The sequence below is a fragment of the Asparagus officinalis genome, chromosome 1, assembly GCF_001876935.1.
Source record: "Asparagus officinalis chromosome 1, Aspof.V1, whole genome shotgun sequence".
Classification (NCBI taxonomy): Eukaryota; Viridiplantae; Streptophyta; class Magnoliopsida; order Asparagales; family Asparagaceae; genus Asparagus; species Asparagus officinalis.
The window spans coordinates 73898679-73970767 of NC_033794.1; the positions used below are offsets into that span (position 1 = coordinate 73898679).

Here is a 72089-nt window from a genome sequence, read left to right on the forward strand (position 1 = left end):
TCGGCGCAAGCTTCCCCCGTCGTCTGAATCGCTGTACGCCCTTCATAGGCGATACCTTCAACATAACTGAATCCCCAACCTGGAACTCTAAAGGTCTTCGCCTCTTATCTGCATAGCTCTTCTGCCGACTCTGAGCGGCTAAAATCCGCTCCCTGATCAATGCTACCTTCTCGGTAGTCTACCTCACCAGCTCCGGTCCAAGCATCAAGCTATCTTCCGGCTCTGCCCAACATATCGGTGATCAACAGGGTCTCCCGTATAACGCCTCCTACGGAGCCATACCGATCGTCGCTTGATAACTGTTGTTATAAGCGAAATCTATCAATGGAATGTGATCCTCCTAGCTGCCTTGAAAGTCAATGACATACGCCTGCAACATGTCTTCTAACACCTGGTTCATCCTCTCTATCTGACCATCCGTCTGGGGGTGGAATACACTACTATAAGATAGTCTGCTGCCAAATGAGTCCTGGAAACTCCTCCAAAAATATGAAGTGAAAACCGATCCTCGATCCGATACGATCGTGTCCGAAACTCCGTGAAGTCGAACTATCTCCCGAATGAATATCTTCGCATAAGCCTCGGCTGTATAAGTGGTCCTCACTGGAATAAAATTTGCTGACTTCGTCAACCGGTCCACTATCACCCAAACAGAATCATTCCCCTTCTTCGACTTCGGCAACCCCACAATAATATCCATGGAAATGTCTGCCCACTTCCACTCTGGAATGGGTAAAGGCTGAAGTGTCCCTGCCGGTCTCTGATGCTCTGCCTTCACCTGTTGACAGGTAAAACATCTAGCCACATAGTCTGCAATCTCTCCATGCATACCGCCCCACCAGAAATGTCTCTTCAAGTCTTTGTACATCTTGGTGGTTCCTGGATGCACTGTGTACCGAGTACGGTGAGCCTCATCAAATAACTCTCTCTTCAGCTCTGCACTAGCTGACATAACCAATCTACCCTTCATCCGTAGACCTCCATCCACTCCAATGGTCCAATCAGTTTTAGGCTCTTTGGAAATCTCCTCCTTTCGGATTTGAATCCAAGAGTCTCCCAACTGAGCTCTGACAACTCTGTCACTCCAAGATGGCTGTACTGTCACAGATCCTAAAAATGCACTGGTTCCTCCAATCTCGGGTCTAAAATCGAACTGGCTAAGAGTGATAAGATCCCGATGTAGTGAACACCTCAAAGCCAAAATCTGATGTCGACGCTTCTATTAGACCCTAGAGGGGGGGTGATTAGGGTCTTATGCTAATCTAATCCGATTAAATGCCAATTAAAATTAATTAATAAGTTATTCTTGCAAGAGAGATCTACAATATGTTACAAGCAAGAATAAGCAATATGAACAAAGGTAAATATCCTAGCAAAGAGATATACTATGAGATATATGCAAGGATATATAAACAACACAAGAGTAAACAAAATGAACTAGATAGTGGATGAAATAAATGAGCAATGCACAATTGGCGATATAAAATAAATGCAAAAACAAATGCGCCAATGACAAACTCAAACACACGATATGATCACGGAGTTCAGACCTTCCGTCCTACGTCTCCGCTCCCCACTCCCGGGGAGAAATCCACTATCACAACCGGGTTTTCTACGTTCACCCGAATAACGTTTACACTTCACAGTATCGGTTTTCAATGCTCACCGAACAACGTCACTCCTCACACTCGGTTTTCTAGTTCACCGAAAACTTCACAACACACTCTCGGTTTTCTAGCTCACCGAAAACCTTACAACACTCACAAAGTAAATACAACAAATTTGTTCTCTACAATAGATGAGAACACAATAAAGCACAACTCAATGTTACAATCTCTCACAACCCTAATATACTATGTATGCAAATACAATAAGCTCAAGTGGGTGTGTGTAACAATGAGATAATATAATCAAATCTAAACTCAATATAAAAACTAGCTTTAAAGAATGATAATCAAATAACTAAGCAAATGTAAAGCTAGATAGAGTTTAGAAAACTTCTCCAATAGATGACAAGATGGAGAGATGGAGATTGGAGCCCAAACAAGAAGATGATCTCCTTCACTTGTGAAAACTTCTTCATAAACCAAAACAAATACTAACACACTTAAACCCTTGTTTAAAACTCTTTAAACTTGTTTAAAACATTTCTTAAGTGCCCTTAGAAGTATGAGGGCATGGGGTATATATAGGCTCATGAAACAAGTCCAAAAACCAAGAAAAACACCCCCAAAAACATTAAAATAAACAAAAAACAGAACTAGCCATTACTGTAGCAATGGTTGGCTGCTACAGTACTTCGGTCGACCGGTACGGTCGACCGAGAGGCATATGCAAAGCTGAGAAACGTCCAGAGATATTTCCGGTCGACCGGAGTTACTGTAGCAGTGCGTAGCTATTTTGTAAAATCAATTTAAAATAGTAAATGAACTCCAACAATTATGAAATTTTGTGGGAATATTCTAGACATGTAGAATAACATGTCAGAGAAAAAATTTCTGAAAAATCTTTTCCCAGTTGAGAGAAATAAATATTTGAACACAAATTTACAATTTCTGAAAAACTGTTAACATATACGATTTTGTAAAATCAATTGGGCACAGTAAATCAACTCTAAAAATAGTAAAATTTTGAGGAAAGTTTCTAAACATGTATATAAACATGTCAAAGAAAGAATTTCTTGAATATCACTTCCCATTTATGAAAACTCATCTATTTTGTAAAACATGCACGAACATGCACGAACGAAAAACATGATTTTGTAAATTCCATTAAACATAACAAATCAATTCCAAACTTGATGAAACTTTACGAAATGTTTATAAACATGAAAACAAATATGTTAGAAAAAGATTTTCTCAAATTGAATTTCTATTTGTGAAAACTCATGTATTTTGCAAGTATGTCAAAAACATAAAAACCTAAAACCATGCATGTATATATATAACTATATATATACATAGAAACCAAATACGTGTGTGTATATTATATTGAGCTTAGAGTATCTAACACACATAATATAAATCCTAAACTAAATTACCCAATCTTGATTGGTCTTCAATAAGCTCTACTTGGTAATCTCGCGGATGAAGCTTGAACTTGATCTTTAACTTTGAATTGCAAGGCTTCACCGACATTCCGCCAACCTCCTTTGGATATGATCGTTGAAGCTCTATTCCATCCATCCTCCAACACGTTGTTTGCCTAGAATAAATACAAAAATACAAACACTAGACAAACAACATTAGAAGTAAATTGTTTGTTAAACATCATCAAAATAAGAAGGCCAACAGCTTCCTGCTTAAGGCATCTGCTACGACGTTCGCCTTCCCTGGATGATACTAAATCGCAAACTCGTAGTCCTTGATAAACTCAACCACCTCCTCTGTCTCTGATTGAGTTCCTTCTGAGAAAAGAGGTATTTCAGACTCTGATGGTCTGTAAATAACTCAAACCGCACTCCATATAAGTAGTCCTCCATGACTTCAATGCAAATACACTGCTGCTAACTCCAAGTCATGAGTGGGATAGTTCTGCTCATGCATCCTCAACTGCCGTGAGATATAAGCTACTACCCTCTGAGTCTGCATCAATACGCCTCCTAAGCCTGCCAACGATGCATCTGTATATACTACGAATGTCCTGTCGCTGCTCGGAATAGTCAAAACCGGCGCTGTAGTTAACTTAGCCTTTAAAATATCAAAGGCCTTCTGGCACTCCATGCTCCATATGAATTGTACACCCTTCTTCATAAGGTGTGTAATTGGCATCGAAATCTTTGAGAAGTCTTGAATGAACTTCCTATAATATCCGGCTAGACCCAAAAAGCTGCGAATCTCTGTCACCGTCTTCGGTGGCTCCCAATCAAGAACTGCCGTGGCCTTTATCGGGTCCACTACTATACCCTCTCTACTGATGACGTGGCCAAGAAATCTGACTTTTGAAAGCCAAAATTCGCACTTACTGAACTTGGCATACAGCCGATGCTCCTGCAGAGTCCTCAACGCTGTCCGTAGATGCTCCTCGTGATCTGCCTCTGATCTCGAGTAAATAAGAATATCATCGATGAAAACGATCACAAACTGATCTAAGAAAGGATGGAAAACCCGGTTCATCAAGTCCATGAATACTGCGGGTGCATTAGTCAACCCAAATGGCATGACCAAGAACTCAAAAGATCCATATCTAGTAAGAAAGGCGGTCTTGGGAATATCCATCTCCCGAACCCGCAACTGATGATAGCCAGAACGAAGATCAATCTTCGAGAAATACTGTGCTCCCTGCAGCTAGTCAAACAAGTCATCAATCTTAGGTAGTGGGTACCTATTCCGGATAGTGACCTTGTTCAACTCTCTATAATCTATGTATAATCTCATACTACCGTCCTTCTTCTTTATGAAGAGGACCGGCGCGCCCCACGGAGAATGACTTCGGCGAATAAAACCCTGAGCTAACAACTCATCCAACTGGGTTTGAACCTCCCTCATCTCAGCTGGTGACATGCGATAGGGTGCGCGGGATATCGGGGCCGTGCCTGACTGCAACTCAATACAGAACTCTACCTCTCTCACCGGAGGTAATCCAGGTATGTCATGAAAGACATCCTGATACTCTGAGACAACTCTAGTCTCCAATAACTCAGCACCCTGATCCCGTCGCATCACCTCCTCGATGTATGCTAGAAATGACTCTGCAAATTGGTTGTCCTGAGAGGTGGCTACAATCATCTCGGACTCATCGGACGCTCGCAACTTGACTGTCTTCGCAAAGCAGTCAATACTAATATGATAGGAAGACAACCAATCCATACCAAAGATGACATCGAACTCAGACATATGCAACATTATCAAATCAACTATGAACTCCGACTCGTCTAAACTGACGGTACACCTCCTACAAACGCTCTCCAGAAGCAACACCTCACATAAAGGGTGGAAACAGATAAAGGGGTGTCTAGAGGCTGAGCTACGAGCTGGAGTCTAGCCATATATGCATGCGATATGAAGGAATGCGAAGCTCCCGAATCGAAAAGAATACGGGTGGGAAAGAAATTTACAAAGAACGTACCCTCTACTACTGCTCCGTTAGCTCTATGATCACGAGGAACTACTGCATAAACCCTTCCTGTGACTGAAGACTGCTCGGCTACTGGATATGGAGAATATAGGACAATCTGCCCCTGAGGAACCTCCTGAACTGCTCGAACATGCCCCTCAGTCCTCTGAGCTGCTGGCGGTGCCTCGAGTCTGTTCTGCTAGCCCTGACCTCTGCCCTGCTGGTGCTGCTGCTGGTTCGGAACCTTGCCTTGCTGGGCTCCTGCTGGTGCGCTACGACACTCCGATGCCTTATGCCCGACCTTGTAACAATTAAAACAAGATCCTTGGAACTTGTGCTGCTGATGCGCTCTCTGATCCTGTTGGGGTCCCTTTTTATAAAGGCCCTGATGCTGCTGCTAATGTCCAGAAAATGGTCTCTTGTTCTTGCTCTTATCCCCACTCTATCCTGTCTTGGCCTTCCCTTCCTTGTCCTTCTGGAACATAGTAGTCTCAATCTTCTGAGAAGTGGCAGCCTCAGCTACCTCCCTAACTGAATAAAACCTCCTGGACACGAGATATCGTCGAAGATTAGGGCGAAGCCCTGCTAAGAACATCTGAGCCTGACGCTCTCCCGTCTGCCACATGCCCGTGAAATGTAGCAACTCCATGAACTGGCTCTCAAAATCCACCACTGACATGTCCCCTTGAGTCAGTCGGGACAACTCGAGCTCCTTCCCAGTCCGTGCTGCGGAAGAAATGTACTGTCCATCAAAGAAGTATATAAAATCCTCCCATGTGAGGGTCATCCTCTGCTCTGGGGTAAACTGAAGTCGGTACCATCACCCAGCATCTCCCTTCAGACTGTAGGATGCCAACCTCTGCTTCTGAACTGAATCCACACTGAGTATATCAAGAATGTTGCCCACATCCTCCTTCCACTTATGAGCTGTAAGAGGGTCTGGTGATCCCTGAAACTCTGGTGCCCTCATCTTCTGGTACCTCTCCACCATACGGAGCCAAGCCTCCTGCTCTGTGGCTTTATCTGGGACTGCTAGAGGAATGGCTGCAGGCGTGACCTCTGGGGGCCTCTCTTTGACAGGAACGGCAGATATCCCCTGCTGCTGAGCTACCGATGGTGGTGGTGTCCGTGGTGTTATATGAGTCGTCACCAACTCCTCAATGGCTGTCATCCGGGCAATAAGAGGAGCCATGATGTCCACCAAATACTGAGGAGCCTGCTGCGGCTCGGGTGGAGCCTGCTGAGGCTCGGACTGAGCTGGCTGCTGCTCTGATGGAGTCTGCTGTGACTCTGCCTGCCCAGCTCTCCGAGTACGAGGCCTACCACGTCCTGCCATCTCTCTGATCATAAGAAAATAAGAGTTCATGAGTCAAAGTAGACTTCTATAAATAGTGTATCACAATACAAATTTTCACAACATATAGTATTTGCACAAATACTTTGAACTTATACGAAAATAGTTGTCATAAAAAAAATTTCTCAAATTTTGAGATATATGCATATATCGTCCTCACTCATACTAGGAAATCCTTAGCAGACTCTATACATGAATCCTAAGAAACTCTAATGAGATATACGCATATATCGTCCTCACTCATACTAGGAACTCCTTACGGACTCTATACATGAATCCTAAAAAAACTCTATCCTAGCTCCACGACTCGACACAGGATGATCCTAAGAATACTGGAACTAGAGCTCTGATACCAACTGTGACGCCCCTGGGTTCACACAAGGCTGCAGTCCAAGGTGAAACCAAGAATGTCAAACCTGCCATGCACCACACCGTGCAATAACATGTTTCACCATCACAATTAACATCTATCTAGTAGAGTCAACAATAGGTGTAGGTACAAAAGCAAGTAAGAAAATAGTGCAAGAAGTAACTGATGAAATGATAGTAATCATATTAATATCTCATCATCCAACATGTAGAAATACATAGTCAATGTCTGAATAGATAACTGGAATACTCAACAAGTCTCAAATACAAATGTCTGACAAGAGGAAATAAGGCACACCGCCTTTACAACTTCTAGAGTAAGACTCTCCAATACCTAAACAAAAGTCTACTGTAGAACTCCAAAAGAAAATATATCTAAGTAAACAGCTGAAGCTAAAATGCATCGCCATCAACCTGCGGCTCTCTAGGCTCCTGACTCGTTACCTGAAAGGGGGAGGGACAACGAGCGTCAAAGCGTTAGCGAGCAACATCACAACCAACCCCAAGGGAACATGGCTCATTGTATAAGAAAATACAGTTAATATATAATAGATCTAAAATCATTGATCTTACTAAAGAGGATTTTAGTATTTAGGAATTTACAACACGAGCATAGGTACGTCGAGCGAAATAATCCAAACAAGGAAACCCTCATGTATATACCTTGTATCTCAAATTGTAAATCCCTAAACACTAAACCCGAAGTTCTAGTATAGGAAACAATAATAAAAGAAATACAACTAATCTCAGAGCATAAATATAGTGCCATGTCATAGCTTACATGAGCACCAGGTTATTACTTACATGTATGCCATGTTATAATCTACATAAGTGTCATGTCATATACTCCTGTGAGAAAGTCATATACATGGTTAAGAAATATGTCCGATACAAGAACTAGATACTGTGATTCCCAAACACATGGAATAAGTGGCAAATGTCCAATACGAGGACTGAAATGGATTATAGTCCAACACGAGGACTTCTATGGATTATAGTCCAACACGAGGACCGTGTAACTGTGAAAAGTATATGCGGACAGATATACATAATCTAAACTCACCTGCACCTCGGTGTACATGTCTAAACTTGAGTCAAAAGTCATCCCACATGTACAGATAAATCATTAACATGGTAAACTAGGGTCAGGTTATCGAGGCGACCCCGAAAAGCAACTCAAACAGATCAACAATCTGTAAATATCGCTATGTTCATATCTGATAGTTATGTTGTGACATGTTGTGATTTCCTCATATTATTAATGTTTGAGATGCGATTTTAGAATTTCGAGGACGAAACTTTTTTAATGGGGGAAGAATGTAAAGCCCCGTAGAATTTAATAAATGAGTTTCTATTGTGAAATGTATGTCTATATCATAGAGGAGTATGATAACAAGTGTTTGGGAATCAAACTAGTGTATTTATGCGAGAGAAATCAAGTGGTAAGAATATTGCTGCGCGGTCGACCGCGCTGGGCACGACGGTCGACCGCACAGTGGCTAGGCTCAGGCGCAGCAGGATATTGTTGTGCGGTCGACCACGATGGGCGCGGCGGTTGACCGCACAGCGGTCAGACTTGTTTTCTCAGCCCGTTTTGTTTTGGGTTTCGGGTCAGGTTTGAGGTCTCATATATATATATATTATTTTATTCATGGAAGCCTCCTTTTTGTCAGAGTAAATTCTAGCAGCCTCCCCCTACCCTCTTGGAAACCCTAGCTAGTTCTTTGGGCGATTGTGGAGGATTTCGAGGAGTTCAAGCGAGATCAGCAGCGTTCAACAAAGAAGAACCTTCTCACGGCGATTGTGGAGGATTTCGAGGAGTTCAAGCGAGATCAGCAGCGTTCAACAAAGAAGAACCTTCTCACGACCTTACCACAGTAGTTCATCACCCCTCAGGCGAGTTTCATCTCGCCCAATCCCTCACTCGGTTTTTAAATGTTTTTAAATAATGATTTCAAGTGTTTTTATGAGCCTAACATGCTAGTTTGAGTATAAAAAATTGATCTTTATATTGTATGTAGTAAAAGAACATGTTTTCAGTTAATAAAGATCACTCACGTTTTTCTTAAGTGCAGATCTAGACCTGGTGGTTAGTCTAACAAAAGTTTTGAAAGAAAAGTAATTGTTTTTGATAGTTTCGACATAAATATACATGTTTTTAACTGTTTCATCTTGTCTATAGTGATTAGACTGCTTATATCATGTTCCAGATATGCTAAATCACATGTATAGGGTTGCTAGTATGTATAAACATCACACACAAAGTTCGAGATCAAAATCATGTAGAACAGAACATGAATATAGGGTTATTTTGCTTCGCGGTCGACTGCGGTTAGCGCGGCGGTCGACTGCGTATCGTGCACAGGTCATTTATGAGTTCTCTATTGATCGTAGGTCGGCCGTGCTAGGGTGGCGGCGGTGCGATCGTCGATCATGGTCGTGTGACGTGGGCACGGCGTCGATCGTGGGTGAGCCAGAAGTAAGTCGAGTTTCTGCTTTTTTGCTTGGCGGTCGACCCGTGCGCTAGACGCGGTGGTCGGATCGGCTAGTCATATTGTCTGCACTGTTCTAATGTGCACTATGTGTGTGGCTGGCAACTTTCTCGGTTATTGGGGTTATTAAATGCTGACCCCTTGGTTCACGACAAGGCTGCGAGTCCAATGGTAAAAGCAAGAATGTCAAACCTCCATGGCACATCAGCAGTGCAATAACATGTTTTTCACCATCACAATTAACTCTATCTAGTAGAGTCAACAAATAGGGTTAGGTACAAAAGCAAGTAAGAAAATAGTGCAAGAAGTAATTGATTCGAATGATAGTTGATTACATTAATATCTACATCATCCAACATTGCCAGGAAATACATGTCATGTCTGAATAGATAACTGGATACTCAGAACAGTCTCTAATAAAATGTCTGACAAGCAGAATAAGGCATAACCGCCTTTTACAACTTCCTAGAATAAGACTCTCGAATAACCTAAACCAAAACGTCTAATGTGGAACTCGAGAAAATATATCTAAGTAAAAAGCTGAAGCTAAAAAAATTGTCGCCTATTACAATCTGGCGGCTCTCCGGGCTCTCTGGCTCGTTACCTGAAAGGGGGAGGGACAACTGAGCGTTCAAAACGCTAGCGAGCACACATCACAACAACCATCAAGGGAAAGGGCTCATTGTATAAGAAAATACAGTTTAATAGGCATAATGAGATCTAAAATCATTGATCTTACTAAAGAGGACTTTAGTATTTAGAATTTAAACACGAGATAAGGTACGTCGAGCGAAATAATCCAAACAAGGAAACCCTCATGTATATACCTTGTATCTCAAATTGTAAATCCCTAAACACCAAACCCGAGGTTCAGTATAGGAAACAATAATAAAAGAAATACAACTAATCTCAGAGCATAAATATAGTGCCATGTCATAGCTTACATGAGCACCGAGTTATTACTTACATGTATGCCATGTTATAATCTACATAAGTGTCATGTCATATACTTCTGTGAGAAAGTCATATACAGGGTTAAGAAATATGTCCGATACAAGAACTAGATACTGTGATTCCCAAACACATGGAATAAGTGACAAATGTCCAACACGAGGACTGAAATGGATTATAGTCCAACACAAGGACTTCTATGGATTATAGTCCAACACGAGGACTGTGTAACTGTGAAAAGTATATGTGGACAGATATACATAATCTAAACTCACCCGCACCTCGGTGTACATGTCTAAACTTGAGTCAAAAGTCATCCCACATGTACAGATAAATCATTAACATGGTAAACTAGGGTCAGGTTATCGAGGCGACCCCGAAAAACAACTCAAACAGATCAAGAATCTGTAAAACATCTCATCAGTCGACTGATGTGTCGACTGATGACGTCAGTCGACTCATATGTCGACCGATCAGGCTCAGACAACATAGCCTCAGCTCACCAGTCGACTGACCAGTCGACTGAGAAACTGAGAAAACACAATCAGCCCGTCAGTCGACTGATCAGTCGACTGATGACTGGAAATTTGCCCGTCGGTCGACTGATCAGTCGACCGATAGACTACAGAAACTCTGCACAGGTTGTTATTTACCCAAACTTTGATCTAAACTCATCCCCATCAATCCCAAGCATGAAAATACTGATATTAACATGTATGAACTAAACTGAAACGAAAATTTCATGTGCGAATACATAAACAAAACCCTAAACATGTGTATTTATGTTTTAAAACATTTTAAAACAAAGCTCACGTTAAATCTCTTGTAAAAACATTTCAGATCTAGATCTTCGATTCAAATAAACGTTGGTGGGTTTTGAGCATTCTGAAATCACATATCTTCCCACTATATGCTATAAAAGTCAATTCTTTGTACAAAAATTATATTTTTGGCTCATCAAAACTCATAAAAACTCTTTGAAAACGTTTAGAAAAATAGGGCAAGGTTGGACGAGATGTTACTCGCCTCTGGGGTGATGAGAAACTCCTGGATCTGAGAGAGAATGGTTCCCCTTCGCTGCAACGTTCAGATCTCGACGAAAATCCTCCAAGTTCTTCCCCAAATCACCAAGAACAAAACTAGGGTTTTAGATAGGGGAGAGGGGGCTAGGGTTTTTCTCAGGTCTGAAGATGAGAGGGGTGATTTCGGGTGAGAGGGGATATATACAAATAGTTAAACCCGACCCAAACCCGAACCAAATCAAAACAGACCCAAAACCTGAAAAACTGGAAATCAGCGTATTAGTCGACTGATGTGTCGACCGATACAGTCAGTCGACTGATATGTCGACTGATCTGGAAAATTTTAGTTTTTTTGTGCATGTTTTGCTTATTTGCAAAAACCATCGCACAAAACTCTACACTCATACTCTCATATCATCTCAAATAACTTGTTATCATGAACATCAATGACCTCAAGCTATTTATCATAATAGAATTATTTATTTACTAATAATTCACATATATTCATATAAAAATTACGGGTTTCTACATTAAACACTGAGAATTCTGTACATGGGTTGACTACAGACAGGAGACTTGTTTTATTCACCGAGACATGAGAGTGAATAGCGTGTATATATATATATATATATATTTCCTATTTCAGTCCATGTGTTGGACATTTGTTACATGCAGTCCATGTGTTGGACATTCAGTGGATTTTGCCTTATCTAACATATAGTAGATGAAGTTCATGAGTTGAACAAGTATTCTGATATCTGACAGGACATTTTTAATATAGTTTGGGATGGAGGTATTGCTCCATGTAGTAGTTGGATTTGATAGTTAGCTATTTACAATATGAGCTTATTGATGGTTGAGATATCCACGGACATGTTGTAAATTCCTAAATATCAAACTTCCATTTTATTTCAGATCAGATGTTTTGACTATCTATATGTTGTAAATTCCTAAATATCAAACTTCCATTTTATTTCAGATCAGATGTTTTGACTATCTATATGTATTATTAGTTATTTTTCTATCCAACTAGCCCTTATTTCAGATCAGATGTTTTGACTATCTATATGTATTATTAGTTATTTTTCTATCCAACTAGCCCTTCCTATTAGGGTTGGTTAAAACGTTACTCGCTATAGCGCTTTGACGCTTGTTGTTTCCCCCACTTTTAGGTAACGAGTCAGATACACGGAGAGCCGTAGCTTAATGGATTTGCTCTAGTTATTATTTATAGATATTTTATCAGCAGTTTATTGTTAGGGCTCCACGATTATTTTGTTTATGAACATTGAGATGTTATTTATAGTTTTGTAAAGGCAGATTGCCTTAATGTCATTTCATTTGAATTCTTATTGTGAAACAATTGTATCAGTTCAGATGATTTCTTTTCAGAGATTTATCCATTTTATCAGTGGTGATGATTTTTCTTCAGAATATCTATTTGTTTAGTATTTCTTTTGTATATTCTCTCTTGCCTGTTTTGTACCAACACTTGTTTTTGTTTCCACTAGATAGATAATAATTGTGATGGTAAAACGTGTTATTGCACAGTGTAGTGCATGACAGGTTTGATATTCTTAGTTTTACCTTGGACTACAGCCTTGTTGAAACCAGAGGCGTCACATAAAACCTATAGGATGTTTATTTAAAACATTATTATTCCTAGCACCTTCAACAAGAAAAATAATTTATTCAAGAGAAATAAAATCTGAAGGTAAAGATTTCTCTTTTCTTGCTCTAGTACTTTTGGCTCTGATATTTCTTTAGATGTATTAGTTTCTTTAGCATAAAAATCAGAACTAGGAATATTATTAGAGTTAAACAGAATATGAACATTTTCAATATTTTTAGAATCTGCAGAAAATTTATTTTCAAAGAATTCAACATCTCTAGATTCAACAATAGTATTAGAAGATAAATCAAGTAGCCTATATGCTTTACTATTTTCAGCATATCCGGCAAAGACACTTTTAAAGGGTCTTGGTCCAAGTTTTATTCTTTTAGGATCATGAACTCTATAATAAGCCAAACACTCACACACTTTAAAATATGACAGATTAGATTTTTTTACCTTTCCATAACTCATAAAGGCTTATATTTGACTTGTTAGAGGGAATCCTATTATGTATATAACATGTTGTATATAGTGCTTCCCCCAATAAATTTAAAGGTAACTTAGCATTATTAAGCATACAATTTATCATTTCATGTAAAGTTCTATTTTTCGGCTAAACCATTCTGTTGGAGAGTATAATGTATTGTGCACTAATGAATAATGTCATGTTCTTCACAAAAAGTATTAAAATTATCTAAAAAATATTCACCACCTCTATCAAAACGTAACACTTTAATTTTCTTTTCAAGTTGATTTTAAACTTCTGTTTTGTATTTTTTAAACATGTCAAAAGCTTTATCTTTTATTTTTAAAAGATAAACATACATATATCTACTGCAATCATCAACAAAAGTGATAAAATATATTTTTCCTCCTCTAGTTAACATACCATTTAATTCACATATATCAGAATATATTAAATCTAAAACTTTAGAATCTTTGCGAGAAACACTTGGAAAAAATTTCTTTGTTAATTTAGACTTAGCACATATTTCAATTTATCAAATTCACCATTAAAGTTAATGAAGTCTAACTTTCTCATATTTTTCAAATAGTGAAAGTTTAAATGTGCTAAGTGATCATGCCATAAATAAGAAGACATAACTTTATTATTAATACTGAGTTGATACATTCCATCATCACTAGAGTAGCGCTTTCCCACAAACATCCCGCTCTTAGACAAGATTACATTATTTGACTTAAAAGCAAACTGAAATCCTTTCTTACAAAGAAGATCAAAAGAAACTAAGTTCTTTCTAATTTCGGGTACATACAGAATATTTATAAGAGTTAATTTCTTTCCAGAAATAAAATATATATCAACAGTCCCCTTTTCAGCAACCTTTGCACAAGCATTGTTCCTCATTTGCACTTATGTAATTTATGAATTTTCTTCAAATCCTTTGTACATGGATTTGTCCTTGTAAACATGGATTGTTGCACCAAAATAAAGACACCATCCAAACTTAACAGAAGTCATATTGATTTCAAAAATCATGGCGACCATATTCTCTTCTATCATATTTGCAGAAGCCTTTGATTTTGCATTATTATTTTTTCTGTGACGACATTCTTTAGCAAAATGTCCAGGCTTACCGTAAATAAAACAAGGCCCCTTTATATTCTAAAAATTATTTCTTTTAAAGTGTTGTCCACTTTTATTTGCTTGAATGTTCCCATTTTTTACTGAAGATTCATTCTTTTCCACTATGTGGACCTTAGAATCACTTTGGATAGAATTTTTGGAATCACGTAAGCGTGACTCCTCTTCAATTCAAAAATTCTTCTGAAATTGTTCCGAAGAGATGTCCTCAGTTTTATGCATTAGTTTCTTCGAGTAATCTTTTCGAGTTGAGTGTAGCTTGCAATAATTGCAGCAACTTGACAAGACTCTAGAAGAACTATTTTGAGAATATGAATCTTATTAATCAAAACCTCCGATTCATGAACTTTCTCTAGGACAGACTTGTCATCAACCATTTTATATTCTAGATATTTTGCAATTAAATACTTGTTTGTACCTTCTTCCCCAGCTTTGTATTTAAATTCTAGTGCGTTCCAGATTTTCCTTGCTGACTTTATCCTCATGAAAAGATCATATAGTCGATCCGAAAGTGCGTTCAGAATGTGACCACAACACAACACTTCATCTTCCTCCCATTTTGCCTTTAGCTTTTTGATTTATTCTATTTCCTCTATAGTAGGTTAGTTCTCTTCTACACTTGGTTTTAGATCTTCTATAGGCTACAAGTTGAGATTGAGGATGTTGGAGATCTTCAATGCTGTAAGAAGAAACATCATCTTGTCTTGCTAGCGAGAGAAATTGTTCCCGTCGAATCGATCTAATTTGACCATGTCTTGATTCATCATCTTGATTGATTTCGACTCCATTGTAGCAGAAATATTTATTTAAGATTGTTAGATAAATTATAAAGGAGATAGAAATTCTGAGGCGTGAAATACTTTCCTTAAAGAAATATTTGCCCCACTTGATATTCAAAGTTGCTTCGGGTTAATATAAAATTTTTCCCAGGATATAATTTTCCCCAGGATATAACAAAAAATAAAAATTCCAGCAAGCAAATCCAGAATTTTCCACTAATTCGTTGTGAAACAAGTTTGTAGTATTGCAGATGTTTTTGAAAGAAAAGTTTAAAAAAAGTAAAGTTAATATATCTGAAATTATAAACTATTTATAGGTTTGAAAATGTGCTTCTAATAGTCATAATTTTTCAAAACACCCTTTGGAACAAATAGACACTTTTCAACATAGGCTTGTCTATTCATATTTTCTAAATTTCAAAATAACATAAAAAAATAATATATTCAAAAAAATATATTAAAAAGTTAGAATATTTATGCGACAGAGGCAAACGTGCAAAGTGCTATGTGCGTCTAATAATCGTGTTAAAATCCCGCATTATTCACGCTACCCACACGCGGGTTTATAAACTTGTACTTTGATCCATTTATCAAAACCCAATAATCATGAAATGCTTTTAAACTTCTAAAAGAATGCTCAAATATCCAATGTGAGACTATCTTGTTTTTACAAACAAATACTAACGATCCCCCACTTTGTTTGGAAAAACAAATTTTTTTTAAAAAATATTATTTTATTTAAAAATAATCTGCAATACGTACAAAATGAGATAAGTATACATAAGTAGATGCATCTTTCGATTTAAATCTTTACTTAGTACAAACAGCTCTGAGTTCTATCAAAGGCGTTAGTTGCCTTAACATTAAACTAATTACTCTTTATGATAGAACCGGAGAATGTTGTACATATACTAATCTCTTGTTTCAATGAGAATTAATATTTTAGCACTGTTATGACATTATGCTTATTTCGGATTCATGAACTCTTTAAAGAGCAAACCTTTAGCTCTTTTAAGAAGTGACATCACTTCTAAGTTCATATAGGTGAAACGTCTACAATGTGTTCTCCATTACCTTAAACACACAATAATAATATATTAGACTTTTATTAAGAGCATAACTCATCCTCTTATTCCGTAATGGATGATATTGATATTATCTTTTAGGGCTTAATGTGTCAATATCAATCAATCACTTTTAGAAACTTGTTATTACCCATTTAAACCTTTTAACCAATTCAATTCTAGCAAATGGTCGGGTTACCATTTCTGGTGATCTTAAATATAAGGTTTCATGTCCTTTTCACTTAATATCATCTTTACTACCTCTCTTGCTAGAGGTTTTGTAAATGGATCAGCCAAGTTTTTATTTTTCTTAACATAGACAATTGTTATGGCACTATCTTGTATCAAGTGTCTCACATATTCATGTCTTAGACTTATGCGTCTAGACTTACCATTATATGTACAATTATAAACCCTTGACAAAGTGGCTTAACTATCACAATGGATATAAATAGGAGGCATTGGACTATGTGTAAGGACCATGAATTTTTGATATTAGTTAAAATAATTTTCTAGTATTTTAAAATATTTAATTATGATTTTTAAAAGAGTATTTATATTTTTCTTGAATTTCTACAATTTTCTATGATTTAAAGTCTAAAATTTATATTTATTTAACTGATTTTAATATTTATAAATTAATTTCGTGTGGTAAAAATTTCTGGAATTAATCTGTTGTGTTGTCGATACTATTACGTATCATTTTGAATAATAATGTTGTATTATTATTATTATTATTTTATATAATATGTTGTATTATTAATTATGTATTATTGATATAATTTATTGTATTATTTCTACTATTGCATATTATCGATTGTATTAGTATAACTAGTACATTTTACTATATATATAATTATCCCATAATTATTTGATTTTAAAAATAAGTAAATATATTTTTATTATTAATTATTCTCGTTTAATTGTACAATATGAGTATATTTTGACTATTTCGCATCAATTGTTGTAATAGCACAACATGTACGTTTTTAATTGTAGATAATTATTCTGTAATTAGATTAATTTTTAAATACCCGTAATTATTTTATTTTAATTTATTTTGTTTTAAACCCTAACCCTACACTATATATTTAAATGTTTTCTCCTCTCTTTTTCTACTGTTCATCTCTTCTCCCCGCCGCCTCTCCCTCTTGTTTTTCTCTCTCCTCAACACCTAACTCCCTCTCTCCTCTCCCCTCGGTCCTCCGATCGCCATCGCATCCAGCAGGCGCTCTCAGCGAAAACCCCAGCCTCGGCTTCGCCGTCGCCGTCCGGACACCGCAACCGCGCGCAGCCGACCTCGACACCGCAACCAAACCTCCGCCCTATCCACGCACGAGATCTACACCCTCCCACACTCGTGAACACGTACACCCACCCGCGCCGACCTCCAGCGTCGACAACCACCAGACCTACCCACGCCTAGTCCCCTTCAAGCCTCCAACCTTCCCTCCAGCCAGATCACGCCGTCAGCCCCCGAACCGCCTCCTACAGCTGGTCAGCAACGTGCCCGTCGAACCCCCTGCTCGCTGTGCCCCAGCCCGCACCAGGTTGCCGCCACCCGCCGTACCCAGCTCGCGCCTATCCTCCTCGTCGTGCGATGCGTCTCCTCGCCCGGGGGGGGGATGACCTACCACCGCTCCTCGACCGCTGTCCTCGGGGCTGCCTGCTCCCTTGCAAGCTCGGAACACTGTAGCAGCAGGCCACCACCTTGTGACTGTGCCCAGATCCCGCCCAGACCCACCATCTATCTTGCCTACGACCTGCACCGCCTCTAGCAGCTCCCTCACCGCCGCGCTCCATCGCATCCGATCCGACTCGCTCCACCGACGTTGACTTGTTCGACGCACCGAGGCAAGATCCCGCTCCTCTTGACTCGTCATTTCCTATTTATATCTGTCGTTAATTAGTTGCATAGATTAGATTATGAATTGTTAATATCTGCTTGGGCTTGTTAATGAATTGGTAAATTATCTATTTATGTTAATTTATAATTTTTATTATCTGTGTGGGACTGTTGACGACGATATTAAATAATTTCAAATGATAAATTAATGTTTTTCTAGATTAATTAGAATTATCATTATGAGAAATAATTTTTAAAAAGAGTTTATTTTGGAAAAATAGTTTAATTTGAATTATTATAATAATAAATAAGTTAGAAGAATTTATTTTGGAAAATGGGGTAGTTTTGAATGTTAAATAATTTTAATGGAAATTTTTGGAAAAAGGATTATTTTTAAAGTAATCTATTTTGGAAAAGATTATTTTTTGGAATTAACCAATTTACGATCATGACGATTGGAAATTGCGACATTCATGTGAAATGATTTGATAGTTGTAGTTCCATCTTGCATTGTAATTAGTAGTTGTTCACGTTTCCTGTTCATGATTCATGATACTGTTACATAGTATTCATTGCATTTATACCTTGTTATAGTTGAGAATCGCGAGTATTGCTTGACCATAGTACATAGTATTCATTGCATTTATACCTTGTTATAGTTGAGAATCGCGAGTATTGCTTGACCATAGTGACCCGTGAGATATGAGTTAGAATCGCGAGTATTGCTTGACCATAGTGACCCGTGAGATATGAGTTGTTGACTTGGACTTAGGATGGGTAGGTCTGGGTTCATGTTATCGGATATGTTGTTATTTATTTCCAGTCTCGCATCAGTGAATCGTTTCGCACTGGGGTGGGTCTGAGGAGCAGTGATCAGATATGTTTATTGTTTATTTCCAGGCTCGCACCAGTGAATCGTTTCGCACTGGGGTGGGTCTGAGGAGTAGTGATCGGATGTGTTTATTGTTTATTTCCAAGCTCGCACCAGTGAATCGCTTCGCACTGGGGTGGGTCTGAGGAGCAGTGATCGGATGTGTTTATTGTTTATTTCCAGGCTCGCACCAGTGAATCGTTTCGCACTGGGGTGGGTCTGAGGAGCGGTGATATTATGATTATTGATTATTTTCAGGCACGCACCAGTAAATCGTTTCGCACTGGGGCGGGTCTGAGGTACTAGTGAGACGTGGTTGTTAACCAGATATCCGATAATGTGAACTTTGACTTCATGTGAGAGGTAGACCAGTGACCTGTTATAGGATGACTAGTTACATGACTTTGTTACATGAATGATTTATGGGTTCTTGTGAGATATAGGCTAGTTGTGTTTCTTTTCATACATAGATCGGGATTAATATTTAATTATTTACAATTCGAGACATATGGTATATACATGAGAGTTTCCTTGTTTGGATTATTTCGCTCGACGTACTACGTCTCGATTTGTAGATTTTTAAGTATTAATTCCATCTAGTTGTATAACCTTGTGACTTGGATGATTAGACTGATTGCTAGCTACATGATCTCATTACCTGATCGATTTTGGATGCTTTATATTATCATGATTTAGTAGTTTTTCATGTTGATTTGTGGATTTCAGTTGTACGTTCTTTTGTTGTTTCTGTTATCGTATCGTTTTTCGCATTGGATTTCCGTTTGTTCTATTTTCCTTATGGGGTCGGGTCTTGCCGTGTGCTATACACGCTGACGTACACCTGTTTTCTCTGGTATACGTCAGACTTAGAGGAAGAACAGGTTCAGCTGGGAGATCATCAGGAGCCGGAGGATTCTCAGCAGGAGTGCCTTGTGGATGGAGCAGAAGAAGAAACCGAAGCTTAGTCATTCCTTTTAGTTTGTAGCACCTTCATTTCCTTTTGATCAGTGTATTTTTATATTCTTTATTATTTTATTCAGATAGATTTGTATAAGGGCATATTGACCCGAATATTATGTCTCGGATGTTATCCCATTTGTGATATGATATTTTTATTCTGAGTTTGTCTATTATATATATTCTTGCTGATTGTGATCGGGGACCTGTGACTTCGCATTGTATTTATTTTCAGACGCTTAGCGTATTGGATTGAGAAGAAAAGAAAATGAAAAAAAAATGATATGGTATATTTCTTCTCAATCTAATGCGTCGCGGGCTGGTTCACGTTCCGATTCCCGGGTATTTTGGAAAGCGGAGCGTGACACTATGTCATAACTTAATATCTAGTAATAAACAATGGATAGAAATAGGAAGCATTGGACTAGGCCATAACTTAATATCTAGCAATAAATTTTTAATCTATTCTGCCTCTTTACCAGTTGCTACAAAAGACATGAATTCATATTTTATGGTGCAGTGTGAGATATATGTTTGTTTCTTGCTCTCCCAAGAACTTGCTCCTCCATGAAGTGTAAAAACCATTCCAGAAGTGGATTGGTTGTCTCCAACACTAGTCATCCAACTTGCATCGGTGTATCCCTCTAATATAGCCGTATAATCATTATATAACAAACAAAGATTTTTGGTCTTCTTTAAATATCCAAAAATCCTAGCAATGATTTTTCAATGTTCTACAATTGGATTACTAGTGTATCTACTCGATTTGCATACAACAAATGCAATATCAGGTCTAGTACAATGCATAGTATACGTTAAAGAACCAATTGCACTAGCATACTCAAGTTGTGCTACAGCTCTACTAGAATTGGCAGTCAATTTGACAATATGATCAAAAGGAGGGTTAACTTCTTTAAAACCAAGATGATTAAATTTAGTCAATATAATGTGATTGGCTTAAAGAGAAACTCCCACTATATTTTATAACTTTAATCCTTAAAATATTATCCACTTCTCTAAATCTTTTATTTTAAACATAGAAGATAGATACTCTTTTGTCTCATTTATGCCAATCATGTTAGTGCCAAATATTAACATGTCATCGGCATACAAGCAAACAAGCACACCATATTTATTAGTGAATTTAGAATAAATATACTTATCAGCACTATTATGTTTGAAACCATAAGACAGAATAACAGAATCAAACTTTTCATGCAATTATTTTGTTGCTTGTTTAAGACCATAAATAGATTTAATTAGTTTACATACTTTTCTTTTATTTCCTGGAAGAATGAAACCTTCCGGTTGTTCCATGTAAAGATTTAATTAGTTTACATACTTTTCTTTTATTTCCTGGAAGAATGAAACCTTCCGGTTGTTCCATGTAAACCTCCTCATTTAAATCTCCATTTAAAAAAATTTCCTGGAAGAATGAAACCTTCCGGTTGTTCCATGTAAACCTCCTCATTTAAATCTCCATTTAAAAATATAGTCTTGACATCCATTTGATGCACAAATAATTTATGTATAGATTCCAAAGTAACAAGAATTATAATAGATGTTTTACGTGCGACAGGTGCATATGTATCAAAATAATCTATGCCTTCTTTTTTTTTCCTAAACCCTTTGGCTACTAATCTAGCCTTAAAAGCTTGAACATAACCATTAGAATGGTATTTTCTTCTAAAAAACCGTTTACATCCTATTGGATTTGATCCTTGAGGTAAATCTACTTAAATCTAAGTACTATTACCCATTATAGAATCCATTTCATCATTGACAGCTTCTTTCCAAAATGAGGCTTCTCTAGATGACATTGCTTCTATGAAGGTTTTAGGATGTTTATTTAAAACATTATTATTCCTATCTTATAGGATATTTATTTAAAACATTGTTATTCCTATCACCTTTAACAAGAAAAATAATTTGTTCAGGAGAAATAAAATCCTAAGGTAAATATTTCTCTTTTCTTGCTCTAGTACTTCTTCTTAGCTCTGATATTTCTTTAGATGTATTAGTTTCCATAGCATGAAAATCAGAACTAGGAATATTATTAGAGTTAAGCAGAATATGAATATTTTCAACATTTTCAGAATCTGTAGAAAATTTATTTTCAAAGAATTCAACATCTCTAGATTCAACAATAGTATTAGAAGATAAATCAAGTAGCCTATATGATTTACTATTTTCAGCATATCCGACAAAGACACTTTTAAAGGCTCTAGGTCCAAGTTTTGTTCTTCTAGGATCAGGAGTTCTATAATAAGCCAAACACCCCCACACTTTAAAATATGACAGAACAAATTTTTCTACCTTTCCATAACTCATAAGGGCTTATATTTGACTTTTTAGAGGAAATCCTATTATGTATATAACATGCTGTGTATAGTGCTTCCTCCCATAAATTTAAAGGTTACTTAGCATTATTAAGCATACAATTTATCATTTCGTGTAAAGTTATATTTTTTTCTTTCGACTAAACCATTATGTTGGGGAGTATAAAGTGTTGTGCACTGATGAATAATGACATGTTCTTCACAAAAAGTATTAAAATTATCTAAAAAATATTCACCACCTCTATCAGAAATGTAACACTTTAATTTTCTTTTTAAGTTGATTTTCAACTTCTGTTTTGCATTTTTTAAACATGTCAAAAGCTTCATCGTTTGTTCTTAAAAGATAAACATACATATATCTACTGCAATCATCAACAAAAATGATAAAGTATCTTTTTCCTCCTGTAGTTAACATACCATTTAATTCACATATATTAGAATGTATTAAATCTAAAACTTTAGAATCTTTGCGAGAAACACTTGAAAAAGATTTCTTTGTTAATTTAGACTTAGCACATAATTCACATTTATCAAATTTACCATTAAAGTTAATAAAGTCTAACTTTCTCATATTTTTCAAATAGCGAAAGTTTAAATCTGCTAAGCGATCATGCCATAAATAAGAAGACTCAACAACATAAACAACAAACATAACTTTATTATTAATACTAAGTTGATACATTCCATTACAAGAGTACCCCTTTCCCACAAACATCTCGTTCTTAGACAAGATTACATTGTTTGACTGAAAAGAAACCCGAAACCCTTTCTTACACGAAGATCAACAAAAACTAAGTTCTTTCTATTTTGGGTACATACAGGATATTTATAAGAGTCAATTTCTTTCCAGAAGTAAAATATATATCAACAGTCCCCTTCACAGCAACCTTTGCACAAGCATTGTTCACCATTTACACTTCTGTAATTTCTGAATTTTCTTCAAATCCTTTGAACATGAATTTGTCCTTGCAAACGTGGATTGTTGCACTAGAATCAAGCCACCATCCAGACTTAACACAAGTCATATTGATTTTAAAAATCATGGCGATCATATTCTCTTCTATCATATTTGCAAAAGCCTTTGATTTTGCATTATTATTTTATCTATGATGACATTCTTTAGCAAAAATGTCCACGCTTACCGCAAATAAAACAGGACCCCTTTTTATTCTAAAAATTCTTCCTTTTAAAGTGTTGTCCACTTTTCTTTACTTGAAGGTTCCTATTTTTACTGAAGATTCATTATTTTCCACTATGTAAACCTTAGTATCACTTTGGCCAGAATTTTCCGAATCACGTAAGTGTGACTCCTCTTCAATTCGAAAATTCTTCTGAAGTTGTTCCGAAGAGATGTCCTCAGTTTTATGCATTAGTTTCTTCAAGTAATCTTTCCGAGTTGAGGGTAGTTTTGTAATAATTGTAGCAACTTGAAAAGACTCTGGAAGGACTATTTTGAGAACATGAATCTTATTAACCAGAACCTCCAATTCATGAACTTTCTCTAGGACAGACTTGTCATCAACCAGTTTATACTCTAAATATTTTGCAATTAAATACTTGTTTGTACCTTCCACCTCGGATTTGTATTTAAATTCTAGTGCGCTCTAGATTTCCCTTGCTGACTTTATCCTCGTTAAAAGATCATATAGCCGATCCGAAAGTGTGTTTAGAATGTGACCACGACACAACACTTCATCTTCCTCCCGTTTCGCCTTTTGCTTTTTTATTTCTTCTATTTCCTCTTCAGTAGGTTGGTTCCCTTCTGCACTTGGTTTCAGATCTTCTATAAGCTGCAAGTTGGGATTGAGGACATAGGAGATCTTCAATGTTGTAAGAAGGAACATCATCTTGTCTTGCTAGTAAGAGAAATAGTTCCCGTCAAATCGGTCTAATTTGACCATGTCTTGATTCATCACCTTGATTGATTCCGACTCCATTGTAGCAGAAATATTTCTTTAAGATTGTTAGAAAAATTATGAAGGAGATAAATTCTGAGGCGTGAAATACTTTCCTTAAAAAATACTAATATTCAAAGTTGCTTCGGGTTAATGTAAATTTTCTTCCCATGATACAGCAGAAAATAAAAATTCTAGCAAGGAAATTTAAAATTTTTCACTAATTCGTTGTGACACAAGTTTGTAGTATTGCAGATATTTTTGACAGAAAAGTTTTGAAAAAGAAGTGAAGTTAAGATATCTAAAATTATAAACTATTTATTGGTTTGAAAATGTGCTTCCAACAGTCATAACTTTTTAAAACACCTCTTGGAACAAACAGACACTTTTCAACACCTGCTTGTCTATTCATATTTTCTAAAATTCAAAATAACTTTAAAAATAATATATTCAATATATAGATATATATTAAAAATAATAATATTGCAAAGTGCGTCTAATAATCACGTCAAAATCGCGCATTATTTCGCTACCCGTACGGGGGTTTAGAAGCTTGTATTTTGATCTATTTATCAAAGCCCAATAATCATTAAATACTTTTAAACTTATAAAAGAATGCTCAAATATTTAATCCTAGGACTATCTTGTTTTTAGAAACAAATATTAACATCTTCTTCATGCACCTAGCGTGTGACACGACAAAACTTATCATAGACGAAAACGACCGCTGATGGCTTTAACAGATCAAAACTTTGAAGGAAAATGACTACGTCACCATGACATTTTGGTGACTAACAATATATACATTCATGTTAAACACATAAATCTTTATACTGTATACCAAATAATAATAATAATAATAATAATAATAATAATAATAACAATAATAATAATAATAATAAATTAAAAAATAAAAAAGAACCCCTTTCACTCAATGAAAAGAGAAATTTTGTAAAAAATAGTGGACTTCGATGGAAATATTATGATTTCAATGCATGTCTAACAAAAGACTTGTTCTCTAAACTAACACAGTTTGAAGCTATAGATTTAAATTCTGATCGGATAAGAAAACAAATTAAAACAAATTATTATTATTATTATTTTTTTTTTTGAATTCATCCTATCTGCACGTGAAGTGCAACTCAGCGTATCACCAAAGCATCATTACCAATTTTTGTAAGAGCTAAGAGCTAAAATTGGAGGGACCATCTTGTTAATGATGGTCCCTGCAGAAAACACTTAGCTAGATTTCTTTTGAAAAAACTTTAGCTAAGATCTTGTTATTTTTATAATTTCAGAGTTGAGAAAGAGGAGCATACATACAAATGATACAATGTCTTGTCACCCAAGCTGCCGCATCGCGTGGGCCGACAGCCCAACAAAAATCCCTGTTGATTCCAACTAATTACGATCAACGCGAGACACAAAGAGAGCCTAACCCTCGAATCTATGCTAATTCCTTCCATTTCTTCACCTCAAAAATCTTAAGACGCTAATTTGTTTGTCATGAAAACCTCAAGCAAACTACAACTAACGAGAAATACAGAGTAATTAGGGGGGTCCACGAAGCGGCGGAAAGCAAAAGGTGACGTGTGGATGGCCTCAAAAACTCGCTTTTGAAGTGTGTGGAAGTGTGTTTAATTTAAGCATGCGGATGCATAAAATATTCGCCGGAAGGCTCGGCTTTATAAAGTTTAGACACTACGGGATTATATTAAGAATTTAATTAGCAATTTGAGCAGAGAATTCTGATTAAGAATGAGATAGTGGTTGTGGCTACGGCAGTTTGTTTAATGATCTCAAATGCGCTGCGCCTTGGGTAATGAGCGCTTTTAGTTTTAGAATCACGTTCTTCGGTGAAACTCACATATGTTGTTGGTTTTTTATAGGTTGGGTGTTTGTTCCCATTTTCATTGAATAATAATAATAACTGTGCTCTTCTCCCATGTGTTGCTACGGGGACCCAAAATATGGGACCAAGGGACGGGACATGTGAGGTGTCCCCTCCATTGGTCCCATATTTTGGGTCCTTAAGTCATTTTCCTATACTACTTTTACACTACAACAGAGAAGTGCAGGATCCTTTGGCGTGTCATCAATTTTGATAAAAAAAAAAGACGACGAAAATGAATCACACGCTTTTTTCTCATATAATGTAGAGGTAGTGTTGAGGTGGGAGGACCGAGGGCAGTTTGGGGATTTGCAATAGTCATAATAGTTATAAGCAACTTGCTCTCGGATAGGTGCCGCCTCAGAGAATTTGTATGGGCGGGAACCACTATAGATAGATCACGTGGCCCAGCGTAACAATTGTTGGACCACATTGCAGCCCGATCCATCAAAAAATGCAATACTTTGTATTAGTTTCATAGGCGGAACTCGGAACTCATCAGGCTCATTAGTAGGGATCCAAACGGATCAGATAAAGATTTGATACTAAAGCAATTGGTAGGCTGAAATAAAACATCAAAAGGGAGCTGTTACATTAAAATACGGTGATAACTATATATATTCTCCAGCTCGAAAATCATAGGGGTCTTTGCATATCCCCTCAAAATCTTTAATATTTGCAAAACTGCCCTCCAAATCTTGGTATTTGCAAAATTGCTCCCCAATTCTCCCACGTATTTCAAATGAGTTACAACTAGGGGTGTTAACGGAGCGGATACGGCTCGGATATGACACTTACCATATCCATATCCGCTTACCCATCTCGGATACGGATACAGATACGGATATACGTCGGTAAGAAAAATTCATATCCATATCCTCCAAAATCGGATACGGTTACGGATATAGATGCGGATATATAAACGGATATGCATGCGGATACAAAAAGATATGAGAAAACTAGATAGTATTCAGAAAAATATAGTCATGTGATACAAAAAGAGTTCGTTAATATGTTCATTATGATTGAAAAGCTAAGATTAGACATCTTGATCATCAAAATTAACCACAAATCCATAATCTAAGAATCAACACTATCGTAAGAGTATTACTAATATGTATTCGGATTTTTTCGGATACGGATACGGATATTTCACTACAAAACCATATCCACAACCATATCCTAACGGTAATAGATTTGAGTAACCATATTCGTATCCTAACGGATACGGTTACGGATATTTCCTCGGATACGGATACGGTTTGGCACCCCTAGTTACAACCCAAAATTTTCTTCCACTTTTAGTCGTTTCAACCCATTCGCAAATAATTTTACGGTATCACGATCTCAAGAGCTATAACCCATAAAATTTTTTTTGCCATTTTTAATCATTTATGACCCACTGGAACATAATTTCACAAAGGCTAAAATTAAGAGGCTAAAATTAACAGTTTCATGAGCTATAACCCACAATTGTTAGCTATTTTTTATCATTTAGACCCCAATTTTAGTCTTTAAACATGAAATTACTGCAAAACTATTGGAAATTTTGGCAGTGCCTTGTTTTAAAAGCATCATTCTTAAATTGTAGTAGAAAGAACTAATATGCTAGTTTTAAGGGGTAATTTTGCAAATATTAATATTTGAGAGGCAAGCTTGCAAATGTTGAACATTTGAGGGGCGTATATGCTAAAACCTCGATAATATTAGTTCAACATTGCCATACCTGCTGAAAACTGATATTACAAATGTTACAGAAATCTGGAAAAAAATCAGCAGGCAGCAAATATACGCATCTGTTACAACTTACATATTTGCTGAAAACTGATGAATCTATCTCCTGGATATATATTCTACAAGGCGTCTATCAAGCTCAAAATGTTGAATCAGAATATTCTGCAAATGCATAAAGAGAAAACTGGTTAAACCTTTACCAACTCATTTATGTAATAGAAATTCATAACTGGGAATAAACTACTCACATGTAGTAAGCGAAATGACGCAACTTTAGAAACATGCAGTTCTGTTCCATTAAGCTTGTGCTTAAACAAATTACTAAGTGATTTGATCTTTATACAATATCATCTTAAATATATCACAGATCCCAACGAGAAACGGAAATAAAATCAGATCAGTTAGTTGCAATTAAGTATATAACCAATTGGCAGTGTATAATCATATTTAAAAACAAAAACTGATCTTTTAATTCGTGCATGCCATACAACTATCTGTCCTGCCCTTTAGCTTCGACTGAGATGAGAATAATTAGGCAAATTGAACACCAAGATCCCCAGTAGTTATCAAGTAGTTACCTTTTGTTCCCAACTGATTCCTTTACAGCTCTACTAGGCCTATAGATTAAAAACTAAATGCTTAAAACATGCCTGTATCTTCTTCTTCTTCTTTTTTATTTTTTATTTTTACATGTAGAGAGGTTTCTAAAATATTCAAAAGGCAAACTGTATAAATATTTTTTTAAGTTTAAGGACATTGTAGCAAATGTGTTACGGGGAAGAAGCAAATTTATAGGCCCATGAACCATCCTAATCATTGATTTGTATATTCTGCACTAATGGAAATAATATGAAAAATTGTCAACTACCTTATCATCATAAGTTCATAACTATGATTACTGGTTCCGGCAGCTTTTTGATATATCACCCCTTTCATTTTCTGCCACTTGAAAGAGTGCAAGGTGACTTCATCCCCATGCTAGACTAACGCTCAGAGAAGAAGAGTGAGAAATTTGAAGACAGTTGGTAGACTTATTATCGTTGCACGAGGTCGCAAGTTAAAGACATGCAACAACTAGCATATTAGGAATACTTTCTATAGGGAGGGGGTAAGACGGAACCACTTTTTGTTCAAGAAAAAACATTCAGACAGGAAAAATATATACTGCCTAAACTGATTGCCTGATTCAATTTATAAGCTTTTCTTAAGGTTGAAGTCCAAATTCTCTACATGACTACTGTTGTAACCTCAACATGTGACACTTCAGAGGATAACAGTGACACACAACATTATCAGGTAAGAAACAAAAATGAAAATGTTAAGAGAAAAAGTAAAATATGGCACTGTTGTGGAGAGCGAAAGTGGGAGCTAAGCAGTAAGACAAGGCTCAAGTTGTTAACACTTCGGCGAGTTTTAGCGGGCAAAAAGTGTGAAGGTTTTTTCGAAAATAAAAGCTTAAAAGGCAATAAAAAACATTTACAAAATAGGAGATACTTTAAGTATATGCATAACAAAGAAAAAGGTAAGTAATTTATACTAAACCATTAATGAGGACAATAAACATCCACAAAAAGAAGATATGCGCAACATAATGTTCTAAATCTTGGGGCCTAAAGCATCCCAAAATCCATATAGAGAAGCAGGGGTTAAGCGGGCTTTTTACGTTTTTTTGAAATATGGTAAACTAGCTCCATGTTTAAAAACCTCGTAAAAAGTGGATAAAGTCGGAAGAAATACCTTAGTAATAGTTGGTGCAGGAGCGTCAACAATGATATCTGGTAATCGTGCCACTTCCGAGGCATTGTCAAATAAAATATAGGTTGGAAGCTGACCTGTAACTGCAAATCCAAATGGTAAAAGGCTAAGAGAATTGAGATAATAGTTTCTAAAATATGATCCAGATGCAGTAAAAAATGCACAGACTATGAAAATTACAAAAGGATTATAGGAATTGTACCACTTAAAGATATTCCAAATTTTTCTGCAGCATTAGGGAAGTGCCCAAGGTCGACTATCCCAAAAGATAAATTCTTATTCGCATAACTGTCAATAATTTCAGCATATTATGTATTAAGCAGCCAATAACATTATCAAATAATGTAATAACAAACGCAAAGTTGCAAAATAGTGAATACAGAAGTTTTTTTTATTTATTTATGAAAGGGTTGGTGCACTATCATATAACAATAAATCTCCGAAAAAAGTTCTGTCCTGCTTTTTTACATGTGGCACGAGCATGTATAACTGATAATCTTTCTGTATCTAGAGCAATATTTTTACAGATCATTGGAGAAATACTATGATGAATATTGTGCATAAAGTTCTTTCTCAAAGCTCTAAATAACTCACGTGATGGACAGATCAGGGAAAATGCGACTTGTGCGTATACATGTCGACGAACACAAAGCTCGAAACTCAACCTGTCAACCAGAAAACTTGGCCCTTTCAGAATATCTCAACCTATAAGAAAAATCAGTCTATTTGTGAACAATTTCGGTTGGTTTAAGGAGAAGTCACATGAACAAATATGAAGCAAAGAGAGTATCATGAGCTATAGTTATGCCTAAAGGAGCATAAGTAAATACTAGAAAGGTCAGTACACAGTAGGAAGTTAATTTCTCATACTGGTAAACAATTAATATCTTTAATGATGGATTTATAATTCTACTCAACTTTTAGATGAATTGTACTTATATAATTTGATCACTTGCTTATAATTCTATCATACGGATATTAACTGCCTGGGCTCTTATTTGCATAGTAATCAGATTCATAGTGACTCAGTGAATCATGATAAAATGCAGTTTCACCACTTTTAATGATAAAGGTGAATAATATATATAACTAACCAGCCAAAACCTCGACTTGCTTCCTTCTGTCAATAAGCTTTCCAGTTGCAATGGAGTCAGATGACTTGAATCACCTAAATATGTCAGTAGAATAAAGACACAGGAAATAAATCAGTTCTCTGCAGATCAAAGATGTATAGATTTATGAAATCTAATATAATTCATGTATCAATGCACGGAGAAAAGGCCATACCAAGACCATCGTATGGTGGTTGTTGAGTTAAAATGAAAATAACTGGAAAAAAAAGGAGTCAGGAGAATATATATAACATTTACTCTTTGACAAACTCAATATTCTAAAGTTGACAAAAATCACAATATTCATCTCAAGCTAAAGGAAGGTCCCATAGTAGAAGTCCTAGAAGCATTTGCCTAAATAGAAAATTATGATAATAACCTAAATGAAAGAACTTTAGGAGGCAAAACAGAATAACTTTGTAAGTTTAAGATGCTCTATCCTACAAATAAGAGTGAGACCTATCATAGCTGAGCACCAACAAACTCAGAAAGAACTTGAACTTGTCTATGTAACTGATGGATTTTGTCTAGTCAAAATCATATTATTAGCTATCACTTTTCATTCTTGTTATGTGATACATATTTGTCTCCCCGTTCCTGCTTTTGCAAGTTTTCCATGTCCAAAATACATGTTGTTTTGGTCGCTCTCCGTGTCATTGCTTCATGGAACAGCAATTTGTATACAGATTTGAGAGCCAAAACAGTTAACACATGTTACAAAAAATATAATGGTGTTTACCCTCCATTATTTCCTGCACTAAGTGTTCCTTTATTTTCTAGTTATTTCAGTTTTAAAACCCATTTCTTTCATTGTTATTACCTTCAATTTCCATTTATTTGATTTGAAAATGCTGGAAATACTTTTAGTTTATCATCTCTCAGGTTCAGAAAAGTAATTTTCTTCCTTTTTTTCTTTCTTTCTTTTTCTTTCTTTTTATTTCCATAAACTGGAAAAGTATTCATCTCTTGGATAAACTCCACATTTAATTTAAGAACAAACAACCTACGAAACACCAAGTAAAACAATTGTTCATGCTCAGGCTGTCAAATTACATTCAAGGTCAATCACAAAGATTAAAGCAAGAATCAACAAATTTAATCATATATGAAGACCCTAAAGTATGCATTAAGCAATTCAGAATCCATTTAAATGACTGCAGGAACAATAGATTAGACGATGTGAAACCTTGAATAGATTAAACATCCAAGCTGAATGTGCAATGAACTTGCTTACAAATTATAGGATTTGATACCTTCTACCTAGTGTCTACTTGGCATTCCATGTCACAATCTGCTAATAAGTTCAGAAAGATCAATAAGTGAAATATATATACCTACAAATGCCGCCAAGTAACATAAAGCCAGGTGATAGTCAATAATTGAAGCGGCTCCAAAAAGGAAGAACTACAACAACACAATCAAGAGGAGCAATACATCAGGCATTTCAGTTTGATTTACAGAGCTGCTTACAGAAAGCTAACTTCAAAATACAAATTGGAACTTGGAAATAAAATGGCATATCATGAGCTGCTTTCAAGTTTTCTCTGAATCAGGTAAAATTAGAGAGAACATAGTAAGAATGATGCATGGACCATAGTAATAGATAGTAAGTAACCTTTTTAAGTGCAAGATCAATGAGTTGACATCACACAATGAGTTAGTTGACATCACCTTTGCGTAAAACAGAGTATCAGCAATAAATCCATCCCAGGTTTCCTCCTTCACTATCTGTTCAATAATAACAGATGGAAAGACAGATGTCACTCACTGAAGACTAATTTAAGATATGTAAATATGTAATCACTAAGGAAATTCTCTTTCACCTAACGATCTAGCAGTAAAAACCAGACACCCAGAAAACATAAGCTTCTTATTCAGGATGACATTTTCTAATGAGATTAATGATTTAAAATAAGAAAATTATGCAATGGATATTTGGTTTAAAATATCCATGTTCAAGTCTCCTCCCTAGACACAATGTTTATGAATATCTGAGTCGGGCAATTGTGGCAACACCAATACACCACGTTTCAGGTTGGCTCTATGGCTTATATTCTTCCTAACAGATGAATGCAATTCCCAGTAGGACAATTTTGGAGGTACAATCCTACCTATCTTTGCCTTCAACTCATCATAGAAGTCTATATATAAGGCAAAGAACGTTGCCACAAACGAACTACAAAAACACCTTTACTAACAGAAAAGTTGTACGAAGAAGGCTAAAAACAGTCATTTTAATATAAAGCTGAAGTTATAATGAGCAAGTTTCCTTCTAAACATAATATTAATAATCAATGCTAGCTACATAGGACATTGGCCAGCCACTTGTGTCAGTTATTACTTGGAGAGAATTAGAAAATTTTGGCTCTTGAGATGGACCATTTGATTACCTCGAGTAGCTTAAATCTCCAGTTAAAATGCAAGCATCTTCTTCATAGTGTATCATCACATAACCTAGTCATGGAACTAGTCTCAAAACTAACTGCAAACTCTCGTGCACTTGTCAATGCACTACAAAATGAAGAACCATATCGAGATCATTTCAAGAATTTGTATGCAGAGAACCAGCACAGCAAGAGAATAAAAATAGGCCCTTCTTCCCAGAACAACTCATGTAATGCCATTGACTTTGATGGTCGTTAGCAATATCGTGAATAGCACAGAATGAATTTTTTGAAAGTATAAAGCTATCCTTATTGTCAAAAGTATTCATCAACGACTAGTTTCAGGTTATTGTGAAACAAATAGTTTTGCTTCAAACAACCAGCTTTCTATATCTTTTCTTCTTTACTATCCCCATTCATTAATATATATGATTGACGGCATGTGATATGCATTTTGACATATAAATTTCTTTCTTCTTTCTTCTTTCTTCTTTCTTCTTTTTTTGTGCAGATGTGCAACAACACTACAGACAGCTTCCAATGCATTCAGACATTGACCTGATTATTGATTCTAAGCAGCATTAACTAAATACTTCATACCCCCATAGCTCCAATTGTAAAATTTGGTTGACATTTTGGGCAACAGATGCACATGCATCAAGACTATATCGATCATTTCCGATATACAAAGAAATATTCATCTATCTCAGGAACACTCAATAGACATAGTTAATTCATATGCTTACAAGCATATAATTGCATTATGCTTCACCTTCGGCATAGAAGGAACATATGCCCACAAAGGAACAGCCTTTCACCAACTAAATACATGATTTGTTAGTATTTGTTTGTAAAAAAAAACAAGATAGTCCCACATTGGAATTTTGAACATTCTTTTAGAGGTTTAAAAGCATTGAATGCTTATTGGGCTTTGAATAATGGATCAAAGTGTAGGCTTCTAAACCCGCGTGCGGGTAGCGCGAATAATACGCGATTTTGACGCGATTATTAGACGCACTTAGCACTTTGCACGCTTGCCGCTGCCGCTTAAATGTTCTATTTTTTATATATATAATTATATATTGAATATATTTTATTTTAATGTTATTTTGAATTTTAAAAATTATGAAAAGACAAGTGACTGTTGAAAAGTGGCTGTTTGTTCCAAAGGGTGTTTTGAAAAGTTGTGACTGTTGGAAGCACCTTTTCAAAACTTTAAATAGTTTATGTTTTCAAATATCTATTTACAATTCTTTTTCTGAATCTTTTCTATCAAAAACTTCTGCAATATTACAAACTTGTTTCACAACGAATTAAGGAAAATTCCAGATTTGCTTACTGGAATTTTCATTTTCTGTTGTATCCTGGGAAGAAAATTTGCATTAACCTGAAGCAGCTTTGAATATCAAGTGGGGGCAAATATTTCTTTAAGGAAAGTGTTTCACGCCTCAGAATTTCTGTCTCCTTCAATTTTAAAACTAACAATCTTAAAGAAATATCTCTGCTACAATGGAGTCGGAATCAATCAAGGTGATGAATCAAGACATGGTCAAATTGGACCGATTCGACGGGAACAATTTCTCTCGCTGGCAAGACAAGATGATGTTTCTTCTTACAACATTGAAGATCTCCTACATCCTCAACCCCAACCTACAACCCATAGAAGATCCAAAACCAAGTGCAGACGACAAACAACCTACTGAGGAGGAAATAGAAGAAATCAAAAAGCAAAAGGCAAAACGGGAGGAAGATGAAGTGTTGTGTCGCGGTCACATTTTGAACACACTTTCGAACCGCTTATATGATCTTTTCACGAGGATAAAATCGGCAAGGGAGATCTGGAACGCACTGGAATTTAAATACAAAGCCGAAGAGGAAGGTACAAACAAGTATTTAATTGCAAAATATCTAGAATATAAAATGGTTGATGACAAGTCTGTCCTAGAGCAAGTTCATGAATTGGAGGTTCTGGTTAATAAGATTCATGTTCTCAAAATAGTTCTTCCAGAGTCTTTTCAAGTTGCTGCAATTATTGCAAAACTACCATCAACTTGGAAAGATTATTCGAAGAAACTAATGCATAAAACTGAGGATATCTCTTTGGAACAACTTCAGAAGAATCTTAGAATTGAAGAGGAGTCACGCATACGTGATTCGAAAAATTCTGTCCAAAGTGATTGTAAGGTCCACACCGTGGAGAAGAATGAATCTTCGGTAAAAAATGTGAACCTTTAAGTAAAGAAAAGTGGACAACACTTTAAAAAGAAGAATTTTCAGAAGAAAAAGGGGTCCTGTTTTATTTGCGGCAAGCCTGGACATTTTGCTAAAGAATGTCGTCACAAAAAAATAATAATGTAAAATCAAAGGCTTCTGCAAATATGATAGAAGAGAATCTGATCGTTATGATTTCTGAAATCAATATGGCTTCTGTTAAGTCTGGATGGTGGCTTGATTCTGAAGCAACAATCCACGTTTGCAAGGACAAATCCTTGTTCAAAGGATTTGAAGAAATTTCAAAAATTACAAAAGTGCAAATGGGGAATAATGCTTGTGCAAAGGTTGCTGGAAAAGGGACTGTTGATATAGATTTTACTTCTGGAAAGAAATTGACTCTTATAAATGTTCTGTATGTACCCGAAGTTAGAAAGAACTTAGTTTCTGTTGATCTTCTTTGTAAGAAAGGGTTTCGGGTTGCTTTTGAGTCAAATAATGTTATCCTGTCTAAGAACGGGATGTTTGTGGGAAAGGGCTACTCTTGTGATGGAATGTATCAACTAAGTATTAATAATAAAGTTATATCTTCTGTTTATATTGTTGAGTCTTCATATTTATGGCATGATCGCTTAGCACATTTAAATTTTCGCTATTTGAAAAATATGAGAAAGTTAGACTTCATTAACTTTAATGGTGAATTTGATAAATGTGAAATTTGTGCTAAGTCTAAATTAACAAAGAAATCTTTTCCAAGTGTTTCTCGCAAAGATTCTAAAGTTTTAGATTTAATACATTCTGATATATGTGAATTGAATGGTATGTTAACTAGAGGAGGAAAAAGATACTTTATCACTTTTGTTGATGATTGCAGTAGATATATGTATGTTTATCTTTTAAGAACAAAAGATGAAGCTTTTGATATGTTTAAAAAATACAAAACAGAAGTTGAAAATCAACTTGAAAGGAAAATTAAAGTATTACGTTCTGATAGAGGTGGTGAATATTTTTCTGATAACTTTAATACTTTTTGTGAAGAACATGGCATTATTCATCAATGTACAGCACCTTATATTCCCCAACAGAATGGTTTAGCCGAAAGAAAAAATAGAACTTTACAAGAAATGATAAATTGTATGCTTAATAATGCTAAGTTACCTTTAAATTTATAGGGAGAAGCTTTGTACATATCATGTTATATTCATAATAGGATTCCCTCTAAAAAGTCAAATATAAGCCCTTATGAGTTATGGAAAGGTAGAAAACCTAATCTGTCATATTTTAAAGTGTGGGGGTGTTTGGCTTATTATAGAGTTCTTGATCCTAAAAGAACAAAACTTGGACCTAGAGCCTTTAAAAGTGTTTTTGTCGGATATGCTGAAAATAGCAAAGCATATAGACTACTTGATTTATCTTCTAAAACTATTGTTGAATCTAGAGATGTTAAATTCTTTGAAAATAAATTTTCTGTAGATTCTGAAAATGTTGAAAATATTCCTATTCTGCTTAACTCTAATAATATTTCTAGTTCTGATTTTCATGCTAAGGAAACGAATATATCTAAAGAAATATCAGAGCCAAGAAGAAGTACTAGAGCAAGAAAAGAGAAATCTTTACCTTCAGATTTTATTTCTCCTGAACAAATTATTTTTCTTGTTGAAGGTGATAGGAATAATAATGTTTTAAATAAACATCCTATAAGTTTTAATCCAGATGATGATCCTAAAACCTTTATAGAAGCAATGTCATCTAGAGATGCTTCACTTTGAAAAGAAGCTGTCAATGATGAAATGGATTCTATAATAGGAAATAGTACTTGGATTTTAGTAGATTTACCTCAAGGATCAAAGCCAATAGGATGTAAATGGGTTTTTAGAAGAAAATATCATTCTGATGGTTCTGTTCAAGCTTTTAAGGCTAAATTGTAGCCAAAGGGTTTAGACAAAAAGAAGGCATAGATTATTTTGAAACATATGCACCTAACGACAAAAATTAGTAGCCAAAGGGTTTAGACAAAGAGCTAAAGGTTTGTTCTTTAAAGAGTTCATGAACCAGGAATAAGCACAAGGCCATAACAGTGCTAAAATATTAATTCTCATTGAAACAATAGATTAGTGTATGTACAATATTCTCCGGTTCTATCACAAAGAGTAATTAGTTTAATGTTAAGGCAACTAACGACTTTGATAGAACTTTGAGGTATTTGTACTAAGTAAAGGTTTAAATCGAAAGATACCTCTACATATGTATACTTATCTCATTTTGTACATATTGCAGATTATTTTTAAATATAATACTATTAAAATGTTTTTTCAAACAAAGTGGGGGATTGTTAGTATTTGTTTGTAAAAAACAAGATAGTCCCACATTGGAATTTTGAACATTCTTTTAGAGGTTTAAAAGCATTGAATGCTTATTGGGCTTTGAATAATGGATCAAAGTGTAGGCTTCTAAACCCGCGTGCGGGTAGCGCGAATAATGCGCGATTTTGACGCGATTATTAGACGCACTTAGCACTTTGCACGCTTGCCGCTGCCGCTTAAATGTTCTATTTTTTATATATATAATTATATATTGAATATATTTTATTTTAATGTTATTTTGAATTTTAAAAATTATGAAAAGACAAGTGACTGTTGAAAAGTGGCTGTTTGTTCCAAAGGGTGTTTTGAAAAGTTGTGACTGTTGGAAGCACCTTTTCAAAACTATAAATAGTTTATGTTTTCAGATATCTATTTACAATTCTTTTTCTGAATCTTTTCTATCAAAAACTTCTGCAATATTACAAACTTGTTTCACAACGAATTAAGGAAAATTTCAGATTTGTTTACTGGAATTTTTATTTTCTGTTGTATCCTGGGAAGAAAATTTGCATTAACCCGAAGCAACTTTGAATATCAAGTGGGGGCAAATATTTCTTTAAGGAAAGTGTTTCACACCTCAGAATTTCTGTCTCCTTTAATTTTAAAACTAACATGATTGGCCTATATAAAACCCTTCTAATTCAATAAAGTCTAAGGTTTAAGCATTAGCACAAGCTAAAGTCCGTCTCCGCCCTAAGAAAGAGCAAAGCTCCTAACAATGTACTACAACAGCAAGATCTGACGTTGCATTTTAGTTCTTTGAGCTCATAAACCGTTAAAGAAAGGGCGCAGAATTAGCATTTAGCAGGTGTAGGATCTTCTTCTTTACCTTAAAACAACACATTTTTAAGTAAATTAGCAACAAAACTTGTTCAATCATTAGGGTTTTAAGATCAAATGGTATACCTTTATCGCTACCAGCACCGAAAACGTAAGAACCGCTTGGATCTCCTGCACTCCAAGAAATCAAATCTCAAATCAGAAACAGCAACAAAACCTAAAATCACAAAAAAAAAATATGAAAAAATCAAAAAAATAAAGGAATCATACGCGGCGAAAGAGGAGATGAGAGAGCTCAGGCGAGAGATCAGGGGAAGCGGCGGATCGAGCGGCGAAGTAAGAGAAGAAGGTGAGGAAATGGAGGAGGTAGAAGGGCTCCGTCGCCATTAGGTTTAGCCACGGAAGTGGGTGGTTATTACGGTTTCTGCCACTCGCCGACATTGCTGCCTCCATTTTTACGCCGCTTCTTGTTGCTTCTCAGATTTCACTCCCTGCTTTCTTGTCGTCTGTCTTGCTTTCTTCGTCCGCTGGTGGCTTAATTGCGGAATTATCCTCCTCTTTCTTGTTGCGTTTACTGAAACACCCTATGCTAACTTGGAATTGCAGTTTTCAGGCTCTCAGGGGGCCTGTTTGGCTAATATTTATTTCTTGAAACCTTATAAGTTGCTTGTTATTTATTTTTACTTATTTTATTAGAGAAAAAAAATAGTATTTTTAATATCAAGGTATTTTCATAGAAACCACCTTAAAAATAAGGTAATTATATAGAAAGCACCTTTTAATTTTAATTTATACGTAAACTATCTTTAAAATGGATTTGTGCTGCAGATATCCACCTCTTAGACAAAAATTTTACTAAAAATTCAAAATTACATATAATAGTGTATTTGGATGGAGAGTAGGCAAGGGTAGGAGAAGAGAATTTGGGAGTTCACTTTGTTTGGGAGTTTCCTTGAGAGGGGTAATGAAAGGAAGCGAATGGAAAATTCACATTAAGAATCTAGCCATTTCCCAACTCCCCCCACCAAAAAAAAAAAAAAAAAAAAAAAAAAAAAAAAAAGCATTTCCCAACCCCCCCCACCAAAAAAAAAAAAAAAAAACAAAAACAAAAACAAAAACAAAACAAAACAAAACAAACTACAAAATCTGGGTGTCGAGAATAGAAAGAGAGAGGAAATAGTTACAGAAGGTGTTTGACCCTTTATTACTAGGGAGCAACGGTTGAGATTTAATTATGATACATGTTCTTTCCATTTCATTCCCTTAGGGCGTGTTTGGATTTCAATGGGGTTAAGGGAAGTTAAGAAAAACTAGGTGAGAGAAGAGAAGATAAGAGAAGAGAAGGAAGTTCCATTCTCCTTGGTTACACCCCAATTTGGGGGATAACAAATTTTATACCATTAAGGGGTGAACTAAGGAGAACTAGGGTGAATAACTTCACTTCCTAAATATTCCCAAACAATGTGAATGGTTCCCCTAACTTCCCTTCTTCCTTATTCCCCTTAATCCAAACAAGCCATTAAGGTTTATTTGGATAGAGGAGAACATGATAGAAGGAAAGGTAGGGGAATACATTCACTCTGTTTGGAAAGTTTTTAAGAGTGAAAATGTTGGTTACCCCCTACATTTATTAGAAATCAACCACCCCCCCTCCCCGCCAAAAAAAAAGGTGGAGCCTAAGGAATGGAATTACCTTACCTACCATTCTATTCTCTCCCCTCTTTACTCTTTACTTCCCCTACTCCTAGTGAAATCCAAACATGCTCTTAGTTAAAAAGCTCTTATAGATAGAACAAGTTGTCATCCATTCCTTTTACTAAACTATCAAACAAGATATTATATTTTCTCTCTCCTACTCTACCTTCCTTTTTTCTATGTTATATTCTCTTCCTTTTTTTGTAGTAAACTCCCAAGCACTCTATTAAAGAACTCACATCAAGACACATGACTTATTTTTTTAATGTTTAGGTCTTGTTAACTTGAATTTTTAAGCATATTTTTGTTTTTTAATTAATAGGGAGGCGTAGTTGATTACAACAAAAACCCACTTTAAAAATAGTTTATGTATGAATTAAAATTGAAGAGTGATTTTCCTAAATTATCATATTTTAAAGATGACTAGTCTGTATGCACGTGGTTAAATATCAGCATAATTTATTTTTGGGAAAAATGCTTCCAACCCCCAAAACCCAAGAAAACGTGCCCCCTCCAGACTTTATCAACGGGTGCTTTGCCCTAAAAATAAATATTTTGTTCTCTGAGCCCCCAAAACACAACCCAAGAAATTAAAATATGTGAAGACCATAATACCCTTCTCTCTCTCTTTATGATGATGTTACTGATAGTTAAAATGATTGATGAGCATTGTTATTTTATTATTTTTCCCCTTTTTATTATTTTCATTGTTGATGAGAGGAACTAACTATTTTGTTTGTATTAGGAGATTGTTAAGGTTACGGGTTTAATTGTTAAGGTTATGGATCCCTCCCTCCCTCCCCCCTCTCTCTCTCTCTCTCTCTCTCTCTCTCTCTCTCTTTATCATGATGTTACTGATAGTTGAAATGATTGATGGGAATTGTTATTTTATTATTTTTGTTTTTTATTATTTTCGTTGTTGATGGGAAAACTAATTGTTTTTGTTTGTATTGGAATATTGTTAAGGTTATATGTTTAATTGTAAATGTTACAGGTTTAATTGTTAAGGTTACTGATCAATTGTTAAGCTCTCTCTCTCTCTCTAATTGTTAAGGTTACGAGTTTAATTGTTAAGGTTACGGATTTAATTGTTAAGGTTACGGGTCAATTGTTAAGATTACGAGTTTAATTATTAAGGTTACGTGTTTAAATGTTAATGTTATGAGTTAATTATTAAGGTTATGGATTTAATTGTTAAGGTTACTATGACACCCCTGGATTCACACAAGGCTGCAGTCTAAGGTCAAACCAAAAATGTCAAACCTGTCATGCACCACACCATACAATAACATATTTCACCATCACAATTACCATCTCTCTAGTAGAGTCAATAACAAGTGTAGGTACAAAAGCAAGTAAAAGATAATACAAGAGATAACTGATAAAATGATAGTGATCAAATTAATATTTCATCATCCAACATGCAGAAATACAACGTCAATGTCTGAAGTAAATAAACTGGAGTTCTCAACAAGTCTCAAATACAAAATGTCTGAATAAGAAGAAATAAGACACACAATCTTTACAACTTCTAGAATAAAACCCTCAAATGTCTAATCAAAAGTCTACAGTGGAGCTCAAAAGAAAAATATAACTAAAGTAGACAGCTGAATCACTAAAGTGCATCGTCGTCAACCTGCGACTCTCTGGGTACCTGGCTCGTTACCTGAAAGGGGAGGAACAACGAGCGTCAAAGCGCTAGCGAGCAACATCACAACCAACCCCAAGGGATAGGACTCGTTGTATACAAAAAATACAGTTAATACATAAATATACATAAAATCACTAATCCTATTTAGGAAATTACAACACGAGCATAGGTACGTCGAGCGAAATAATCCAAATAAGGAAACCCTTATGTATATACCTTGTAGCTCAAATTGTAACTTCTTAACAATAAGAGGATTTTAGTATTAGGAAATTACAACACGAGCATAGGTACGTCGAGCGAAATAATCCAAACAAGAAAACCCTCATGTATATACCTTGTATCTCAAATTATAAATCCCTAAACACCAAACCCGACATCTAATACATGAACAATAATAAAAAGAAGACAACCCATCTCAGAACTTAAAATACTGTGTCATGTCACAACTCACATAAGTGTCATGTCCAGCCTATGCAAGTATAAGTGTCATACTCAAGGTCTAAACTGGTGTCCAACACATGGACTAAAACTAGATGTAGTTGATGTCCAACAACTGGACTGCATATGTAAATTGTCCAACACATGGACTGAGAAATGAATATCCAACACATGGACTGAACGTGATAAATTTCCAACACATGGACTACATATAATAATTGCTCAACACATGGACTAAATGAAATATATGAAAAGATGCATATACACTAATTTCACACGTGTCTCGGTGTGGTAAACTAGACTTGTGTCCGCAAGTCATCTCACATGTAGAGATACAAAATAAACATAAATTTCTAATATCAGATATTCGAGGCGACTCCTCGTTCACATTAAAGTACGTAGTAAAAGTAAACATGCATAAACACTTTCAGTTAAACTGAAACAATCCAAACAGATCCAAACTAAGGAAAAATTAGAAATTTCCTCATCAGTCGACTCATAAGTCGACTGGGATCATCGGTTGACTCATTGGTCGACCAGACAAACAGAAAGGAAAACTGTAAATTTCCCGTCAATCAACTCATTGGTCGACTCATCAGTCGACTCATAAGTCGGCTGATAAGTCGACTGATTGGTCGACTGAGCAGAAAATTCCCAGCTTTCTACATACGTTAATTATCTACAAAAAATTTCAACCTAAAGTTCCTCTTCATCATTTCTAGCAAAAATAAATATAATTCTTACATGTATGTACTAAACTGAAACGAAAGATTTGCATGTACTTACGTACATTAAAATCCTAAACATATTTATACATGTATAAAAATGTATTGAAATCGATAAATGTCAAAGAAACCCATGTTTAAATCTAATTCCAAATCTGGATCTACATTACAAAACGTTAGTGAGTTTTTTATTAACTAAAACATTTAAATCTTACAACTCATATTATAAAGAATCTATCTTTATACACAAAATGCGTTTTAGGCTCAAAAATCCGAATTAAAACTCAGAAAAAAATTATACAAATAGTGGGTATAGGACTGGGCGAGATGTTACTCGCCTCTGGTATGCTACAAAACTCCTAAATCCGTGAGAGAACGATCCCCTTCGCTGCATTGCGCCAAAAACCCGCTGCAATTCCTCCAAAAATTCTCCAAAAATCACCAAACACGAAGCTAGGGTTTGAGGGGAGAAAGGGGGCTAGAGTTTCTAGGATCTGAAGGTGTTCTCGGGTAGGAGATATAATATATGAGCGGTCAAACCCAAAACAAAACCAAACAGACCCGCAACTAAAAAAAATCCGAAATCAGCCCGTCAGTCGACTCATAGATCGACTCATCAGTCGACTCATAAGTCGACTGATAAGTCGACTGAGCAGACAAATTTCCAGATACGTGCATGTTTTACTTATTTACCAAAACTAATGCATAAAACTCTAAAAAAATATACTCATACATTTCTAATAACTTGTTATCAAGTATATCTATGACCTCAAGTCATTTACCACAATAGAATTATTTATCATTAATAATTCACATATCTTCATAACAAAAAATAGGGGTTTTACATTCTTCCCCCCTTAAAAGAATTTTGTCCTCGAAATTCAGAAATCATACTTAAACAAATACTATTACTCTAGATAAGCATATTGTGATATTTATATTTAACAATCCAGGATGACTATATTCCTACTCAACCCTTAATCAAATGGAACTAGTATATCGGACGAAAAATCCAAATAAGGAACCCCCCATATATATACCATGTGTTCCAAAATATTAAGAATTAAGCGGAAATATCCTCATTCTAGTGTTAAATCTAAATATAATTACACGAATAATCATACACATAAATCAATCCACTTCCTCAATAGGTGTAGGCTGTAGCGCTACATAGCATCTTCACGATCTCGAAAATCATCTTTGATGTCTATACTTAACCATCTAAAATGTAAATACCCCCACTTAACCCCTAACTAAATGGAACAAGTACATCGAGCAAAAAATCTAAACAAGGAACCCATCATATATATACCATATGTTCCGAGTACTTAAGAGTTAAGTGTTAATACCCTCATTTTAGTGTTAAGTATAAACATCGCCATAAGTCATATATAAGTCGTACCAAAAATTTAATTTACCTGCTCAAATATATGTGGGTAGTCGCGATGCATGTCCTCTTCGCGCTTCCAAAAAATCACCTCAACGCCTCTTCGGTTCCACTGAACTTTCACCAAAGGAATTACCTTGTTTCTAAGCCTCGTGTCCTCTCTAGAAAGTATACAAACCGGAATCTCAATAGTAGTCAAATCCTCCTGAAGCTCTATCTCTGGTACATCCAACACTCTCTGTTGCTCCTCATCATGTAAGTGCTTCTTGAGCATAGAAACATGAAATACATTATGAATACTAGACATCGATGCTAGAAGATCTAGTCTGTATGATACAGCTCCAATGCGCTCCAAAATCCGTAAAGGTCCAATATACCTCGGTGCAAGCTTTCCCCATTTTCCGAATCGCTGAACGCCTTTCATAGGCGATACCTTCAGCATAATGGAATCTCCAACTTGAAACTCTAAGGGTCTTCGTCTCTTATCTGCATAACTCTTTTACCGACTCTGAGCGGCTAAAATCCTCTCTCTGATCAATGCTACCTTCTCAGTAGTCTGCCTCACAAGCTCTGGCCCAAGCATTAAGCTATCATCCGGCTCTGCCCAGCATATCGATGATCTATAAGGTCTCCCGTATAATGCCTCATATGGGGCCATACCGATTGTCACTTGATAACTATTGTTATAAGCGAACTCTATCAATGGAACATGATCCTCTCAGCTACCTTGAAAGTCAATGACACAAGCCCACAACATGTCCTCCAACACCTGGTTCACCCTCTCCATCTGGCCATCCGTCTGTGGGTGAAATACACTGCTATAAGATAGTCTGCTATCAAACGAATCCTGGAAACTCCTCCAAAAATACGAAGTGAACACTGAACCTCGATCCGACACAATTATATCAGGAACTCTATGAAGTCGAACTATCTCCCGAATAAACATCCTCACATACGTCTTAGCTGTATATGTAGTCTTCACTGGAATAAAATGCACTGACTTCGTCAACAGGTCCACTATCACCCAAATACAATCATTCCCTTTCTTCGACTTCGGCAACCCTACAATGAAGTTCATAGAAATATCCGCCTACTTCCACTCTGGGATGGGTAAAGGCTGAAGTGTTCCTGCCAGCCTCTGATGCTCTACCTTCATCTGCTGATAGGTAAAACACTTAGCCACATAGTCTGTAATCTCTCTACGCATACCACTCCACCAGAAGTGTCTCTTCATGTCCTTGTACATCTTAGTGGTCCCTAGATGTACTGTGTACCTAGTACGATGTGCCTCATCAAATAACTCCCTCTTCAGCTTGGCACTAGATGGCATAATAAGCCTACCCTTCATCCGTAGACATCCATTTGCTCTAATGGTCTAATCAGCTTTAGGCTCTTTGGTAATCTCCTCCTTTCGGATTTGAATCCAAGAATCTTCCAGCTGAGCTCTGACAACTCTGATACTCCAAGATGGCTGCACTGACACAGCTCCCAAAAATGCACTAGTTCCACTAATCTCGGGTCTGAAATCAAACTGGCTAAGAGTAAGGAGATCTCGATACAATGAGCACCTCAAAGTCGAAACCCGATGTCGATGCTTCCTTCTTAAAGCATCTGCTACGATGTTCGCCTTCCCCGGATAATACTGGATCGCGAACTCGTAATCTTTGATAAACTCAATCCACCTCCTCTTTCTCTGGTTGAGTTCCTTCTGAGAGATGATGGTCTGTGAACAACTCAAACTACACTCCATACAAGTAGTGCTTCCATGACTTTAGTGTAAATACTACTGCTGCTAACTCCAAGTCATGAGTGGGATAGTTCTGCTCATGCACCATCAACTGCCGTGAGATATATGCTACTACCCTCTGAGTCTGCATCAAGATGCCTCCTAAACCTACTAATGATGTATCTGTGTAGACCACAAATGTCCTGTTGCTGCTTGGAATAGTCAAAACTGGCACTATAGTTAACTTAGTCTTCAAGATATCAAAGGCCTTCTGACACTCTACGCTCTAAATGAACTGTACACCCTTCTTCGTAAGGCGTGTAAGTGGCATCAAAATCTTCGAGAAGTCCTGGATGAACTTCCTATAATAACCGGCTAATCCCAAAAAGCTACGAATCTCTGTCACCATCTTTGGTGGTCCCAATCAAGAACTACTGTAACCTTAGCCGGATCTACTGCTATGCCCTCTCTACTAATGACGTGGCCGAAAAATCTGACTTCTGAAAGCCAAAATTCACACTTGCTGAACTTGGCATATAACTGATGTTCTTATAGAGTCCTCAAAGCTAACTGTAGGTGCTGCTCGTGTTCTGCCTCCGATCTCAAATAAATGAGAATATCATCGATAAAAACAATTACAAACTGATCCAAGAAGGGACGAAAAACCCGGTTCATCAAGTCCATGAATACCGCGGGTGCATTGGTCAACCCAAATGGCATGACCATGAACTCGAAAGATCCATATCGAGTCAGAAAAGTGATCTTGGGAATATCCATCTCCCGAACCTATAACTTATGATAACCAGAACAAAGATCAATTTTTTTTAAGAAATATTGTGCTCCCTACAACTGGTCGAACAAGTCATCAATCCTAGGTAATGGGTACCTATTCTGGGTAGTAACCTTGTTTAACTCTCTATAATCAATACACAAACGCATACTGCTGTCCTTCTTCACGAAGAGAACTGGCGCTCCCCATGGAGAATGACTCCGACGAATAAAACCCTGAGCTAACAACTCGTCCAACTAGGTCTGAAGCTCCCTCATCTCAGCTGGTGCTATGCGATAGGGTGTGCAGGATATCGGGGCTGTGCTCGGCTGTAACTCAATACAAAACTCGACCTCTCTCACAGGAGGTAACCCAGGTATGTCCTGAAAGACATCCTGATACTCTGAGACAACTCTAGTCTCCAATAAATCAATACTCTGATCCCGTCACATCACCTCCTCGATGTACGCCAGAAATGACTCCGCAAAACGGTTACCCTGAAAGGTTGCCACAATCATCTCGGACCCATCAGACGCTTGCAAATTGACTGTCTTCGCAAAGCAGTCAATACTAACATGGTAGGAAGACAACCAATCCATACCAAGGATAACATCAAACTCGGACATATGCAACACTATCAAATCGACAACGAACTCTGACTCATCTAAACTAATAGTACACCTCCTACAAACACTCTCCAGAAGCAATATCTCACCTAAAGGGGTGGAAACTGATAAAGGGGTGTCTAAAGGCTGAGCTACGAGCTGGAGTTTAGTCATAAAAACATACGAAATGAAGGAATGCGTAGCTCCCGAATCGAAGAGAATACGGGCAGGAAAAGAATTCACAAGGAACGTACCCTCTACTATTGCTATCTCTCTAGTAGAGTCAATAACAAGTGTAGGTACAAAAGCAAGTAAAAGATAATACAAGAGATAACTGATGAAATGATAGTGATCAAATTAATATTTCATCATCCAACATGCAGAAATACAAAGTCAATGTCTGAAGTAAATAAACTAGAGTTCTCAACAAGTCTCAAATACAAAATATCTGAATAAGAGGAAATAAGGCACACAACCTTTACAACTTCTAGAATAAAACCCTCAAATGTCTAATCAAAAGTCTACAGTGGAGCTCAAAAGAAAAAGATAACTAAAGTAGACAGCTGAATCACTAAAGTGCATTGTCGTCAACTTGCGACTCTCCGGGCACCTGGCTCGTTACCTGAAAGGGGAGGGACAACGAGCGTCAAAGTGCTAGCGAGCAACATCACAACCAACCCCAAGGGATAAGGCTCGTTGTATACAAAAAATACAGTTAATACATAAATATACATAAAATCACTGATCTTATATAAGAAACTACAACACGAGCATAGGTACGTTGAGCTAAATAATCTAAACAAGGAAACCCTCATGTATATACCTTGTAGCTCAAATTGTAAATTCCTAACAATAAGAGGATTTTAGTATTTAGGAAATTACAACACGAGCATAGGTACGTCGAGTGAAATAATCGAAACAAGGAAACCCTCATGTATATACCTTGTATCTCAAATTGTAAATTCCTAAACACCAAACCTGACATCTAATACAGGAACAATAATAAAAAGAAGATAACCCATCTCAGAACTTAAAATACAGTGTCATGTCACAACTCACATAAGTGTCATGTCTAGCCTATGTAAGTATACGTGTCATACTCAAGGTCTAAACTGGTGTCCAACACATGGACTAAAACTAGAAGTAGTGGATGTCCAACACATGGACTGCATATGTAAATTGTCCAACACATGGACTGTGAAATGAATGTCCAACACATGGACTGAACGTGATAAATTTCCAACACATGGACTACATATAATAATTGCTCAACACATGGACTAAATGAAATATATGAAAAGATGCATATACACTAATTTCACACGTGTCTCGGTGTGCTAAACTAGACTTGTGTCCGCAAGTCATCTCACATGTAGAGATACAAAATAAACATAAATTTCTAATATCAGATATTCGAGGCGACTCCTCGTTCACATTAAAGTACGTAGTAAAAGTAAACATGCATAAACACTTTCAGTTAAACTGAAACAATCCAAACAGATCCAAACTAAGGAAAAATTGGAAATTTCCTCATCAGTCGACTCATGAGTCGACTGGGATCATCAGTCGACTCATTGGTCGACCAGACAAACAGAAAGGAAAACTATAAATTTCTCGTCAGACGACTCATTGGTCGACTCATCAGTTGACTCATAAGTCGGCTGATAAGTCGACTGATTGGTCGACTGAGCAGAAAATTCCCAGTTTTCTACATACGTTAATTATCTGCAAAAAATTTCAATCTAAAGTTCATCTTCATCATTTCTAGCAAAAATAAATATAATTCTTACATGTATGTACCAAACTAAAATGAAAGATTTGCATGTAATTACTTACATTAAAACCCTAAACATATTTATACATGTTTAAAACGTATTAAAATCGATAAATCTCAAAGAAACACATGTTTAAATCTAATTCCAGATCTGGATCTATATTACAAAACATTGGTGAGTTTTTTTATTAACTGAAACATTTAAATCTTACAACCCATATTATAAAGAATCTATCTTTATACACAAAATACGTTTTACGCTCAAAAACCTGAATTAAAACTCAGAAAAAATTATACAAACAGTGGGTATAGGGCTGGGTGAGATGTTACTCACCTCTGGTATGCTGCAAAACTCCTGAATCCGTGAGAGAACGATCCCCTTCGTTGCACCGTGCCAAAAACCCGCTGCAATTCCTCCAAAAATTCCCCAAAAATCACCAAACACGAAGCTAGGGTTTGAGGGGAGAGAGGGGGCTAGGGTTTTTAGGATATGAAGGTGTTCTCGGGTAGGAGATATAATATATGAGTTGTCAAACCTGAAACAAAATCGAACAGACCTACAGCTAAAAGAAAAATCCAAAATCAGCCTGTCAGTCGACTCATAGGTTGGCTCATCAGTCGACTAATAAGTCAACTGATAAGTCGACTGAGCAGACAAATTTTCAGATACATGCATGTTTTGCTTATTTGCCAAAACCAATACACAAAACTCTATAAAAATACACTCATATATTTCTAATAACTTGTTATCAAGTATATCTATGACCTCAAGTCATTTACCACAACACAATTATTTATCATCAATAATTCAAATATCTTCAAAGCAAAAAAATGTGGGGTTTTATAGTTACGAGTTTAATTATTAAGATTAAGTGTCAATTATTAAGGTTACGAGTTTAATTTTAAGATTACAGGTTTAATTATTAAGGTTACAGGTTTAATTGTTAAGGTTACGGGTTAATTATTAAGGTTACGGGTTTAATTATTAAGGTTATGTGTTTAATTGTTAAGGTTACGGGTTTAATTGTTAAGGTTACGGATTTAATTGTTAATGTTACGGGTCAATTGTTAAGGTTACAGGTTTAATTGTTAAGGTTACGTGTTTAATTGTTAAGGTTACGGGTTTAATTATTAAGGTTATGGATCCTCTCTCTCTCTCTCTCTAATTGTTAAGGTTACGAGTTTAATTGTTAAGGTTACGAGTTTAATTGTTAAGTTTATGGGTTTAATTGTTAAGGTTACAGGTTTAATCGTTAAGTTACGGGTCAATTGTTAAGGTTATGGATCCCCTCTCTCTCTCTCTCTCTTTAATTGTTAATGTTACGAGTTTAATTGTTAAGGTTAAGGGTCAATTGTTAAGATTATGGATCCCTTCTCTCTCTCTCTCTCTCTTTCTCTCTCTCTCTCTCTCTCTCTCTCTCTCTCTCTCTCTCTCTTTAATTGTTAAGGTTACGGGTTTAATTATTATGATTATGGGTCAATTGTTAAGGTTATGAGTTTAATTATTAAGGTTACGAGAGAGAGAGAGAGAGAGAGAGAGAGAGAGAGAGAGAGAAAAGAGTATTATGGTCTTCACATATTTTAATCTCTTGGGTTTTGTGTTTTGGGGGCTCAGAGAACAAAATCTTTATTTTTGGGGGCAAAGCACCCGTTGACAAAGTCGGGGGGGGGGGGGGGGCACGTTTTCTTGGGTTTTGGGGGCTGGAAGTATTTTTTCCTTTATTTTTTTTTAACTTTTCATTACTATAAATAAGTCAAATTCATTTTGATTATTAGATTTGCTATAATTTTTACTTAAACATTATAAAACATCAATGTAATGGATTTTTGTGCTAAGCTGAGATCAACATACTTAACTGGGATATCTTAATTGATTCCCCAAGAAAAAGATATCAATTGACATAATAATATCTTCAAGCCGAATAGTAAAAAAAAAGTTAAATCGATAATACATGTTATATTCCAAACTCTACTAATCCCAGGCTATAATATGGAGTCAAGTATGAATAACAATATTATTATAAACTATAATTCTAGCAATAAAGAAATCACATTTCTTATTGTATTGAAAATAGAATTGCACAACACTACATCATAAGTTAATGCTTTATAATAAACAATCTCAAAAAGAAACAAAAAAAAAGTACAACAAATATGATATACATACATACATACATAAGTACGTACATATGAGATCTCAGCCTACTTTATTTGATAGACTTAAAATAATAAAAAGACAAAAACTAAAGATTAATGGCAATTATAGTATAATTTTATGTGATAAAAGAAATCACATAAGTATACAAAAATACTAAAATTTTTGCATGAAATTCCCTTCTAAAAATTCCTAATTTTTCTCAAAAAATTAAGTTATAATATAAAATGTTCAAAAAATATTGTCAATATTCTTTTTGTTTTATACTTTAATTAAGCCGAGATTAATCTTTCTCCACCTTTATTTTTTTTCCTGGGTGTTATAGCCATTTTAGTGCTAAAAAGTAATCTCCAATTAAAAATAGACAAGTGTCCCACATTATGCATAATCGGGCCAACTCTTCACTTCAAGATAACTAAAGACCTAGATTGGATGACTCGACACACCGACATCTCGTGAGGGTGACTCAAAAGGTGGTATTTCTCGACCTCTACTGGACGAGTAGAAAGGTGACGACTACCTCGAGGCTGGAGCCCCATCTCGCGCACTGACAACTAATCACCTTGTAATAAATGCTATTAAATACATTATGGGTGCCATTATTTCTCTGCCCCTAATAGTCTTTATGACACATCAGACCATGTTGGCACCGTACTCTCCCAATCACTTCACCCTAAATGCCGAAGTGACCTCTCCTCCACTCGTCGATCGATACCTGTAAAGCAGATGCTGACTTGGCCGCGAGTCCATACTCGATCAAAATTACCATCCTACCCTACCACTATAAATAGGGATACTATTTTTAGCAATAGGGTAAGATATTTACCTCTACCCACTGTGTTTAAGAACTATAACAGTTTATTTTACTTCTCTACTCAAGCAAATTACTAATTTGATCATCGGAGGAATAACCGGGGAACCCAACCTCATCCTCTTATGATTTTCTACTTGTGCAAGGAAGAACCACACATATCAGAACCGGACATTTGAAGGGATAGAGGACCTCCGTTAACTAAACAGCTTCTTTCATTGACTGTTTATTATCAGCCATCAACACTGGGTAATTCTAGAGTAACGTCTTCATCATCTACGTTAATTGTGACATCAGATTGGAGGGATTTCTTGTGCTCTTATATTTTCTTCATCTAGTTCATCTTTTGTCTTCTCATCTAACTTCATCAGAAATTTGAATATATTTCCGATGTTCAACACAAATTTCTAGAAATATGGACTCTAATTACTTTTTTGTTCCAATTAGAACAAATTTTGAAATAGTAGCTGAATATAATTAGGAATTACCTCTTCTTTCTCTGCAATGAATTCTTCTGCTATGCCTCCAATAAAAATTTCTACCCGCATAAATAGTTGCATTGTTCATGCTATTTTCCATGAGAATCTTAACTACATATCTGTAGTTATTATTGTTGATTTCTAGATATATGTTAATATTGTACTTTGATATGTTCATGTCATAAAAAAAATTATATTACTTAACTTTGGTACTAAGTCATCAATGATTTTACGGTATTTATCATTCAGACACTCTTTATTAACATCTTTATCTACCTTCTTGTTGTAGTCTTTACAAGTATAGAACCATGACTCAAGTATATTTAAAATAGTAGTTATCTGTGCCTTAAATGTGCAATATCGTGTCTGTATATTGGGAAATTTTAGTTAGGTTTAATTGTATTAATAAGATTAGGTTTATAGTATTGTACTTTTATCGAATTCTGTATAATATCATTAATTTAAATTTCTTTTATATTTATAAAGAGCGTTGATGGAGATCCTTTTATTTCTGCAGCTTCTTCAAAATGAAAATTTCATATTAGATTAAATTATAATACTATTTAATTATTGGGTTATATGAAGGTATGCTTGTTTTACGTACCATTCCGTTAATTCTTTAGCAAGTTGTATTTTTTAGTTGAAACATATTATTGATATAATTTGCGATGATATGCTTGTCTCACCTAGAAAATTAAGATAAACATAAAATGAATTTTATGTTTAGTTGTATTTAATAAGAATTCAGTGGTAAATTATGTGCCTTTATATATAGAGATTTTAAAATCTAATAATGCCGTTACAGGCGAAAAAATGAGTATCAGAAAAACAAAAAGCAGATCTTTGTTCCTTCCATTTTATACTTTTATTGAGTCAAGATCAATCTGTCTCCATGTTTATCTTTTTCGTTGATAATTCTAGAGTAGTGTCATCATCATCTATGTTTATTTGAAATCAGGCTGGAGCTGGTTTTTGTGTTGTTATATTAAGATTATTCATCTTTTGTCTTATTGTCTAATTTCATGAAAAAGTTGAATGTATCTTCGATGTTCAACAAAAAAATCTGGAAATACGGGCTTTAATTATTTTTCTATTTCAATGAGAATAAATGTTAATTTTATATATGAAAAAAATTTGTCTCTAATTTATTATTTAAATAAGGTGAGGAGTTACCTCTTTTTTCTCTATAATGAATTCTTCTGTTGTGCATCCAATAAGAGTTTTTGTTGCGTCAAATAACATTATCTTTGCTCTGTCCGTGTCATTTTCTATGAGGATCTGAACTAAATAACTGTATTTTTATTGTCAATTTGCCTAAGATTATAATGTTAATATTTATTTTTGATATGTTTATATCATGAAGGAGTGGTATTATTTAACTTTGGTACTATGTCATTGGTAATTTTGTGACATTTATTATTTGGACACTCTTAATAACATCTTTCTCCACCTTCTTGTTATAGACTTTCAAAGCATAGAATCACGGCTCAACTATATTATAAATGATAGTTATTTTTTACATTATAAGTGTAATAGCTTATCTGTATATTGGTAAACTATTTTCAGGTTTAATTGTATAAATGTTAGAGTAAATCTTGTAAGATCAATATTTTGTCTTTTTGTGTGATCAAGCCAGAAGTATACGGGACTGATGTGAGTCCTTTTGCTTCTTAAACAGCTTGGCAGGCATGAGACGACTATTTAGGATGAAATAAAACAAAATAGCAGTATATTCTTGCTCTTGATTTTTTTCCTTCGAACCTCAAGGTGCACCACACACTAAATGTACTTGGCCTAAATGTTATAATCATTCAATATTGTAAAAGCCCACATGTCCAATTTAAGTAAAGGGGTCCTCACTCTCTAGTTTAGTTGGTGAGGGGGTGACTCCAGCAACTGGATTTCGGTGTTTTGAGGTGTTGTTCGTGGGAAAATTGAAGAAGAAATAAGAATAAAATTTATATTTATCTCTCTAATTGACTTAGAAAAAAAGATTGAATATAATCTCCCACTGTAATCTCTCTCTAACTGACTTAGAAAAAGAAATTATAGCTCTTCTATATCGGTATCCTGATTTATGAAAGAAGTAAGGAATCGATAGAGATCCTCCCCTTTGTTTAAAACTGGGTTCTTCTTGGTGTCGATGTGAGCTTGAATCTTGTATCCTCTTGACGATCCGAATGCTTTGCCTCATGGGACTTGGTTGATTCTTCTTGATGGGAAAAACTCGTAATATAAGTTTAAAACTCTCATGAGTTTAAGAACTTTGATTGAGTTTGAGAACTCGGTACGAGTTTAGAACTCTGAATGAGTTTAGAACTCTGTAAAAGAGTTAATTTATTCCAACCAAATTTTGGTTGAAAAGCCAAGGAAAAGCTCCAAGAACAGCTCCTAAAGATCGCTGATCTCTTTAGGTAGTTTTCTGATCTCCAAAAGTTGATCTCCTCAAAGATCTCCAAAAGCTCGATCTCCCCAAAAAAATCCAAAGATCCTAAAAAGATAAAAAAAGCTCCCATTTAAGCTGATTTTTAGCTATTTATAGGGGATTAAGGGGTGTAACTAACCCCTAAAATGGCTCCTAAGTGGGGTGTGATTCCCCCAAAATCATGGGAAACGATTTCTCGAACCGTTTAACTCGTGTTTGAACGAGTCAAACACAAAACTTGCATTCTAGGCACAAACTATGCGTTTTTAGTCTAGAACGTAAAGATGAGCTTTGCGTTTTGAGTCTGGAATGCAGAGATGAGTTCTGTATTTTGAGTATAGAATGCAGAGGTGAGCTTCTTCGTTTTAGGTTTAAGAGACCGTTAATTCGTAGTCTCTCTAGTTAGAGCGTTGCAAATATTGTGATCTTCATCTCGGCTCTTTGGAATGTGAGAGTCGTCAATTGTAACTCCTGTTAATGATTGTGAAGGCCGTTGAATCAGAACTTCCATCGGTTGTTGTGAAGGTCTTTGAATTATAACCTTCGTTGATTGTTGTGAAAGTCTCCAAATTGTAGCCTATTTAGAAGTTGTTGAATTGTAACTTTTATTATCAGTACTTGATGGGAATCAACTATCTGCAGTAATTTTTAGACAGCCTACAGAACCTCCTCCAAAGTTTTTGAAAGTTCGTGGTTGACTGGAATGAATTTTTAGAATACTTTGGATCCTAATTTTGATTTTGGATTGGTTGGGTGATTGTTCATTACATCCACTTTGAAGTCGTTGTAGACTTGATTGCAAACACTAACCATGCAAGATTAGTATGAATGTGCTTATCGTGGCCCTGTTTCTAAAGTGCGGAAATAGGCCTTGTTGCTTTAAAACGTGGAGATGAGTCTCGTATTTAGAATATGAGAGACGACGACATCAGTGAGAGCCACAAGCCCAATACTAGCAGGTGCTCCAACCTTGTATTTAGCGACTTTCTTGCTAACTTCCTTTAGACCTCCCTTAATAAAGATCAACCTAACATTTCTGATGAGCGATTGGAGGAAGTTAAGGTAGTTATTGTTGCCTATGCTCTCAGCATGAGACTTGATATGATACCTCAAGGGGGTGTTCTTCCTCGTGAGAATCGCTAAATCCCTACGGAATCTCTTTTTGATCGGCATAAGACAATTAGAACTTGTCTGTACTCATCCAAGAGGCTGCATAGCTTCTTGTCGTAGGTCAGTTTCTTCTTGGATTTCGTCACCTTAATGGACATTGCTAGTTTTTTTAGTACTAAAGCCTGACCTCTCATAGGTAACACATAAATCTAAGAAACCCAAATAAGTTTTTAAGTAACTAAAGCACCCTAAACCAAACAAGGTAACTTTTTGGAACTTGATAACAAAGAACTTAGTCAAACAAGCTAAAACCCAAGTCATCATCGTCAGACTTATTAGCGGGCTCGTCTTTCTCCTCTTCCTTGGCAGCTGGAGCATCAGCAAACTTGCTTGGATCCTTAATATACTCTTTCACTCTCTCAGCCTGTAGGAATGTGTATTTAGTATCAACAGCAACAACAAGGACATTCTTGTAGGCATTGATGAATATGTGAGGCGTAGCTGCAAGAATTGGGTAAGAGAGAGCCAAGGACTATGAAGCCACCATAGAAACACCAGCTGCAAAGCTTTAGAATTTTGAAATGCGAAGGTGATTCGTGCGTTTAAGTCTTGAAATGCAGAAGTGAACCTGGAGTTTAAAATTTGAAACGCAGAGGTGAACCCTTTGTTTCAGGAGTCTAACCGACTCAGCGTGAACGTGGAAAAATCGCGTTTTAGGCGTGATTTTGGCCTCAAATCCCATGTTGATTTGACAGCTCCAACTATTTATAAATAGACCACCATGGTCAAATCAAGAGTCTTTTCAACTCTTCTGTTCTTCTTCAAGCTAATTAACGAGCTTTCTTGTTCTGAAACTCCGGCGAACTTTCCCTTTGAAGACTCCATGGCTCCCAAGAAAGTTACTGCTAAGCCTCGTGACAGTAAACCCATCGTGGCGAGTTCAGGTGCACCGATAGCCTTGGTCGCTGGTGGCGTTGTGGCTCAGACAGCCGCACCGTAGTCACAAATCCCCTTCATCCGTGGTGAGTGCTGGACCTCTGAACCATAAAACTTATTTCGATAAGATCTGAATTTTGAACGATGAGCAAGACTCGTGTTTTGTTACTGGAACGCGGAGGTGGACCTCTGTGTATTGAACTTGAAACGCAAGGTTAACCTCAACGTTTTAAGATTTAAAATGTGGGTTTGACCTTATTGTTTTGATTATGAAACGCGGGTCTGACCTCATCGTTTTGATTTTGTAACACGGGTCTAACCTCCGTGTTTTAGAAGCAAAATGCAAGGCTGAGCTTTGCGTTTAGAACTAAGTATTTTTTTAGACTTATTTTAGCTTCACACTAATTTGTTTGTTTCTTTTATTTGCAGTGCGCTACCCCAATGAGCCTCTTTCCTTCTGTCATTATTTTGGACATGAAGGTGGTGCAGATCACAATATGTAGTTTAATCTTCACCAAGAACTTCCCATCTTTCAAGATACCGCTAAGGAGCATGCAGAGACTGTTACCCAAGCCACTTCAGCAGCACTCTGGACGCTGGTTACAGATGCCAGATTTGATACAGTGGACCACAAAAAACTCAAAAAGCCTACATTTATATTTGGAGACTATGTTGAAATTAAGACGAATATCATGTACGTTAGGAATTATAAATGGCTAAGGAAGGTCGGGGATCGCCATCTCTTTTTGCCTAATATGGAGAGGATGTTCCCTCTATCATATTTTCAATGTACCTCTATCCTAAGGCACATGGATTGGGACCACGTCAAAGAACAGGATGAGGTTACAGTTGGTACCTTAACTTTTTATGGTGTTCGTATAGTTGGCTATAACTGACAGGTGACAGCTTTAGTACCAGACCTATTTGCCAAGGAGTATCTAGTTGGTGAAGCGGCTAGCCCAACAAATACCTTTATCAAAAGATTTATGATGGTGAAATGTGAATTTCACGCACAAGAATTCAAATCACCTGGATGGGTGCACTCTTTGATAACGGGGTGGTGGACGAGGATGACGAATTTTGTCATGAGGGAGTTGGACACCCCATTGACTAATTCTGGCCTTGGCCGCGCTGTGATGGCCGGTATCACTCAGAGCTACTATAACTTCTTTGCTATATTAGAGCGGTACAACACAGAGACCTGTACTTTTTTCACTCCTGTTGGGGAGTTAGGTTTTGCTAACCTTCCATTTGGGGACCTGTTGTATGAAGAATTTATTCTGGGAGCAGCAGAACTCAAGATCTTGAGAACCACTAGCCCCAAAATCTATGCAACTTTCTGTGAAGTAATGTGTCACTTCCATATCTGCACTCAGCTGATAGGGGCACGAGGTAATGGTGTTAAATAAGTATCATGGGCAGAATACTTATTTTAGAATTTGAATCACAAGGGAGCTTCTGTCTCCTGGTTAGCTGCAAGTACTCTCGCTGATATTCAGACCCATATTAATGCTACAGCAGCACATTACGTTAACGAGGCCAGAGAGTACATCTTCCCAGCCTATACAGAGTTTGAGAATTTTCATTATCAAGCAGAGACTCACATATTGGGTATGGACCTATTAGCTGGGTTCCTGATGTTATGGTTAAAAAGGTGTGTGGTTCCCACCAGGACGATAGATGCTCTTGTTGCAGAAGTGGTATACCCAGCTATCCTTCTAGCTCACGGGACACCTTTGAATCCCCTCTCGGCGATGACGTGATGCCTACAAAGTGGTTTGAGGATATTGGCCCTTGACTTTGTTCATCTTACGAAGACGGGCTCTGGAGGAAAGGAGAGTTCTATAATTCCTAACCCTCGCATACCGATGCCATACACTTATCTGATGGTGTGGTATGTCTTACATTGCCCTTCCTTGATGAGTACAGCTCTGCTTAGGATGACTCATTTATTCCACCCGTGAAACGAATCAAAACAGCTAAGTGGGAAGGGACATATATGGTGAAGGTCCATCAAATTCTGGCAAGGGATCTCAACTACCATGTTTTCTGCTATTTCCCTGACTTTGAAGGCAGAGGGTATGACGAGGTGTTTCAGGATGCACAAGGTCTCACAGGGTTTACCCAATTAAGTGGGGGTGTTTTTTGTTGGCTGCTCAACATCAGGTCAGATTATCTTCTCTTTCGGCAAGGTGGGAGATGTTTTATCGAGCGCTACCAGCCCTATAGATTTGCCCGACAATTTGGGTATGACCAACTATATATTGGGAATCCCAAGCTTTAGCTCACACCCATCGGTAATTTATATGAAGGAGCTAAAGCATGGTATTACTCAGTAGCTGGTTGCACTAGAGCCAAGTTTAGATTGCCTCACAAAACACCCAATTCCTTTACTTCCATGGGCTTCTATGGTTGGTATCATACCGCTTCCTAAATCCCCAAATACAAATTAAATTTATCTTGTCTGAAGGAGATCAGAAGAGTGTATACATCCAAGAGGGGTTCAAAGATGTATCGTCTGAAGGGAATCAACGAGTACTTATCTTGTGAAGAAGCAACCACTGAGGAGGAATAAGGAGACCAGAGAGAAGAAGAACCCAAAGCAACTATGCCTCCTGAGATGGAATCCCCAATGATTACAACTCAGAGCAAGAAGGTAGCTGGGAAACAAGCTCTTACGGTAGAAGAGACTGGCCAGTATGAGAAGTGGACTCGCCGTAAGTTATCGGTTGGATCCCCTATCTCTGAAGGTCCACGAGGATCAAAATTCATGCAAGATGCTTTCAAATCGGGACATCTACAGGAGGAGGAGGAGCGAGATTTGTCTGTTAGGGACCTCTCTCATCAAACTAGACTTTGTTTAGTTGGCCTAGCTTTGTCGAGTACCACCTCTTCCTATCATCCACCAGACGAAGAAGAGGGCAGGGATGAATTGCTTGCTGAGGATGCAAAATCTTTCCCTCCAATGGACCATACTACTTCAACAACTCCGGGTCAGGCTTTAGGTGTTGCTCCTCCAATCATAGAGACGATACCAGAAGGAGTCGAGCCTACAACAACTCAAGCTGAAGAGGTTAGGCCTCCTGTAGATGAACATATAGTAGCCGAACCTAAAAAGCTTATCAGGAGCCAGTCTCCCTCCGCTTTAGCCTTAATGCCACCCTAGGGGATACAAGACCTAGGCCAACAACAGGACTAGTTCATAAGCTGACTACTGTTGTGAGCTCATCGGAACCTTCTGCTACAGATGATGAAGAGCAAGTAAACTATAAGAGCTCTCCACATGATGACGATGATGACAGAGGTGATGATGGTGATAATGACGGTGATGATAATGGTGATTGGGATAACCTACCACTGTTCACTTCCGATAAAGTGTTAGCCTATATCCATATTTCTCCCCTAGGTAATCATCGTTCATTTTGGACTTCCAAAAGTTCTCTTTTGCATCCTAACAATTTTTTGTATGTAGGGTCGCCGACTCCAGTGACTGAAGAGGCCACAATCGTAATTCCGCCACCAGAACAACTGCCACTTACACTAATAACTACTCCTTTTCTGACGTAACTATCTCTTGCACCAACGACGATGACTCCTCCACTTCCTTTGATGATTTCTCTTACAAAGGCTATGAGTACTTCGAGTTCAGCTCAAATGGGAGCACTTATGGCTATCCCTTCTAGTCTTGTGCACTAGGACATTTTAGTGCCTTCTCCAACTGCTTCGCCAAAATCGCTAACCGCTTTGGTTCCAAGTTTTACAACTTTAGGGGCCTTGGTGCTATCTCTTGCTACCCCTCTAAGCTCGACGAACGTTCCCAACGTACTCAAAGTTCTCATAGGGGCAATTAGAGAGTATGATGGATCTGACGATTGAAGTTGTAAGTGCTGGACAAGCCACGTTCAAGACTTTCAAGCCTATTTTGATGAACTCTCTGAGCAGCATCAAGTGTGTGGATAACGCTAAATAGCTTCACCATTGCACAAAGATGGTCTCTTGCTTAGAGGAAAAACTGAGAGCCCTAGAAGACTTAGGGCGTGTGGATATCAATGCTCAGATTGCATCAAATTTTGCTGATATCCAAACTGAAGAGGCAAATCACTATGAGACAGTTCAGCGGGGCTTAGCTGAGAGAGAACTCCAAGTTGTACATTTGTAGTAGGGTGTACTCAACGGCAAGACGAGTTGACCATTTCATCGACTGCTATGGAGGTTGCTCGATCGATAATCATTCAAACCAAAAAGACCATCGCTCAACTGCAAGCAGAATTGGCTCGACCAAAGGCTCAATTTTCTCAAGAGGAAGCCATCATGACCGGGCTCAGCCTCAGGAATGTGGAAGCTCTTGTAAATTGCCACAAAGAGATTCAGCTTCTTGAGGAGGCCAAGAAAGAAGCAGTCGCTGTGGTGCCTAACAAAGATGAACTCTGGAGGAGAGCTAAAGTAACGATGTGAGTTGCTCACGAGGAGAAGCTTTCAGATATCACGTCTCAGCTCACATCTCTCCGATTGATAGGCCCGCAGACTTAATTTTGTATCATTCTTTTGATAAGAACAACACTTTCTTATATTACTTCTTAGTATTTTGAATAAAAAGTGATTCTATTTTGGTTTTCCACAGTTTCTTTTATGCATCATGCACTATCTTGAAATAATGAAAATGATTGAAATGCCAGAGATGTAGTATTAACTTAGCACAAATTCCCATGCAAAGCAGTATTTAAACAATTTTCTTTATTATCATTTAAGACAATTCCAGAAAATTTTAATCTGCTAGGGATTTTCATGAATACCTGTCATCCTATTAGAGGGGAATTAATAAGTTCATGAGGGTTTGACTATTATAATAACTATTATAGACTTATCATCTTGTTTGAATAAGATTGATAAGTTAAACTTGTCAGAGGTATGATAATAACTTGACATGGTTGAATACTTGCGGTTTGAACAAGATTTTTAGGACTATCGCTCTATTAAAGAGAGTTGATAAGTGGATTTTGTCAGAGGAGCGATATAAGCTGGGAAAAATTGGGTACTTTATGATTTGGACAAGTTTTTGAGGATCTATTGCTCCATTGAAGAGAGTCGATAAGTGGATTTTATCAGAAGAGCGATATAAGCTGGGCAAAATCAGGTACTTATGATTTGAACAAGTTTTTTGAGGACCAAGCGCTCTATTGAAGAGAGTCAATAAGTTAATTTTGTCTGAGGAGCAATATGAGCTGGGCAAAATTAGGTACTTGTAATTTGCATAAGTTTTTTGAGGACCTATCGCTCTATTAAAGAGAATCGATAAGTTGATTTTGTCTGAGGAGCGATATAAGCTGGACAAAATCAGGTACTTATGGTTTGAACAAGATTTTGAAGACCTATCGCTCTATTAAAGAGATTCGATAAGTGGATTTTGTCTGAGCAGCAATATGAGCTGGGAAAAATCGGGTACTTGTCATTTGAACAAGTTTTTGAGGACTCGTGATTTGAACAAGTTTTTTGAGGACTTGTGATTTGAACAAGTTTTTTGAGGACTTGTGATTTGAACAATTTTTAGAGGACTTAGCGTCTTACTGAGGAAGATTGATTTGGTCAGAGGTATAGTATTAACTTGACGGGAATTTGAGGACTTATCACCTTATTGATGAAGATCAATAAGTTGATTTTGCTTTGAACATTTTTTGAGGACTTATCATCCTATTGATGAGGATTGATAAGTTGATTTTATCACCAGAAAAAGCTTGTCATATTAAGAAAACAAGTTGAATTCATACTTTCTGGGGATAATGGTTGTCAGAGGTATAATATTAACTTGATAAGAAATGATGAGGATTTATCGCTCTACTGATAAGAGTCAATAAGTTAGCTTTGTCACCAAAAAATCTTGTCATATTAAGAATGAAAACAAGCTAAAATCATGCTCTGTGGGGATGATGATTGTCTCTATGATATTCATAATTCTATCATCTTAACGAATAAGATTGATAAGCTGATTTGGTTTGGACCTCTATTGGAGATATACAAAGATTTTGACAATACTTTGTCGAAGGAGTTTATAACGCAGGACTCATATGAGAGTAAGTGTCATGTTTGAAATGTGGAGGTGAGCCCCATGTTTTACAATTGTGAAATGCAAAGGTGATCTCTGTGTTTGGGGGATGAAACGCGGAGTTGAACATTTCGTTTAGAGTTTTGAAATGTGGGGCTGAGCTCCGTGTTTTGGAATTTGGAATGCAGGGGCTGAACTCTGCGTTATGGTTGGTGCCTAACCAACTTATCTTAAAATGTGAAAATCACGTTCTGGGTGGGATTCTTTCCTAGAATCCCGTGTGGATTTATTAGCATGGTGGTGGCTATATAAATAGCCCAACATGGGTCATATCAAGAGTTTCATAACTCTTCCTCACTCTCTTCAATTCCCAAACGAGAGTTCTCATTTCTTCCTTAAGATCTTCAGCGATCTTCATCAATTCTTCGACAACAACCCTCAATAGGGTTTAAGAAGACTATTTCCACACCTAGGAGGGTCGTCGAGACTACTCCAGGTGATCCGTCAGTAGAGTCTATCGGCGGTACCATTGTTTAGGTGGTGGCGTTGCCGTCGCCGCAGGTTCCTCTCCACCATGGTAAGTGAGGAACCTTATAACTTGTTTTGACAAGTTCCAAAACCCTAGACGACGAGTTCTAGGTTGTCAATGATGAGCAAAACTCATTCTTTTCCAATGGAAACGCAGGGGTAGGCCTCTGCATTAATTGTGAAATTCAGGTTTGACTCCTACATTGTGTAACCAGAACGTTGGTCTTGATCTCTGCGTTTAGAAATTAGAACGCAAGGTTGGACCTTGCATTTTGAGTTTGGAATACAGGGATAGCCCTTGCACTTTTGGATTTGGAACGTAGGGCTAGCCCTTACATTTTTAATTTGGAACGTAGGGCTAGCCCTTACATTTTGGATTTGAAACGTAGGGCTGGCCCTTACGTTTTGGATTTGGAACGCAGGGTTGGCCCTTGTGTTTTGGATTTGGAACACAGGGTTGGCCTTTGCCTTTTGGATTCGGAATGCAGGGCTGACCTTTGTGTTTTTGATTTTATCAGTCATTTGATTCTCAGCTACTGACTTTTAGCTTTTTCTTTTGCACTACTTTTTCCTAATGTGCCACTTTCTCTCCAGCATCACTTTGGGTACACAGGTGACCTGGATGATGGTTACACTCTCATCATTGAACCTCTATTATTCACCCTTCCATGCCGGGAGTGAGCATTCAAAATACTGAGAGCAAGACCATCCACTCTTAGGGCCATGGTTACAGACATGGAAGTTGAGATGTCGACAAACCATGATCAATTTGTAAAGTCGACATTCCTTTTTAGAGATCACATGGAAATGGATGACAAGTCTATTCATATGGAGAACTCCAAATTACTACGGAGAGTTAGCAACCGTTTTCTCTTCCTGCCAAACATGGGGCGAATGTATTCGCTCTCCCATTTCCAGAACGTCTCGTACCGCAAAAACCTAGATTTTGATCTTGTCAAGGAGAAGAATAAAGTGCCCCTTGGGACCTTTATACGTCAAACCGTCCATCTTGTAAGGAATGATGGGCAAGTGATGGGTTTGAGGCTGTGACTCCCCAGGGTTCACACAAGAATGCAATCCAATATGAATCCCACAATGTCAAACCTACCATGCACCAACACCGTGCAACAATATGTTTTACCATCATAATTACTATCTCTTTAGTAAATCAACAAATAGGTGAAGGTACAAAACATGCAAAGAATAATGAAGAAATACAATGAGTAGAATATGCACAAAAGAAGTGTATAAAAATCACCATAAGGGCCTAACTGAAATAAAATAACTTTGAATCTGAAATAAGTCTCAATACAAGGGTCAAATGAAATCTTTCTAAGGTACTCAACCTCTACAAAGAAAAATCACAATCTCTAGAGTTTGAAAATAAACAACTACTGTAGAGCTCTGAATAATTACAAATATAAATAACAAGACAGAATCTAAGATGCAATCTCATCAACTTGCGACTCTCCGTGCGCTAGACTCGCTGCCTGAAAGGGGGGGGGCAATGAGCGTCAAAGCACTAGCGAGATCATCTCCACTACCCCTAGGGCGAAGGGGTAGGAGTACATAAGAAAATATTGTTAGTACATATATATATATAAAAGCATTCATATAACTCTAAATGGAGAATGATATTTAGTAACCCATAACACGAGAATTGGTACATCGAGCGAAATAATCCAAACAAGGAAACCCTCATGTATATACCATGACTCAAATTGTGAATCACTAAATACCAATTCTAAACCTATGAATGAAAAACAGTACATAAAGGAAAAAAATACCACAACTCCAAACCTCAACTATATAGAGCCAATGTCACAATCTCGAACTACCCTCGGGTAGTCGGCATAGTCATAAGGAAATATCATCCAGCTCAAACATCATCATGGACCATACTATTTATGCTATATATCAAAAGTGTGCCCTACTCTTGGGTAATCTAACATGGGAGCTAACTATAACCGTGTATGTATATATATCTTTATCAAATAACGATACTCTTGTAAGGTTCTCACAATATCATGTAGATTCAATGTCCTTACTTAATCGTTTTACGGCAAAAAGTTTTATCTTCTCTATTCCGGATGATGTATCCAGATGATCGCACAACAGAAGGAAGGCATATTAGCCCAATCCGAAACACCCAGATCATCTTCGATTATTGGGACCGTCGAGGTCTTATTACGAGAAAACATCCAAATACTCCTAGTGTGGTACAACTGAGGTCTTATTACGGGATAAACGTCCACACTGAACATCCCCAACAAATAGGTTATGTATTATCATGTGTTATGCCAATAACTATTAACTCAAACATGTGTTATGCATCTTAACTATGCATGTATACTTAATTTCGAAACATGTATGCAAGTGTTCGTGCATGTATCTCAATGTACGAACCTATATCTTGTGTTCACATACACCTCAGGTGTTTAACAGACCATAAACATCATAATATAATTTACACAGATCGGGAAAATCCCTCAAAATCAGCAAACATAAGACAAAACATGCACAACCTTGGATATGCCTGGCGGTCGACCGCTCCTTGTGCGATGGTCGACCGACCCGAGGTTCTCAGCCTGCTTACTACATGTTCGTGTTTATATGTGCTTCATGATTCTAACTTATTTAACTCATTGTAAAAATTTTATAGAACATTGCAAATACTAAATTATTACATTTGAAGATTATTCAACACATGAAACAAGAATCACAACATTAAATATTACATGTAAACCCTAAACATGCATGAAAACATCAAAACGTTGATAGAATCATCAAAACTAAGTTAAAGCTCTTGTTTAAATAATTTCAGATCTTAAACCACGTCTGAAAATTCGTTTATAATCATCAAAACACGAAAAGATCTTAGCTTTATCTTATATATTACAAAAGAACTATTTTTATACTCAAAATAGTTGATTAGGCTTAATAAAACCAAATTAATTCTCATTAAAACACTTAAAAATATGGGAGTAGGGTTAGCAAAGATGAAGCTTGCCCGAAAACTTATTGAAAGTGTGAAGGATACAAAGCCAAGATAGATCGCTAAGCCACACGCCAAAACCAAAATGAAATCCTGCTTCAAAAGCTCTTGAACTCTCACAAAAAAGATCTAGGGTTTAAAAGAGGGTTTGGTGGCTGTTAGGGTTTTAAAACTCTAAAATAAGGTATGAATTTTTGTGAAAGAAGGGATATATAAACACCTATGTGCAACTGGGCCTCATAAAACCCGAAACTAACTCAAAACAGGAAAACTAAAAACCCGTCAGGCGGTCGACCGAGCCTTCTACGGCGGTACAAAGAAAAATCACAATCTCTAGAGTTTGAAAATAAACAACTACTGTAGAGCTCTGAATAATTACAAATATAAATAACAAGACAGAATCTAAGATGCAATCTCATCAACTTGCGACTCTCCGTGCGCTAGACTCGCTGCCTGAAAGGGGGGGGGCAATGAGCGTCAAAGCACTAGCGAGATCATCTCCACTACCCCTAGGGCGAAGGGGTAGGAGTACATAAGAAAATATTGTTAGTACATATATATATATAAAAGCATTCATATAACTCTAAATGGAGAATGATATTTAGTAACCCATAACACGAGAATTGGTACATCGAGCGAAATAATCCAAACAAGGAAACCCTCATGTATATACCATGACTCAAATTGTGAATCACTAAATACCAATTCTAAACCTATGAATGAAAAACAGTACATAAAGGAAAAAAATACCACAACTCCAAACCTCAACTATATAGAGCCAATGTCACAATCTCGAACTACCCTCGGGTAGTCGGCATAGTCATAAGGAAATATCATCCAGCTCAAACATCATCATGGACCATACTATTTATGCTATATATCAAAAGTGTGCCCTACTCTTGGGTAATCTAACATGGGAGCTAACTATAACCGTGTATGTATATATATCTTTATCAAATAACGATACTCTTGTAAGGTTCTCACAATATCATGTAGATTCAATGTCCTTACTTAATCGTTTTACGGCAAAAAGTTTTATCTTCTCTATTCCGGATGATGTATCCAGATGATCGCACAACAGAAGGAAGGCATATTAGCCCAATCCGAAACACCCAGATCATCTTCGATTATTGGGACCGTCGAGGTCTTATTACGAGAAAACATCCAAATACTCCTAGTGTGGTACAACTGAGGTCTTATTACGGGATAAACGTCCACACTGAACATCCCCAACAAATAGGTTATGTATTATCATGTGTTATGCCAATAACTATTAACTCAAACATGTGTTATGCATCTTAACTATGCATGTATACTTAATTTCGAAACATGTATGCAAGTGTTCGTGCATGTATCTCAATGTACGAACCTATATCTTGTGTTCACATACACCTCAGGTGTTTAACAGACCATAAACATCATAATATAATTTACACAGATCGGGAAAATCCCTCAAAATCAGCAAACATAAGACAAAACATGCACAACCTTGGATATGCCTGGCGGTCGACCGCTCCTTGTGCGATGGTCGACCGACCCGAGGTTCTCAGCCTGCTTACTACATGTTCGTGTTTATATGTGCTTCATGATTCTAACTTATTTAACTCATTGTAAAAATTTTATAGAACATTGCAAATACTAAATTATTACATTTGAAGATTATTCAACACATGAAACAAGAATCACAACATTAAATATTACATGTAAACCCTAAACATGCATGCATGAAACAAGAATCACAACATTAAATATTACATGTAAACCCTAAACATGCATGAAAACATCAAAACGTTGATAGAATCATCAAAACTAAGTTAAAGATTACATGTAAACCCTAAACATGCATGAAAACATCAAAACGTTGATAGAATCATCAAAACTAAGTTAAAGCTCTTGTTTAAATAATTTCAGATCTTAAACCACGTCTGAAAATTCGTTTATAATCATCAAAACACGAAAAGATCTTAGCTTTATCTTATATATTACAAAAGAACTATTTTTATACTCAAAATAGTTGATTAGGCTTAATAAAACCAAATTAATTCTCATTAAAACACTTAAAAATATGGGAGTAGGGTTAGCAAAGATGAAGCTTGCCCGAAAACTTATTGAAAGTGTGAAGGATACAAAGCCAAGATAGATCGCTAAGCCACACGCCAAAACCAAAATGAAATCCTGCTTCAAAAGCTCTTGAACTCTCACAAAAAAGATCTAGGGTTTAAAAGAGGGTTTGGTGGCTGTTAGGGTTTTAAAACTCTAAAATAAGGTATGAATTTTTGTGAAAGAAGGGATATATAAACACCTATGTGCAACTGGGCCTCATAAAACCCGAAACTAACTCAAAACAGGAAAACTGGAAACCCGTTAGGCAGTCAACCACACCTTGTGTGATGGTCGACCGGCCTACAAATTCTAATTGTGCAGGTTTTGCCTTTGTGCATGTTTTTGACTCGATTTTTTCATATATATAGACTTGTTTGCACTCAAAACACTTGCTATCATACTCATACACCACTTAATGATATTTATCATGATAAATATCCACTTATCTTAATTAATCACATATTATTTCAAATTATCACATATTAATTGAAATTTACGGGGTTTTACATTCACCCCCCTTAAAAGAATTTCGTCCTCAAAATTCTGTAATCATATATTAAAGATTAATAATATGAGAAAAGCACTAAGAGGAGATAATCGAGACAAGGAAACCCTCCCGTACATATCTCGTACCATTAATCCCCAGATATGAATCATAAGCAAATATTTAAACTTAATAATCTTAAATGCGTGCACTCCCACTTAACTCCTAATTAGACGAAACTATCTCTTGGATGAAAATCCTTGTATACGTCTCCGTCGTATAAGTCATCTTCATAGATAAGAAATGCGCTGACTTTGTCAACCAGCCAACTATCACCCAAATGGAATTATTCATTTTGCCCGACCTCGGCAAACCCCTGATAAAATCTATAGAAATATCTATCTGGTCTCTGATATTCTGCCTTTACTTGTTGGCAGGTAAAAGACTTAGCTACATACTCTGTAATCTCTCTACATATTCCATTCCACTAAAAATGCCTCTTTAGGTCCTTGTACATTTTTGTTGTGCCTGGATGCACTGTATACCTGGTGCGATGCGTCTCATCAAGTAAATCCTTTCTCAACTGTGGATCATTCAGCATGACTAACTGGTCCTTCATTCAAAGACCTCTATTTGCTCCAATAGTCCAATCAGCCTTGGGTTCTTTAGCAATCTCCCATTTTCGGGTTTGAATCCAAGAATCCTCTAGCTGAGCTCTGACCACTCTATTGCTCTAAGATGGTGTACTGATAGAGTTCCTAAGAAAGTAGTACTCCCACCAATCTCTGGCCTAAAATCAAACTGACTGAGGGTGTAAAGATCTCGATATAACGAACACCTCAAAGCTGCAAGCCCGCGATAATGCTTCCTACTCAATGCATCCGCTATAATGTTTGCCTTCCCCGGATGGTAATAAAGCGTGAACTCGTAATCCTTAATAAACTCGACCCATCACCGCTGCCTCCGGTTGAGTTCTTTTTAGGAGAAAATGTACTTTAGACTCTGGTGATCTGTGAAAAGCTCAAACCGCACTCCATAGAGGTAATGCCTCCACGTCTTCAATGCGAAGACTACTACTGCTAACTCCAAGTCATACGTAGAATAATTCTGCTCATGAGTCCTCAACTGCCTCAAAATGTAGGTTACCACTCTTTGGGTCTGCATCAAAATACCTCCAAGACCCAATAACAACATATCCGTGTAGACTGCAAAAGTCTTATCACTGCTCAGGATGATCAAAACTGGCGTTGTAGCCAACTTAGCCTTCAAAGTCTTAAAGGCCTCCTGGCACTCCGTGTCGCAAACAAACTATACACCCTTCTTCATAAGGTGTGTAAGTGGCATCATAATCTTTGAGAAGTCCTGAATAAACTTCCTATAATAGCTGGCCAGACCTAAGAAGCTACGAATCTCGGTAACGGTCTTCGGCGGCTTCCAAACAAGAACGACTTCCACCTTAGCCAGATCTACTGCAATGCTCTCCCGGATGATAACATGACCCAAAAATCTAACCTTTGATAGGTAAATCTCGCATTTGCTGAACTTGGCATATTGCTAGTGCTCCCGCAAAGTCTACAATACTAACCGTAGGTGCTGCTCATGCTCTGCCTCCGATCTCGAGTAAATAAGAATGCCAGCAATGAACACGATTACGAACTTTTCCAAGTATGGACGGAAAACCTAATTCATCAAATCCATGAATACCACAGGGGCATTGATCAGCCCAAATAGCATGATAAGAAACTCGAAAGACCCATATCGAGTCAGAAAGGCGGTCTTGGGAATATCTATCTCCCGGACCCGCAACTAATGATAATCGGAATGAAGATCAATATTCGAGAAATACTATGCTCCCTATAACTGGTCAAACAAGTCATTAATTCTCGGTAGTGGATACCTGTTTTGGATGGTGACCTTGTTCAAGTCACGATAATCTATGCATAATCGCATGCTACCGTCCTTCTTCATCACGAAAAAGATCTGCGTTCTCCACGGAGAATGACTCCGGCGAATGAAACCCTGAGACAATAACTCATCTAACTGGATCTAGAGCTCCCTCATCTTAGCAAGCGCCATATGATAAGGTGCTCGAGAAATTAGCATGGTGCCTGGCTGCAACTCTATGTAAAATTTGACCTCTCTCACGGGAGGTAAACCTGATATGTCCTCGAAGACATCCTAATACTCTGAGACCACTCGCGTCTTGCTCAAATCAGCACCCCGATCCCACAAATCACCTCCTCGATATATATTAGAAATAACTCCACAAATTGGTTACCACGTGAGGTTGCTACCACCAACTCAGATCCATCAAAAGCTCGCAAGCTGACTGTCTTTGCACAACAGTCGATACTCATATGGTAGGAAGATAACCAATCCATACTAAGGATAACATCAGACTCAGACATACGTAACACGATCAAATCAACCACGAAATCAGAATCGTCTTAGTTGATGATACATCTCCTACAAATACTCTCTAAGAGGGACACCTCTCCTAAAGGAGTAGATACAGATAATGGAATATCTAAAGGCTACGCTACAAGCTAAAATATAATCATAAAATTATAGGAGATGAACGAATGCGATGCGCCAGAATCAAAAAGAATACAAGCTGGAAAGGAGTTCAAAAGGAACGTACCTTCCACCACGGTCCCGCTCGCTCCATGGTCATGAGGAACAACTGCATATACTCTACTGGTAGCCGAAGGCTGCTACGTTGCATCGCCTGGACCGTATGAGACTATCTATCTCTGTTGTATCTCCTAAATAGCTTACACCTACCCCTCAATCCTCAGAACTAATAGTGGT

General features: G+C 36.7%; 1 protein-coding gene across 2 annotated transcripts; it reads right to left on the reverse strand.

The window, feature by feature from the left end:
• Nucleotides 27746-38983, reverse strand: LOC109826014 (thioredoxin-related transmembrane protein 2). Of its 2 annotated transcripts, XM_020392962.1 has the most exons (10): nucleotides 38713-38983; nucleotides 38569-38613; nucleotides 32376-32432; nucleotides 32039-32108; nucleotides 30880-30921; nucleotides 30687-30760; nucleotides 30187-30257; nucleotides 29795-29880; nucleotides 29575-29675; nucleotides 27746-27999 (listed from the first exon to the last, which is right to left on the reverse strand). In XM_020392962.1, the coding sequence occupies exons 1-10, from the start codon at nucleotides 38893-38895 to the stop codon at nucleotides 27937-27939; spliced, it is 792 nt and encodes a 263-aa protein (XP_020248551.1). In that variant the 5' UTR covers nucleotides 38896-38983; the 3' UTR covers nucleotides 27746-27936. The 2 variants fall into 2 exon arrangements, with proteins under 2 accessions (XP_020248551.1, XP_020248559.1); XM_020392970.1 differs by lacking the exon at nucleotides 30880-30921.

Bases quoted from the DNA above. Each gene is read 5' to 3' on its own strand.
- LOC109826014 (XM_020392962.1), bottom strand. From the start codon at position 38,895: ATGGAGGCAGCAATGTCGGCGAGTGGCAGAAACCGTAATAACCACCCA. The intron at 32,433-38,568 runs GTATACCATTTG...ATTATTGAACAG, and splicing joins CGGTGCTGGTAGCGATAAAG to ATAGTGAAGGAGGAAACCTG. The intron at 30,761-30,879 runs GTATGGCCTTTT...TGACATATTTAG, and splicing joins ACCACCATACGATGGTCTTG to GTGATTCAAGTCATCTGACT.